We start from the raw sequence: 54,460 nt of genomic DNA, 5'->3' as shown, positions 1-54,460 counted from the left end.
AACTACTCTACTTTCTATCACATAAGATAATATGAAGACAAAAATATTGTTCATAAAATATTTGAATTGTCCCCCAAAATGACTGCATACTCAAGAGTACAGCTTGATGACTACATTTCACCTTTAAGTACTAAAGTCTTTTGTCTTTGGCAAAATATGTACTATATTTATCTAAATTAGATGAATATATTATAATTGTCTTATGTTCATAATCTGCCAGGCATTGAAGTGAGAACTTTACATGTGTTATCACATTTGATTCTTCTAGGGATCCCATAAGACACTATTATTATACCTCTTTTACAGATGAAAAAACTATGACTTAGAGATATTGACTATGTGTGAGTTCACATAAGTAATAAGTAGCAAAGTCAGTATTTAAACTCAAATCCAAATGACTCCAAAACTTGGCTTTTAATCTCTATATCATTGTCTGGAGCTGTCACAATGAAAAATCATCCTCAAATTTAAAGGCAGTAAATGACTTTGGGTGTCTAAAAAAAAGAGAAAAGAACAAAAAATAAATTTAAAAAATTAAAAAATAATAAAATAAAATAGAGGCAGTAAAGTCAAACCAAGCCTTTTCTTCCTCCCCACACTGCCAATATTCAGGTTTAAAGCTGTATTTCCCCCCTCATTGAAGCATTAATTAATTCCACACATTCACACAAATAATTTGGCAGGAAATCTTTCTTGCCATGTGTTGATAATTTGTTATGTTTCAACTCTTTTTGACATTTCTTATGTATGGAATTTGGAGGGCGGGGTGAGAGGTAGAAGTAGTAAAAATGGAAACACTGGGGAAGAATTAGAATCTCCTTTCCTGGAAATCTGGAAAAATTAAAAGGTCAAGAAATTATTTCATTTTCACAGGATAATTGCTGCAGCATTCTTTGTAGCTGGAAAATCAGAAACAACCTAAATATCTAAAGTAGGGTAAATTATGGTACATTTATATAATAGAATGCTATATAGCATTTAAAAGAATAGTTGTATTTCGCTCTGGAAGGTAGAATCAAGGAACTGTTTTTTCTTTTTATATCTTCTTTATCATTTAGATATTAGGCAATAGACATACATTAGAACATTTTTTCATTATCTGACTGTATTCAAGTGAGGAAATCATGTTTCAAAAGTATGTATAATACAGTTATATAGTTGTTTTTTAAAATATATATGTGCATGTATATATTTCTGTGTATACACACACACATGGATATACACGAAAGATGTTAGTTTACAGATTATGTTAATTTACTTCATTTTCTACTGTATCTATAATTAGTGTTTATATGGTTTTTGTTTATGTAATTTTTAAAATTAAAAATAAAAACTTGACAAGCCGGATTTGGTTTGGTTTTGCCCTAAAACAGAGGGGAGGCACTTGCATTCATTCTCCCTTTATTTTCTATGAAAGAGGGTAATATGAGGAAGGATTTAAAAAAAAAAAGTCACTGAAACATTCAAATGAAAGGTTCTACTTTTCTCTGTTATATATATTATATAATTCTATGTATGTAAATATTATATAATTCTTCTTGAGTGTTAGTCTTATCTTGAGCAAAACTCTTCTTCATAATACTAACATGCCATAGTACACATTTTGGAAGCATTTATCAAAGACTAGTATATTACATGAAACATAATATAGCAGATAAGATTCATGTACAGTATTCAAATCTCAGCTTTGACATTTAATAACTGTGAGAACTGGCTGGACATGGTGGGTTACACTTGTAATCCCAGCACTCTGGGAGGCCCAGGCAGGAGGATCACTTGAGGTCAGGAGTTCAAGACTGATCTGAGCAATATATCGAGGGCCCTTCTCTACAAAAAATAGAAAAAAAAATTAGCTGGGTATGGTGGTACACGCCTGTAGTCCCAGATACTTGGGAGGCTGAGGCAGGAGGATCGCTTGAGCCTACGAGTTGGAGGTTGCAGTGAGCTATGATCCTGCCATTGCACTCTAGCCTGGGTGACAGAGCAAGACTCTATCTCTAAATAAATAAATTAATTAATTAAATAACTGTGAGAACTTAGGTAAGTCACTTAACTGCTGTGTGACTCACATTTCCTCATCAGTAAAATGGGAATAATAATAGTACATATTTCATAGTGTTGTGGAGGGATTGTGTGATTTCATGCATGTAAGGCATTTAGATAAGTGCCTGAGGGAGAGGGAACCTAGAGATTAAGAGAGGCTTAAAAGTCATACCAACAAAATGCAATATATGGACCAAGAGACATGTCCATCAGATAAAATATGTGGGCCTTTTGGGGATGGATCCTGATTAGAACAAGGAAAGTGGAAACAATATTATGAAAACAATTGGTAAAATCTCAATATTGACAGATAACAAGCAATTATTGTTATATTTTAGGTGTTAATGGAATTGTGTTATTATTTTTTAAGGATCTTTTATCTTTTAAAAGTACACTGAAGTATTTAGACATGAAAAGCCTGAAATTTGCTTCAAAATAATCAAGTGATGGAGGAGAGGGCTATAGATAAAAAAAGATTGACCAAACGTTGCTTATTGCAACATTGTTTTTGTTTTGTTTTGTTTTTTGAGACAGAGTCTCACTTTGTTGCCCAGGCTAGAGTGAGTGCCCTGGCGTCAGCCTAGCTCACAGCAACCTCAAACTCCTGGGCTTGAGCGATCCTACTGCCTCAGCCTCCCGAGTACCTGGGACTACAGGCATGCGCCACCACGCCCGGCTAGTTTTTTCTATATATTTTTAGTTGTTCAGCTAATTTCTTTCTATTTTTTAGTAGAGACGGGGTCTCACTCTTGCTCAGGCTGGTCTCAAACTCCTGACCTCAAGCGATCCTCCCGCCTCAGCCTCCCAGAGTGCCAGGATTACAGGCATGAGCCACCGCGCCCGGCCGCAATATTGTTTTTTGAAAATACTATTCTCTTATGTTTGTGTTCGAAATTTTACAAGACAAAGTTTTTTAAATTACCGTTTAAAAATGCTGGACCATGGTATTCACTATTATTACATACTTGGCATGTATAATATTACCTAATGTCTGCTTACTTTTCAGATTACAATGTATTTTCATTCACACTATGTCTTTTAGTTTTCACACTAAACCTTGGAGGTTGGGAATTATTACTCCCATCTACAAATGAGAAGACTGAACCAGAGCCAAGACCAAAAGGCCCAGCAATATGCCACCTCCATTCTTCCAGCTTCCTGGGGACCCGCCGTAAACGGAGTAGAGGGCAACCTGCAGCCTCTAGACACAAAGTTCTTGCTTCTTTTAATGGCTGTAGTGAGGTCTCATGGGGAGAGAAACTAAATCAACACATAAATTCCTAACCACTTAGGAATATTTATCAGACAAAATATGAACTCACATTTGCATATGAGAAAAATTCTAACTGCTACTTTAAAAGGTAATCTCCTTAAAAAAAAGAACACAAGAGAAGAGATTAAATCATAAAGGAAAACTTCTCTGCGTAGTTTGTATTTTCCTTACAAAGCTGTTTACTATTTAAAGTTTTCTACATTAATTTTATAACCTCTACCCAATTCGTTCAATTCCCCCTAAAAAATAGGACTGGAATGAAGGCTAGGGAACTAGAGATGAGAAACTGTGTGGCACTAGAGGTTGGGAGGCAGGAGGCTGTCACATCCCAGTCGCGAGGCCCAGGCACCCAGCAGTTCCGTTCCACCTTAAGAAGCTTTAGCCCCTGCCCAAGCCGAGCAGTCCCTCAGCTCCTCCCACCCCCGTGTCAGCTCCGGCCCGGGAACGTGGGGCAGGGAGGAAAGACGCACTGAATGGAAAGACTGCCGCCAGAGGCAGCAGGTCTCCCCTCTCCCCTACTCCACCGGCACGAGGAGGAGCGTGTGAAACACGGGCCCTCGGGATTCGGTTCCTTGCCCCAGGACTTCTGCCACGGGGATGCGTCCCACTGAAACCCAGGGTGGGGAGAGGCGCGGGGGTGCGCCCCATCTTGGGGTGGGGTCAGATGGGGGCGAAACTGGGCACGCGAGGTACACAGCGTGCGGTGGTCCTTAGTAGAAAGTTGTAAGTTCCCTGGTTCCCGACGCAGCTCTTCAAATCTTTTCCAAAAGAGGGGGCAAGTTTTCCATTCTCCGCCCCAATTCCCCGTCTTCATTTTAATTGGTTGGGTTTAGGATAGGCTGGGCCCAAGGTTGCGTGTTGGTTGGCTACGTCAGTAATCCATCACCGATGACGCAAGCGCGAGGCGGCTATTTAGGGGAGGAAGTGAAGATTATTTTGGTACCTCCTACCCCAACTGTTGATTGGTTGGGATTTGCAGTGATGTAAAGCAAGGCGTAAAAAATGTCCACTAAAGCAAAGGGCCTATTGGCCGTTCTCTCAGGGACGAAGTCTAGGGTGGGACTGGGAAGAGCCGGCCGGACTCTGTTATTGTAGGAAACGACCAAATTGACTGAAACCCGGAAATGAGTTTGGAAGAAAACTGAAGGAAAACGAGGGAAATCCGCAGCACCTTCCTTGCCCTCAAATAAGGTCATTTCCTGCACGGGATCGATAGTTTCCTGTTTACTCCTCCGAAGTCTGCGTGTACCCTGGCTTTCTGGAATATACATGATAATTAAATTCTTATGAACCTTTTATTCTAGACTTCTCAAGTAATTATGTTACCTAAAAGAATGAATGAGACAGAGGAAAGGAAAAGCATGGAGTTTAACCCTGCCTTTAGAGAAAGATAGGGAAAGTGAGGCTCTAATATTATTAATAAAAAGCTAAAGACTGACCCTGGGTCACAGTATACAAGCAGGTGGATTACTAAAGAAACCATTCGTAAGATAAATAGTTGGAGAGGATTGGATGGAGGTGATGAGAACTGTAAAGATGTGGCTGAAGAAAGGGTATAATCCCATATAGAAGCCTTCCTGGGTAGGGAACTCTATTTTATTCATCTTATCTCCAGTGCCTGCCAGTGTTGGATACACAGTAGGTGGTCAACTGCTGAACTGAACCAAACGAGAATGAGAAGACCTCTCATTCATTTAATATGGTATACCAGACACATCCTAAAGATGCCAGACTTTTAGAATACTCTTTAAAAAGTCTCTATGCCAATTTTATGACCCTGAAAAAATGTTTCACACTCACCACCTGGGTTAGTACAGCCATAAATTGAGAAGACCTACCTGAAAAGCTACCTGCCTGGGAAAATGCTACCATTTTCTCCTTAATACCCTGAGGGCTTTAAAATTTGAAAGCAGATTTCCTTTCAACCTAACCCATCTATCTTTCTGGAAAAATTGAAAAGATAAATGGGATTAGTGAAAAGATGCCCTCTACTTCCAGTGAGTGTTTAACCTACAATCTGAGGATAGAAGCTAGGAAGAACTTAGTATTTGAGAACTTGAGAGATATTATCTATACTATTGTTAATTGTGGAATCATTTGCTTCCCAGCATGAATTTTCTAGTACAGAATTATTCTTACAGCTAGATTTCCGCAATGCTATAACATTGTCTAAAAACTGTGTTCTGAACTTGAGGGAACAGTGCAAGAATTTCTCCTTCATATTATAACTATCTTCATCACAGAACCCCGCCAGGGCTATTGGTCAAGATTCTGCAACAGGTATTTTTCTGTTTATCCAAAGGGATCCTATCACTTTAGGATTTTCTAGAATCTTCTATGTCAGGTGGTTTACAAGAATGTATACCATCCTGGTTCTTTAATATCATTATGGCAATAGTTTAGAAACAAGGTAAGGAACAGGAGGCAGCTATATTTGCAATAACAAAAATACAATGGGAAAATTGTTACTAGATTATAAATAATTCTGTCACAATAAAGTATATGTTACCTATGCTAAAAAAGGGGGGGAATGTTAAAATTTTCAGGAGTTGTGTTTGAGAGAAAAGTGCACTTTGTTTCTACTAATGTTAAATAAATTATGTGAAAACATACAAAAAATTATCTTTAGGTTAATAATCAAACACTTATAGTGCTGTCACTTTCCCTTTGATGATACCCAATAAGCCAAAATAGAAATTGTCTTTAGGAGACCAAGAGCACAGCACCAAGTCTGAGGAAGACAAATACTGTCATTGTTCCTAATCACAGATCCATGCCCTCCAACATGTAAAGGGGTGGTATCATTGGTGAGAACATGAGATACTGAGTCTGATAGAACCTAGGGCCTTAGGAAAATCCTCAACCTCCTGGAGCCTGGCTGTCTGCCCTTCTGAAACAATGGTAATCATTGTTTCTCTCATTGCTGGAGGCCTAAGAAACAGATAGAAGGCCTCAAAAGACCAGGAATGAAAGCGCCAGGTTGCACCACATTTGGCATTTATGGAAAGAAGAAAAAAGGGGAAGCAGGGTCATAGGAGGAGCTGGTAGAGGCATAGAAGGGACACTGTACTTACTCTTGCCCAGTCAGGTATTATATCTGTCCAGGCTGATTACAGCAAACAGAAACTACTTTAAGTAGAAAAGGCTTTAATACAGGGACTTACATGTTTACAAAATATTGGAAGTAGTGGAGGGACAGGGTCTCTGCTGTGTCCCAGAAATGGCTCCAAGAATGAGGCCACTAAACTCATGCAGCAGGGAAGCTTCAAAAAGGTGAAGAATTAAGACTATATTGCTGAAACTGTTGAGTTCAAGAACATACTATGCTAGTTTTGATCCAGGAATCAGCTGTTGCTTATACTCCCTCAACAGCCTTCAACAGCCATGAAACTAGTGAGTAGACCCTGGCACACTGCTGTAGCAAAACGCAACATCCATGACCGTGCTGGCCAGCAGCAACAGCCAAAACAGCCAGCAGATGGCCCCTGCCTCGCTTCTACTTTTCAACTGTCTCGTGTCTGCAAACTATTGGTAGATCATAATTTACAACTAGAATCTGGCTGCAATAAAATCTGGGAAATATAGTTTTTGGTTTTCCAGGCTCTGCAGTACAGGAAGGCATTTAAAAGGAGACAGAATGTGGGTCACCTGTATCCACCACAACTATATATGGATCTGCATTAAAAAGATTTACTTGGTAATAAGTAGCATGAAAGAAAAGGATTCTGAGCCAGACGCAGCACAAGAATGAAGCAAAAGTCTGTTCTAGACTTTTTCATTTTATAAACTAGCAGGGAAATAAGGAAGAGTACAGAACATAAAAGTATTTCCCAACTACAGTCTTCCGTGGCCATCATTTCATAAAAAGAATTAATATTTTAACACCAAAAAGGTAGGAAGGCCATAGTCTCAGAATTTAAGAACTGAATACATTTTTTTTTTTTTTGAGACAGAGTCTCGCTCTGTTGCCTGGGCTTGAGTGCTGTGGCGTCAGCCTAGCTCATGGCAACCTTGAAGTCTTGGGCTCAAGCGATCCTCCTGCCTCAGCCTCCCGAGTAGCTGGAACTACAGGCATGTGCCACCATGCCTGGCTAATTTTTTCTATATATTTTTAGTTGTCTGGTTAATTTCTTTCTATTTTTAGTAGAGACGGGGTCTCACTCTTGCTCAGGCTGGTCTCGAACTCCTGACCTCGATTGATCCTCCCGCCTTGGCCTCCCAGAGTGCTAGGATTACAGGCGTGAGCCCCCGCGCCTGACCTGAATAAATTTAATATCAAGAAAAATATGGCCAGGCGCGGTGGCTCACGCCTATAATCTTAGCACTCTGGGAGGCTAAGGAGGGAGGATTGCTAGAGGTCAGGAGTTCGAGACCAGCCTGAGCAAGAGCGAGACCCTGTCTCTACTAAAAATAGAAAGAAATGATCTGGACCCAGCTAAAAATATATGTGGAAAAAAATTAGCCGGGCATGGTGTTACATGCCTGTAGTCCCAGCTACTCGGGAGGCTGAGGCAGAAGGATCGCTTGAGCCCAGGACTTTGAGGTTGCTATGAGCTAGGCTGATGCCATGGCACTCTAGCCTGGGCAACAGAGCAAGACTCTGTCTCAAAAAAAAAAAAAAAAAGAAAAGAAAAATATTACTTTGTCCTTTCCTTTTTCAGTGAACACTTTGTTCCAGTGTGGCAGGCTCTCAAACCACTGAGGTAGTGTCACATCACTGCCCTAGCAGGGAGGAAACTTAGTTGCTTGCCCAGCCCTGCTAAGGACATGCTGAACAATCTTGAACAAGTCACTTTACCACTGAGCCTTCATTTGTTACTAACTCAAATTAGTACTGGCTGAGCATGGTGCCTCATACCTGTAATCCTAGCACTCTCAGAGGCCAAGGCAGGAGGACTGCTTGAGCCCAGGAGTTTGAGGTTGCTGTGAGCTAGGCTGACACCATGGCACTGTAGCCTGGACAACAGAGTGAGACTCTGTTTCAAAACAATAAATTAATTAAAATAAAATTAGTACTATGAATAAATATTAATGTTTAAGAAGGAGGAAGAAAAAAATGGAAGAAAGTTTCCAAAATATAATAAGAAAAATTGTTAATTAAAAAATAAGAAAAGCATTATATTCGTGGACTTCTTAGTTCCCTTACAATTCTAAAAGTCTATTTAATTTTTTTTCTGGACTGCTATAATGACTTTTTACCTAGACTTCAGCTTGTAGACTCTACTTATGCTAAATCATACCATTTCAGTGACCTAGATTTAACAAGTGAACAAGATTTTTTTGATGTCACTCCTGTTCAAAAGTCCATAAAATATAATCCATACTATTGAGCCTGGCATTCAAGGCCCTCTTCAACCTGGCCTTAATCTGTATTTCTCACTATTCCCTGCTCCCAAAAAATGACTGGCATCACTTGAATGAGTGCCTTTGTTTCTGTTACCATTTCCTCCAGTGCATTTTAACAAGTACTCATTGAAATACTGAGTATCTCTCATGCGCTGGACTTTGTGTTAAATACTTTTAATAAATTCAAAGAAGAATCAGGCTTAGTCTCCCTATGAGGGTGACCAACTATGCCAGGCTGCCGAGTACTATCTAAAAGTCCCACATTCTGAGAAAACCCTCAACTCTGGGACTACTGAAACAGTTGATCACCCTAGCCTCTGGCCCACATGAAATTATGAAGATCTTAAGATTCCTTGTAACTCAGAAATTCTGCCGAGCTCCATACTCTTTTTCCCAACTTTCTTCCAAGGTAAGTATTTGGACTTCCCCAACAATTAGCATAAGATCAAAGACTATCCTCAAGCAATGGCTTTCATTTTTGTGCCTCCTCCTAGATTTTGAATTTCTAGAAGGCAGAGATACCTTTCCACATCTCCACAGTACCTACCAGTGCTTCATACAGTGATTATAATATGAATGTATTTTGAAGTGAACTGAGGGAAACTTGCACAAATTAACACTTCGGGCTTTTTTTTTTTTTTTTTTTTTCTGAGACAGAGTCTCACTTTGTTGCCCGGGCTAGAGTGAGTGCCGTGGCGTCAGCCTAGCTCACAGCAATCTCAAACTCCTGGGCTTAAGCGATCCTCCTGCCTCAGCCTCCCGAGTAGCTGGGACTACAGGCATGCGCCACCATGCCCGGCTAATTTTTTCTATATATATTTTTAGTTGTCCAGATAATTTATTTCTATTTTTAGTAGAGACGGGGTCTTGCTCAGGCTGGTCTTGAACTCCTGACCTCGAGCGATCCACCCGCCTCGGCCTCCCAGAGTGCTAGGATTACAGGCGTGAGCCACCGCACCCGGCCAGGCTTTTTTTCTTAATTAAAAAACTTTTTAAGTATAACACATGCAGAAAAATGTTCAGTTGGATGATTGTTTTTACAAAATGAACAAGCATCCAAACCAAGTGACAGAACACATCTCAGAAGCACTCACGTCCCTTCCCAGTCACAACCTCTCAAAGGGTGACCATAAAATAATCTAGACTTATGATACCATAGATTAGTTTTGTCTATATTTTGAACTTTATATAAATGGAATCATTCAACATGTCTCCTTTTGCATCTGGTTTCTTTCAACTGTGTGTGAGACACATCCATATCATTGCATGTAGTACATTCACTTTCATTGGTATATACCATTCCACTGTGTGAATATTCCACCATGTATTTATTTATTCATTCTCCTGTTAATAGACATTTGTGTTATTTCCATCTTGGCGCTATTATGAATACTGCTGAGATGAAAATTTTACTACCCTTTTTTTTTTTTTTTGGTGAACACATGTATGCATTTCTGTTGAATATACCTCCCTAGGAGTGGAATTGTTGGGTCATAGGGTAGGCATGTGTTCTAATAGATATTGCCAAACAGTTTTCCAAAGTGGTTGCAACAATTTATCAATTTATACCCCCATTAACAATATTGTGGATGTTCCACATTCCCTCCCAGGTTTGGCATTCTCTTTTTCTTTCTTCCCCCTCCCCACCATCCCACCCCTACCTTTTATTTTAGCCATTCTGTATTGCATATACTGCTATCTCAAGTAGTTTTAATTTGAAGTTCCCCGATGACCAGTTCAGCTGCACACCTTTTCTCGTGTTTACTGTTCACCGAGATAGCCTCTTTTGAGAAGTGCAGTGTAGCTCTTTTTTAAAACTCTTGTCAACTATTATTGACTCAACACTTTACTAAAAGCCATGCTATCGTGGTGAAGCTCCAAGTAATTCCAAGTTAAGTCTGCTGTCTGGGTCGGGGGAGAACAATCTCTCCAAAATAATCTCGTGCTCATCCGTAGGGGCTCTCCCCTGGACAGCACCGACAGGGCAGCAGGGGTCGATCTTTGCTACTCCTAACCCCCAAACTCTGGACAGTCCTTTATAGAAGATGGAGAGGAAGACTGCAGGGCTTTTCATCCAAAAAAAGAGCTATTGAGTCCGAAAGAACTACCGACGTCGCCCTGAGCCCCTTCCCAGCCCGGCCGCGAGCCGCCGGCCGCGCTATCAGCCGCACGGCCTCCGGGGCGGGAGGCGGTGAGGGGCACGGGTATCTTTTAAAGCAGAAATGTTAACACCCTCTTAACGGCTGCGTTAAGGATGGTGGGGCCCCAAACTGTTTCCCCTGAAAGGGTCACCCCCGCCCCCACCGCTCCGGTCCCAAGAAGACGCCTGAGGGGGCGCCCGCAGGGACCCAGGCAGGCGGCGGCCGCTGGCCCGCTCGGTGCGTGAGTGGCAGCGGGGTCGCGGCCGGGTGGCCGGGACCGCGGCCTGCTCGGACCCTAGGTGGGTGCATGTCTTGCTTATGGAGGGAGCCCGAATAACCGAGTCACGCTTTACAGCCACATCAACGGATCATTCAAAGTAGAACCCTCGGCATTTCCAGGCGGCGTGGGGGTCCTAACGGCTGCGCAGCGCGGCCGGCGAAGCGCGGCGGCGGCCCGGGACAGCGCGGCGGCGCGGGAGGCCCGGGAGACGGACGGTTGAGCGAAGCCGCAGGGCCCAACCGCAGCTGCCGGGGCTGGGAGGTGGGTGGGCAGCGCCGGCCCCGCGGGCGGCAGGCGGGGGAACGGGCGTCCGAGCCGGCCCGTAGAGGTGGGAGGAGACTCAGAGTTGGGCCGGGCTGAGGGAGGAGGGGTCCCGCCGCTCCGGAGAAACCAGCGTCGGAGGCTCGGGGAGGACATTTATTTACTGAGCACCTACTATGTCCTGGACCCGGCTCAGGTACAGGTATCCCACAGCAAACAAGGCAGACAAAAGCCTTGCCCTCCTGGCCCATGTATTCTAGGGAGGAGACAGACAATAAAATGCATGGATATATATAAGGAAATGCCAGAACAGTGGTAAATCTTAAGAAAAAGAATATAGGAGGTCTAGCCTTTCTGAGAAATGTCTTTTGACTAGAGGCCTGAAGGGAGTGAGGGAGGCTAAGAAGAGTGACCCAGGCACAGAGAACTGGACTGAGGAGGAGGGAACTGTATGGCCTTAAAAGATGTCTTCCAGGAGTTTGAATGCTATGCAGATGGGATTAACTTGGTAGGCTTTTGCAAGACAAAAATTGGAAGTTTCTTAGGAAACTGTGGATCATTCATTCATTCAGTGCTGGATTCATTCCGTGCTTTTTTCCTGAAATGTGACAGAAAGGTAGTAAGGCCAAGTGCCCTTGGCAAAATACTGTTATTAGTTTTAGTTTTGTCTCAGCTCATACTCAATTTAGAATTTCCATTGGTTTTCAGGAAGTTAGTCTGAGTTAATTTTACAAATGACTAAATAGTACCTCACTTTTTTAAATTTTTTTTTCTGGAGGCGGAGTCTCGCTCTGTCACCTGGGCTAAGAGCGCGGTGGTGTCAGCCTAGCTCACAGCAACTTCACACTCCTGGGCTGAAACGATTCTCCTGCCTCAGTCTCCCCAGTAGCTGGGATTACAGGTGCACACCGCCACACCCGGCTAATTTTTCTATTTTCAGTAGAGATGGAGTCTGGCTCTTGCTCAGGCTGGTCTCAAATTCCTGACCTCCAGCCATCTCCCACCTCAGCCTCCCAGAGTGCTAGGATTACAGGTGTGAGCCACCGCACCCGGCCAACTTTTTAAGAAAACTATATTTATTTGAGTTTAAAAAGTTGTGGGGGATTTTGTTTTGTATTTGTTTTTTTCCAAATGAGAATGACCCAGAAAAAAACTAGCCAACAGAGCAAGGAAGAGAGATGAGACTGGGGGTGGGGAAGGTAGCAGAGAGAAAGGAAATGGAAAAGGTAATAAGGAGGGTGTGGAATAGTCAAAGGGACATTCTGTCCTAATTCTCCTCTTCCTTCTAATAAACTCAGGAAATAATACTAGTGCTTCTACATACCACATCTCCGCTAATCCTCAGAACTATCCATCCAAATCAGGAGAGCTGGTAGAGGAAGAAGCAGACTCAGACTAGATAACTGTTTGAGCAAAATCATGATTTCTGATTTCACTGCAGCTCACTGAGGCGGTTTAGGCTAAGATGAAACTACAAGGAGATGGCTTGTTTCAAATATTTTACTTTTAAATGACAATATAAGCCACATTAAATCAGAATTTTATGACAGCAAGATCACCTAATCCAATCCCTGCTCATTTTGTAGATGGGGAAACTGCCAGTTGGTGACAAAGAAATGACTCAAAATATTGGAGAGCCATTTTTACTGTATTCAGCTGCTTTATCTTTTTCTCTCCCCAAAACCCTCAACTTGGTAAAATTCTTCCTACTGGCTACCAGACAAGTAGAAAGAGCTTTTTTGAGGACCCCAGAATTGAGTTAATCTAAGACATCATTAGAATGAGGTTGTATGAGGTTTCACTTCCTTTCAGAAGTATTTACTGGAGTGCATATTGGCTAGAGGGCTAAATCACAGCCTTTCCCTCAAGGAGGTTAAGTAGATGGAGTGAATAAATAACTAGCCAATTACAATTTACAGGAAGCAGTACCCTGAAGAGGAACTGGAGAGACAGTCAATTCTTAGTATAGCAGAGAGATGGAGAGCAACAAACAGAATGTGAGTATTAAGAACTGATGTCAGATATCAAGCTGGTTTGTCCTGGTTATATTGATGATCACAATAGCTATCTTCCTAACTTTTCTTGTCTTAACAATATGCAACACATGTAAGTGGTGGTGGGAGAGACTATTGAGGCCAATAGATTTGGTACATTGCCAGATTCTTTTTATTTATAGTTAATTAGTATTTGCCTTTTGTGGCATTTTGTGCTTTAATATTATCAAGAACATTAAGAATAAAGTAATCATGGTCAACTGGAGCTCAGTAGTGCAAGCCTATAGACCTAGCTACTTGGGAGGCTGAGGCAGAAGGATCCTTTGAGCCCAGGAATTCGAATCCAGCCTGAGCAATATAGCGAGACCTCCATCTTTTAAAAAAAATTAGTAATAATAATAATATTCATGTTCAGCATTATAATTGCAAACAGGCCTCAGTAAAAATTATATACAGCTGGTTTTGAGGAAATCTCGAAAAGCGCCATGGCTATATAGGTGTGAAGAGTAATATAGCAGCTGGAGGCAGTGGCTCACGCCTGTAATCCCAGCACTCTGGGAGGCTGAGGCGGGAGGATCGCTCGAGGTCAGGAGTTTGAGACCAGCCTGAGCAAGAGCAAGACTCTGTCTCTACTAAAAATAGAAATAAATTAGCAGGCCGAGACCCTGCCTCTACTAAAAATAGAAAAAAATTAGCAGGCCAACTAAAAATATATAGAAAAAATTAGCCGGGCATGGTGGCGCATGCCTGTAGTCCCAGCTACTCAGGAGGCTGAGGCAGAAGGATCGCTTGAGCCCAGGAGTTTGAAGTTGCTGTGAATTAAGCTGACGCCACTGCACTCTAGCCCCTGCAACAGAGCGAGATTCTGTCTCAAAAAATAAATAAATAAATAATATGTTGCCTGAAGTCAAGGGTTTACCACATGTGATCACATCTGGAAAGACTTTAAATAAGCTTGTTTTCTGGGATTTCACTGGTGTCTTGGATGGCTCACCCCTCAAACTCTCAGGCTTACCCCCACGACATTTTAGTAGTTATACTCAGGGAAGCAGAGCTGGGGGAAGGGAAGCAATTGCTCTTCCTTAGCACTATTTTAAAGATAATAGGTTCATATAACGATTGTTAAGACTATTTTGGAAAGACATTAGACGAAGCAGTGTAAGAGGAAGATAAGAGACACAGAGACATTAGTCAGAGTGATTTCTCTTTTGTGATTTCTTTACCAACCAAGAGCAGAGCTATTCTGCCTGTACCCACCCCAGCTCCACATGCTGCTCCCCCTGCTGCAAAGCCTGGCTATGCCTTGCCATATTGATTTAATTTAATAATTAGGTTTTACTACTTAGACTAGGAGTTACTTTTTTTCCATTTCAAAAATCATAGTATTGGCCGGGCGCAGTGGCTCACGCCTGTAATCCTAGCACTCTGGGAGGCTGAGGCAGGAGGATAGCTTGAGGTCAGTAGTTTGAGACCAGCCTAAGCAAGAGTGAGACCCCATCTCTACTAAAAATAGAAAGAAATTATCTGGACAACTAAAAATATATAGAAAATATTAGCCAGGCATGGTGGCGCATGCCTGTAGTCACAGCTACTCGGGAGGCTGAGGCAGGAGGATCCCTTGAGCCCAGGAGTCTGAGGTCGCTGTGAGCTAGGCTGACGACACGGCACTCACTCTAGCCTGGGCAACAAAGCAAAACTCTGTCTACCTCTGTTATTTGTGGGCTTCCTGATTATGCCAACCTCATCATTATCATCAAGGTATCATCTGTCATTGTTGTTGTTTTGTTTTAAAAGAAGTACATATTTGTGAAACATTCCACTAATACAGAAATTAAGGAACAAAATCTCCTGAAATTTGATAGGAATTAAGGATAAATAAAGGTGTTTGTTGCTATTACTACTGGCAGTTAAAAACAGTGATTTTACTTTTGATAAGGCCATTTTGACATAGCTAGGTACAAATGGCTGAAAAAATTTGTCCAATTTCACACCAGTAGACAGGTCAAGAGGTACGAAATTCGACAAGAATTGGGAGAAATAGGTTATAGTGTGAAAAAAATAACCTATATTATTATTCACTCATATGATTTCACCTAAGGTTCCAGAAGGGATCAAGAAGGAATACAAAGTTAAAAACAAAGTTCCAGATGTCCTTGCTCTCCAGCTGTGTGCAAGTCCTCAGCTTTGTATGTTGGGGAATAATGTGGAAGTGAACTGACAGATAAATATCACTTATACATATCATGATAGAATCAGACATATTGTTCTTTTATTCAGATATTCTTCCTCTAAGAAAACAATTTACAGGGTAATAAGTAGCATTTTTTTCTGGAAAGAGCTAGTAGTTCTCTGTGACTCATTTATTATTCCCTCAAAATTTCTCCAGTAGCTATTATATAACAAGTCACTATTGGTGCCTGGGACAGCCCTGATAGAGCTTACACTTCAGTGAAGGAAATGATAAATTCCAAGAAGAAAAATAAAACCAAGTAAGGGGATAGGAAATGGTGGAATGGTGGGAGGGGGAGGAGTTTGCTTATTCTAAATACAGTCATACCTCAGAGATATTGCAACTTCAGTTCCAGGCCACCGCAATGAAGTGAGTATTACAATAACGCGAGTCACACAAATTTTTTGGTTTCCCAGTGTATTATAAAAGTTACGTTTACACTGTATTATAGTTTATTAAGTGTGCGATAACATTATGTCTAAAAATACAATGTATGTACCTTGATTAAAAAATACTTTATTGCTGAAAAATGCTAACAATCATCTGAGCCTTCAGAAAGCCATAATCTTTTTTCTGGTGGAGGATCTTGTCTCAGTGTTGATGGCTGCTGACCGATCAGGGTGGGGGTTACTGAAGGTTGGAGTGGCTGTGGCAATTTCTTTAAATAAAACAACAATAAAGTTTGCCACATCAATTGACTCTTCTTTTCACGAAAGATGTTTCTGTAGCACATAATGCTGTTTGATACCATCTTACCCACAGTAGAATTTCTTTCAAAATCAGAGTCCTCTCAAACCCTGTTACTGATTTATCAACTAAGTTTATGTAATATTCTAAATTTTTTGTTGTCATTTCAACAGTGTTCACAACATCTTTACCAGGAGTGGATTTCATCTCAGGAAACTACTTTCTTTGCTTATCCATAAGAAGCAACTTCTTATTTGTTCAAGTTTTATCATGAGATTGCAACAGTTCAGTCACATCTTTAGACTCCACCTCTAATTCTGGTTCACTCAGTATTCCCACCAGATCTGCAGTTACTTCCTCCGCCAAAGTCTTGAACCCCTCAAAGTTATCCACGAAAGTTGGAATCAACTTCTTCCAAACTCCTGTTAATATGGATATTTTGACCTCTTCCCATGAATCACCCATGTCCATCATGGTATCTAGAATGGTGAATTCTGTCCAGAGGTTTTCAATTTACTTTGCCCGTGTCTTTCCAAAGGATTACTATCTATTGCAGCTATAACCATATGAAATATATTTCTTAAATAATAAGACTTGAAAGTCAAAATGACTACTTGATCCATGCGCCATAGGATGGGTGTTGTGTTAGCAGACATGAAAACAACATTAATCTTTTTGTACATCTCCATCAAAGCTTTTAGGTGACTAGGTGCGTTGTTAATGAGCAGTAATATTTTGAAAGAAAACTTTTTTTCTGAGTGTAGTTCTCAACAGTAGGCTTAAAATATTCAGTAAATCATGCTGTAAACAGAGGTGTTGTCATCCAAGCTTTATTATTCCATTTATAGATCATAGGCAGAGTAGATTTAGCATAATTCTTAACGGCCATAGGATTTTTTGAATGGTAAATGAGCACTGGCTTTAACTTAAAAGTCACCAGCTGCATTAACTCCTAGTCAGCCTGTCTTTTGAAACTTTGAAGCCAGGTATTGACTTCTCCTTTCTGGTTATGAAAGTCCTAGATGGCATCTTCTTCCAATAGAAGGCCGATTCATCTACATTGAAAATCTATTGTTTAGTGTAGCCACCTTCATCCATTATCTTAGCTAGATCTTCCGGATAACTTGCTGCAGCTTCTACATTGGCGGTTGCTGCTTCACCTTACACTTTTATGTTATGGAGATGGATTCTTTCCTTAAACCTCATGAGCCAACCTCTGCTAGCTTCCAGCTTCTCTTCTGCAGCTTCCTCACCTCTCTCAGGCTTCATAAATTAAAGAGAGTTAGGGCCTTGCTGAGGATTAGGCTTTGGTTTAAGGAAATGTTGCGGTTGGGGTGATCTTCTATCCAGATCACTAAAAGTTTCTCCATATCAGCAGTAAGTCTGCTTCACTTTCCTATCATTCATGTTTTCATTGGAGTATCACTTTTAATTTCCTTCAAGAACTATTCCTTTGCATTTGTGACTTGGCTAACTGTTTGGTGCAAGAGGCCTGGTTTTCAGCCTGTCTCAGCTTTCCTCACTAAACTTAATCATTTCTAGCTTTTGATTTAAAGTGAGAGACATGCTACTCCTCCTTTCACTTGAACACTTAGAGGCCATTGCAGGGTTATTAATTGGCCTAATTTCAATATTGCTGTGTCTCAGGGATTAAGGAGGCCTGAGGAGAACGGCCAGTCAGTGGAGCTGTCAGAACACATGTAACATTTATCAATTAAGTTTGCCATCTTACGTAGGTGCAGTTCGTGACACCCCAAAACAATTACAATATTTGGGTTTTTCTTTTTTTTGTTTTGTTTTATTTGGTTTTGAGACAGGGTCTCACTCTGCCGCCCAGGCTAGAGTGCAGTGGCATCATCATAGCTCATTCTACCCTCAAACTCCTGGGCTTAAGCAATCCCCCCACCTCAGCCTCCCAAGTACTTAGGACTACAGGTGCACACCACCACGCCTGGCTAACTTTTCTATTTTTTGTAGAGATTGGATCAGACTGGTCTCGAACTCCTGACCTCAAGCAATCCTACTGCCTCGGCCTCCCAGAATGTTAGGGATACAGGCAGGAGCCACCGTGCCCAGCCTCACAATTACAATATTAACATCAAATATCATTGATCACAGATCACCATGACAGATATAATAATAATGGGAAAGTTTGAAATATTGCAAGAATTACCAAAATGTGACACAGGGACACAAAGTGAGCACATGCTGTTGGAAAAATAGCACTGATAGACTTGCTCAAAGCAGGGTTGCCACAGATCTTCAATTTGTAAAAAACACAGTATCTGCAAAGCACAATAAAGTGAGGTGTACCTGTAGTGTAGTTAGGGAAGGCCTCTTAACGGTGAATTTGAGCAGAAACCTGAATAAGGAACCAGCCATGAGAAGATCTGGGGAGAATGTTTTAGACAGAGGGAACAGTATATGTAAAGGTTTTTCAGGTTAGAGCATGGATCAACAATCTCTTCTGTAAATAGCCAGATAGAGAATTTTTGGGCCATAAAGTCTCAGTCACAGCTATTCAGTTTGAATGCTATAGCATTAGGCAACCATAGCTGTTACATAAACAAATGAGCATGGCTGTGTTACAATGAAAACAGAAGCTTGTCAGTAAAAGCACAAACCATAGAGGAAAAATTGGTAGACTGGGCCTCATCCAAATAAAAATCTTTTGCTCTGCAAAAGACCCTGCGAAGATGGTGAAAAGACAAGCTACAGAAAAATATTCACAAACCACGTATTCACAAAGGACTGGTGTCTAGAAAACATAAAGCACTCTCAAAATTCAACAGTAGGCTATAATGAAGACCGTGTGGTACTGGCATAAAGATAGACATATAAATGAATGGAAAAGAAGAGTCCAGAAATAAATCTCATATATCTGTGTTCAACTGATTTTTGAGAAGGGTGCCAAGACCATTCAATGAGGAAAGAATGGTCTTCTCAACAAATGGTGCAGGACAACTGCATAACAATATGCAAAAGAATGAAGTTGGACCCTTACCTCACACTATATACAAAAATTAACTGAAAACTGATCAAAGGCCTAAATGTAAGAGCTACAACTAGCCTGGCACAGTGGCTCATACCTGGAATCCTAGCACTTTGGGAGTCTGAGCCTAGAGGATTGCTTGGGGTCAGCAGTTGGAGACCAGCCTGAGCAAGAGTGAGACCTCGTCTCTACTAAAAATAGAAAAAATTAGCCAGGCATGGTGGCATGTGCCTGTAGGCCCAGCTACTTGGGAGGCTGAGGCAGGAGGATTGGTTGAGCCCAGGAATTTGAGGTTGCTGTGAGCGAGGCTGATGCCATGGCACTCTAGCCTGGGCAACAGAGCAAGACTCTGTCTCAAAAACAAAACAAAACAAAACAAAAAACCACAAGTTGGAGACCAGCCTGAGCAAGAGCGAGACCCTATCTCTACAAAAAAATAGAAAAATTAGCCAGGTGTGGTGGTGCACCTGCAGTATCGGGAGGCTGAGGCAGGAGGATCGCTTGAGCCCAGTAGTCTGAGGCTGCAGTGAGTTATGATGATACCACTGCAATTTCTGCACTCTATCCAGGTGCTCCTTCTAAAAAAAAAAAAAAAAAAAAAGAGTTAAAAGCTACAACCACAAAACTCTTAGAAGAAAACATAGCTGTAAATCTTTGTGATCTTGGATTAGGCAATGGTTTCTTAGCTATGACAACAAAAGCATGAGCAACAAATGAAGAAATAGATATATTGGATACAATCAAAATTAAAAGCTTTGGTGCTTCAAAGGGCACCATCAAGAAAGTGAAAAGACAACACACAGAATGGGGCCGGGTGAGGTGGCTCACGCCTGTAATCCTAGCACTCTGGGAGGCCAAGGCAGGCAGATCGTTTGAGCTCAGAGTTCCAGACCAGCCTGAGCAAGAGCGAGACCCCGTCTCTACTAAAAAAAATAGAAAGAAATTAGCTGGACAACTAAAAATATAGAGAAAAAATTAGGCAGGCATGGTGGCACATGCCTGTAGTTGCAGCTACTCGGGAGGCTGAGGCAGAAGGATTGCTTGAGCCCAGGAGTTTGAGGTTGCTGTGAGCTAGGCTGACGCCACAGCACTCTAGCCCCAGCAACAGAGTGAGACTCTGTCTCAAAAAAAAAAAAAAAAAAAACACACAGAATGGGAGATAATTATGGTAAATCATGTATATGAGAAGGGACTTGTACTTAGACTATATAAAGGATTATTACAACTCAAAAATACAACTCAATTAAAAATGGACAGAGGATCTGATAGACATTTCTCTGAAGATATGCAAATGACCAATAAGTATACTGAAAAGAGGCTCAATGTCATTAACCATCAGGGAAATGCAAATCACAACCACAGTGAGATAGCACTTCATAGTCACTAGGTTGTCTATGATTGAAAAGACAGACACTAACAATTGTTGGCAAGGATATAGAGAAATTAGAACCCTCATATGCTGCTGGTAGGAATGTACAATGGCACAGCGGCTTTGGAAAACATCTGTCAGATGTTTAAACATAGAATGTTTAAATTGTTTAAATATAGAATTGCCATATGACCCAGTTCTACTTCTAGTTGTATACCCAAGAGAAGTGAAAACATATCCGAGATAAAAACTTGTATTCAAGTGCTCATAGTAGCATCATTCATAATATTGGAAACACCTAAGTGTCCATCAACTGATGATGGCTTAAGTAAAATGTGGTATGTCCATACAATGGGATATTATTTAACAATAACAAGAAATGAAGTACTAATACATACTACAACTTCAGCCAGGCATGGTAGCTCACGCCTGTAATCCCAGCACTTTCAGAGGCAGAGGCAGGATTGCTTGAGATCAGGAGTTCAAGACCAGCCTGAGCAAGAGCGAGACCCCATCTCTACTAAAAATAGAAAGAAAAATAGCTATACAACTAAAAAATATATAGAAAAAATTAGCCGGGCATGGTGGCACATGCCTGTAGTCCCAGCTACTCGGGAGGCTGAGGCAGAAGGATTGCTTGAGCCCAGGAGTTTGGGGTTGCTGTGAGCTAGGCTAACGCCAGGGTACTCTAGTCTGGGCAACAGAGTGAGAGTCTACCTCAAAAAAAAAAAAAAAAAAGAAAGAAAGAAAAAGAATATACAGATGGAAATAAGCATGTGAAAAGATGCTCAACATCATTAGCCATTAGGGAAATGCAAATTAAAACCAAAATGAAATATCACTAATACTCATCAGAATGACTAAAATGAAAAATAGTGATAACAGCAATTGCTGACAAGAATGCAAAGTAGATTATTCATACATTAACAATGTGAATGTAAAATGGTACAATCATTACAAAATGATACAGTTCTTTTTTTTTTTTTTTTTGAGACAGAGTCTCGAGTCTCGCTCTGTTGCCAGGGCTGGAGTGCCGTGGCTAGAGTGCCATGGCGTCAGCCTAGCTCACAGCAACCTCAAACTCCTGGGCTCAAGCAATCCTTCTGCCTCAGCTTCCCAAGTAGCTGGGACTACAGGCATGCACCACCATGCCTGGCTAATTTTTTCTATACATATGTTTTTAGTTGTCCATATAATTTCTTTCTATTTTTAGTAGAGACAGGGTCTCGCTCTTGCTCACGCTGGTCTCGAACTCTTGACCTTGAGCGATCCTCCCGCCTTGGCCTCTCAGAGTCCTAGGATTACAGGCGTGAGCCACCACACTCCGCCGATACAGTTCTTAAAAAACTAAACATGTACTTACCATATGACCCAGCAATTACACTCTTAGACATTTGTCCCGGAGAAATAAAAAAATAATCATACAAGAATCTGTCCATGAATTTTCATAGCAGCTTTGTCATAGCCAAAAACTGTAAACAACCCAAATGTCCTAATGGTTAAACAAACTGGTACATTCATACCATAGAACACTACTCAGCAATAAAAAGTAATGAACTATTGATACACACAACGACTTGGATGGATCTCAAGGGAACTATGCTGAATGAAAAGAGCTAATCTCAAAAGGTTAGATATTATATGATCCCATTTATGTAACATTTGTAAAATGGCAAAATTATACAAATGGAGAAAGATTAGTGGTTGCCAGTGGTTGGGATTGGCAGAGAGATGACTGGATATAAGTATAAAGGAAGCATGATAGATCCTTCTGATGGAACTGTTCTATGTTTTGGCTGTGATGGTGGTCATGTGAATCTATAGATGTGATAAAATTGCACGGAACTAAGTAACACACACACACACACACACACACACACACACGAGTGCATGTAAAACCGATAAAGTCTGAATAACGTGGGTGGATTATATCAACATCAGTTTCGTGGTTGTGATGTTGTACTATGTTAAGCAACATGCTGCCATTTGGGGAAACTGAGTGAAGGTTATATGTGATGTCTGTATATTTTTTACAAAAGCGTGTGACTCTACAACTATCCCAAAATAAAAAGAAGTCTGCATTGGGCCCACAGACCATGGTTTGCCTGCTAGATTGAAAAACAGCAAGGAGGGGCTGGGCGTGGTGGCTCATCCCTGTAATCCTAGCACTCTGGGAGGCCGAGGCGGGTGGATGGTTTGAGCTCAGGAGTTTAAGACCAGCCTGAGCAAGAGCGAGACCCTGTCTCTACTAAAATAGAAAGAAATTATATGGACAACTTAAATATATATAGAAAAATTAGCCGGGCATGGTGGTGCATGCCTGTAGTCCCAGCTACTTGGGAGGCTGAGGCAGGAGGATCGCTTAAGCCCAGAGAGTTTGAGGTTGCTGTGGGCTAGGCTGACACCACGGCACTCTAGCCTGGGCAACAGAGTGAGACTCTGTCTCAAAAAAAAAAAAAAAAAACAGCAAGGAGGCGGCAGTGTGGTGCATCAAGAAGAAGAGTTGTAGGAAATGATGTTGGAGAGGCAGCCTAGATCCAGGTCTTGTAGGGTCTAGCCATGATGCGGTATTTAACTTTTTATTGAAAATATGATGGAAGGCCACTGGAGGGGTTTCGACCAGGTGAGAAATACAATCAGATTTGTTTTTAAGGGCTCACTTTTGCGGTTCATTGGAGAATGGACAGTATAGGGGTAAACATGGAAGCAGAAAGGTCAGTTATTGCTGTCATAGGAACCCAGGTTAGAATAATGGCGACTTGACCAAGTGTGGTAGTAACAGGGGCAGGAGCAGTCAGATTCAAGAAGCAGGGCTTGCTAATTAATTGGGCATGGGTTGTGAATACAATATGGAAATCAAGACTGTTTCCTCTGTTTTTGGTTTAAGCAATTGAGGTGGGAAAACTGCGGAAAGAACAGTAGAGTGGAGGAGTAGGGCAGGAGCCCAGAGCACTGTTCAGCTGAGGTTCCTGTTAGCTGTCCAGCTACAGCCATCCAGGTCTGTGGCTCCAAGACCAGGTCCAAGTTGGAGCCTGAGCTTTGATATGGATGATATTTAAAGCTACTCCCAAAAGAGACAACCAAAGTTGTGAATGTGTAAGAAAGACTTTTGAGGATGGAAACTTGAGGACACTCCACCATTTAGAAATGCTGAGAAAAGGCAGTGAAAAAAAGTAGCAACCAGGACAGATTGGTGTAGTAAAAGCCAAGTGAAGAAATTTACTTGAACAAGGAGGGAGTGATCAGTTTTGTCAGGTGTTATTGAGTGATTAAGAAGAATAGAGAATTGGCCATTGGATTTGGTAAGGTGGAGTTTGGTGATGACCTTGACAGGTGTGATTCAAATAGAGGAATCGGGACAAAAGTCTTATTGGCATGTGTTCGTAGAGAGTGATTTAGGGCAATGGAGGGATTTTCCTTTAAAAGGAAGCACAGATATAGGGTGTTCATATTAAGAAAGACATAACACCAAGAGAAGAATTATTTCTTTAATTCCTAGGAAAGAATACACTTGTTATAAGGATTTTTAATTTTTTTAATTTTTAATTTCTTTTTGTTAAAGAGAGTGTCTCGTTCAGTCACCCAGGCTGGAGTGCAGTGGCACAATCATACCTCACTGCAGCCTCGATCGAGGTCCTGGGCTCAAGGGAGCCTCCTGCCCCAGCCTCCTAAGTAGCTGGAACTATAGGCACCTGCCACCATGCCTGGCTGATTTTTAAAATTTTTTATAGACATGGGGTCTCACTATGTTGCCCAGGTTGGTCTCAAACTTCTGTCCTCAAGTGATCCTTCCGCCTTGGCCTCCCAAGGTGCTGGGATTACAGGCATGAGCCATTGCACCTGGCCAAGAATTTTTTAAATGAACACTTTGATACCCACTACCCTGCTTAAGAAATAGAATCTTGCAAGTATTGTAAGATTCTCCTCTAGCCTCTAGCCATCCCAAAAGTATCTACTTTTCTGAATTTTGTGTTTATCATAAGGAAAAGTCATGTTAAAAAATATTATGGCATGGATCTAGTGGAAAAGGGAAATTTGAGGATGTAAGGGAAATACTTTCCGGACAAAAGTAGGTGACAAAGAAAAGTATCTAGTTGTCTAGGGAAGGGGCTGGCCTTATGAGATGGGAGCAGGAAACAATTCATCCATTTTAATAGGAAGGAGGCTGAGCGTGGATACTGATAACAGTTAAATGAGTAGATTTGGTAGTGAAGTAGGAAGATGAGGAATTTCTGTTGCTTCTATTTTTTCAATGAAATATAAATGAGATTATCAGCTGACAGTGAAAAAGGAAGAGGAAATCTTGGAGATTTAGTACAGAGGAAAAAGTATGAAATTGTCTTGGGGAATAGGGATTGAATTGATTTGGAAAATAAAGCTTTGGGCCGGGCGCGGTGGCTCACGCCTGTAATCCTAGCACTCTGGGAGGCCGAGGCGGGTGGATCGCTCGAGGTCAGGAGTTCGAGACCAGCCTGAGCAAGACCCCGTCTCTACTAAAAATAGAAATAAAAATTATCTGGACAACTAAAAATATATATACAAAAAATTAGCCGGGTATGGTGGTGCATGCCTGTAGTCCCAGCTACTCGGGAGGCTGAGGCAGTAGGATTACTTAAGCCCAGGAGTTTGAGGTTGCTGTGAGCTAGGCTGACGCCACGGCACTCACTCTAGCCCAGGCAAGAGAGCAAGACTCTGTCTCAAAAAAAAAAAAAGAAAGAAAAGAAAGCTTTGCAGAGCAGGGCTGAGAGCAAGCGTAAGATTGTATCCTAATTTTAACATGAGACCAGTTAGTATGGTTTTGGCTTTTTCTCCAGTTGTGTTAGTGAGTGCAGGCAAGCCGAGTTAGTAGAGCTGGGTTTAGTCAAGACTTGGGGTTTTACCAGGGAATATGACAGGAGGGAAAGAGGTGTCCTGGAATTGCTAGTTTGTGGAAGGGAGTGTTTAGAGCTATGAATCAAAGATTGTAAGTTGGGTGATGTGGAAAGCAAAAACAGAAGAGTGATGGTCGGCGAAAAATGGATAGGGTTAATAGTTTAGAGCTTCTGCTTCCATAAAGTCAGTATGAGAAACAGAGGTTTTGGAAGGGGTGCATTATTATTAATGACCAGGGCTAGGATGTTCCCATAGGAATAAGTGACTGAGGTGGGCTGGAAAACAAGATGATTGGAAATGAGTGGACAAGGACCTGAGAGGCCAGCTTATTGGATGGATTGTCTCCAAGGATGATGGAGTCACCAGGAATGACTGTAGAAGTGGTGTAAAGCAAGAGAATGACTCAGGTTTTTCAATCTTTAGGGAATGAGGAGGAAGTGACCCGGGAGATGAGATCAGCAGATGATTATAGTATCCTGATGGCATGTATTTCAAAGGAGCTGAGTTTTTGAGGGACTAGGGGATGAGAAACAGTTTGGAATAGACAACGAGGAGCACCGTAAGAGTTACAAATGAAATGCAGAACCTAGTCTGCAGTACTCTCAGAGGAGTAGGATACTTAAATTTGAAAAATCAGGAAGGGGATCATGGAAAAAGTGGCATTTATGCTGGACTTTAAAAAATGAAAAGAATTTTGAGAGAAATCAATTTGAAAAGATAATTCCAGGCAGAGAAAATGCTATTACCAAAGAAGGAGCTGGCTGTTGTGTTCCGCCCACGTTTGGTACTTTTGCTAATCCACCTCCAGAGCCTGTTGCCATGGTGCTAATAGCATCCTTGGTATTGCCAGATCTGTTAGCAGCAGGCCACCAGATGGCAGTGTATATCTTTTTGGCAACACCCATCCTGGTACGGGCTGTTTATATGGCCCTAGAGAAAAACTGGAAGTGATAATTAGCATAAGTATAACTGAGGTGAGAGAAGTGGCAAGCAGATTGGTGTATTTTCGTTAGGCCTGAAGAGGCAAAGTCCTAGGGAGAAGAGAACAAATTTGGGAACATTTAGGGAAAAGATCAGGGAGAAGATGAAAGGAAAGGAAGCTGCCTCAGGGTGGGGTATGATGATGAGGTCTGAGAAGTAGAAGCAGGCTTTAGCGGAACACCCTGTGTCTTCCTGACTTGCAGCTGTTGGCTTTTGCAGAGGAGTTAGGCGGTCTGGAAGCCGCGCTGCAGCCAGACTTTGAAAGACACTGGAAAACACCCATGGAACCAGAGGTGACGATTTACCTTACTAGGATTATTCTAACCGGCCATAACGAAAAATCCCGGGAGAATGTGTGATTTGATCAGAGGTACAAAGGCAAAAAGTCTCACAGTGAAGGACCAGTTCAGATGCCCACCAAGAATCTGAGAATCGCCACAAGAAAAATGCCTTATGATGAAGGTTCTAGGATTTAGGATCGTTTTCAGATGAGAAGCCACAAGTGACTCACTGACTTACACAGTCTTAGGTTATTAAACAGATCTCTTCCATCAGTACTGAGCCAGAAATTGAGACTGATCACCACTGGAGATGCTTAAATCAACATTTTTTTTTTTCTTTTGAGACAGGGTCTCACTGTGTGGCCCTGGCTAGAGTGCAGCGGTCGTCATCATAGCTCACTGTAACCTCAAACTCCTGGGCTCAAGCAATCCTCCTACCTCAGCTTCCAGAGTAGCTGGGACTACAGGCATGAGCCACCATGTCCAGCTAATTTTTCTATTTTTTGTAAAGATGGGGGTTTCACTCTTGCTCAGGCTGGTCTTGAACTCCTGTGCTCAAGCAATCCTCCCGCCTCGGCCCCTCAGAGTCCTAGGATTACAGGCCTGAGCCACCGCCTGCCAACTATTTTAATAAATTAATTATCAGTTGTTTAGAGGAAGAAGAGGAGGCTGAAAGGAGGAACCAAAGAGAAAGGAAGAGACTTACAGACTTGTGGTGTAAGGTGAGGAATAAGCACTGGGCAACACTGAAAGAAAGATAGGAGCAATGACGTTCAATGCCTTTTTTTTTTTTTTTTGCTTGTTTATGTTTGCTCCTAAAATAATTTCTAAAAACTGTATACCGGGTTCACACATTTTTAAGTTGACAGCTAAGAAATAGTTTTATGTTTAAATAGCTGCCAGGGATTCATTTCTACTGTCTAATATATGGTATACATGCTTTCAGAGCCTTTGATAGCCTTTCCAGGGCCTTTGTGCAAATTAGGAAAAGATACTCCTCTGGGAAAAAGCAAGTTTTCTAGGAATGGTACTCCTGTACAAATAAAAAGGTGCCCCTTCCTCTGGCTGAGGGGCAGGGCCCAGGCAGTAGATTGCAGACTGTATTTCAGACTCTACTTAGGCCAAGAAACTGTATAATGTAGAGCCAATTATTTGTGCTAAGGGATGCTATTGCATGACTAAACCACATAATTGATGACTTTTTCAATATCCACTAGCAGATTTCCTTTCCTAATCATGCTTCATCCCATATTATATATTATTGTTTTCATAGCTAAAATAAATGGACAAGCAGGGGAACCAGAAATATGCTAGGTGACTGGAATTTAACTTTTTTATGGACAGTGTACACATGGATAATTGAAAATGATCAATATTGTATTTCTTAGTCTAAGGAGAAGGCAAAAAGAACTTTTACTTATTAATATTATATTAAGTACTTCCTCCACTTATCTGATTTAATTTAATCATCATAACAACCTAGGAGTGGAATAGAACTTTAGCAACCTCAGTTTAGGATTGCCAGATAAAACAGTTTTTAGTATAAGTATATCTCAAACATCATAGGGGATATATTTATACTTAAAAAAAGTATTCATTATTTATCTAAAATTCAAATTTAGGTATCTTGGATATCCTGTTTGTTCTTGCTAAATCTGGCAACCCTACCTGTTTCTTTTACCCATCATATTAAGAAGAAATTACTTTTCTTCAAAACACATTGCACAATTTAAATTCCCTACCTGATACTCTTTTGTCTTATTGATGATGTTTGGATTGTAAGAGGAGCCAAAAAGAGCCAATATTTTGGATAGCTTTTATAGGAATCTACTGAAGGAACTATAGGATAAGTCCCAGAAATTTAACTTGTACTATTCCTAGATTTATCTGTGTGTCTCAAGTCCTCAATCCTAATTTTTTCTTTTATTTTTAAGACAAGGTCTTGCTCTGTAGCCAGGGCTAGAGTGCAGTAGTGTCATCAAGCAATTTTCTTGCCTCAGCCTCCTTAGTTGCTGGGACTACAGGCACACACCACCACACCTAGCTAATTTAAAAATTTTTTGTAGCCATGAGATCTCTCTGTGTTGCTCAGGCTAGTCTTGAACTCCTAGCCTCAAGCAGTCCTACCATCTCTGCCTCCTCAATTGCTGGGATTGCAGGCATAAGCCACTGGGCCCTCAATCCTAATTTTAATTAAGAATTGTTTACTTATTTTTACAAATCAACCTTACAAATAGATATGTTGGTGATATCTTACAATGAGAATTGTAAAATTTTAGAACTAGAAAGGACCTTGGAGATTATCTAATTCTTAGTGTTCCCAGAACCTAACCCCAACGAGAGGACTTTGTAGACACAGATTCTTGTACCTGCTGCATGAGGGTTGTCAACCGACATCACTTTTCCCCTTGTCTTGCCTATGCTCCTTCTCAGATACCTCTCCTGTTTTTCTTAGGTTTTAAAATCTTATCTATGGCTCCAAAGTGGCGGCGATAAAATCCAAGCAGGAGAGGGAAAGTGACGTGGATCAATTAGAGATAAATATAAACTTGTCCCAAACATGGGGAAATCCCCCTGGTGAAAATTGTGACAGGCCTGGGGAACAATAGTTCATTCCAACCTGGTAGAAAAAGAGGGAAAGGTCAACCTGAACAAGCTTCTTGAGGAGGATAGACAGCAAGTTATTCTTCCAAGACCAGCAGAATTCAAGTTCAAGAATACTAAAGAGGAAGGAGCAAATGCCAAGTTAGTCAGCACCTGATCTTCTTTTTTTTTTTTTTTGAGACAGAGTCTCACTTTGTTTCCCTGGCTAGAGTGAGTGCCGTGCCGTCAGCCCAGCTCACAGCAACCTCACACTCCTGGGCTTAAGCGATCCTACTGCCTCAGCCTCCCGAGTAGCTGGGACTACAGGCATGCGCCACCATGCCCGGCTAATTTTTTCTATATATATTTTTTTAGCTGTCCAGATAATTTCTTTCTATTTTTAGTAGAGACGGGGTCTCACTCTTGCTCAGGCTGGTCTCGAACTCCTGACCTCGAGCGATCCACCCGCCTCGGCCTCCCAGAGGGCTAGGATTACAGGCGTGAGCCACCGCACCCGGCCCAAGCACCTGATCTTCTAACGAATATGTACCCTTGCTTCTGTTCTGGAGAAACAAACTTAGATTAGCTGAAATATTTTTGAAAAGACCTGCTCCTACAAGGAGGGCCACCATCCCTCAGAAAGGCTTTTCTCCATGAGCAGATAGCACATATCTAGAAACTTTATGGTGGCTTTAAGCTATAAAAATAGCATGTATCTCTATGAATATACAGAGAATAGTGCCAAGAGGGCCCAGTATATAGTAGTTGATCATTAAATGTTTATTGAATGGATACTCCAAGGTCAGGTACTGTGTTAACTTTTCCTGTTTCATCATAACTATTTCAGTGCTTTATATTTCCCATCTGTGTTGAGGAAAAACAAAATCAAACCAGAATTCATGAGATCTGCCTCTCAAGGAAGTTTACCTGAAAACTGAAGTGTGCATTCGATATATTGTTTAGTGCTTTTGATACCTAAGATTCTGAGCCCACAGCCAGTACCTGAGTACTGGAAAGTCATCATCATCCCTTAGTGTAATAGCCTCCTAACTAGTTTCTACAGTGTAGTCAGTGATCTTTCTGAAATTCAAATCTGATCATGTTATTACTGTGCTTAACCTACTAGCTCTCTGTAATACTCAGAATAAAGTCCAAAGTCCTTGACTTGGTGTTCTTGGCATGCTTGGCCACTGTGATGTGATCCCTGTTCGCCTTCTGGCCTCTTCTCACCCTTTGGTGTTCTACACTGCAGCCATGCTAAAATTCTTGCAGGATCACAAATACACCCTACTCTGTCCTGCAAGCCCTTGCTCACACGGTACCCTCAACCTAGAACACTATTGTATCTTATCTCCCTCCCTCTTTGTCAGAGTAACTGCTACTGAGCCTTTAGGTCTTTCTCAACTTACCCTCTCAAAGAACAAGTCTTCCTAGATACTACCACACCCCTACCTCCTGCCCGAATTATGTGTCTCTCCTCCACATCCCCCGTGGAAGACCGAAAGTGTGTGCTGCCCAGCTCTGGGGGGCACCAATCACATAAACTCTGGTGTGCACACAATCAGACACTATCTGCACAATCTTTTTTTTTTTTTTTTTGACAAGCACAAAATGGGGTTTATTGAGGAGAGAAAGATAGGATTATAGGGCAAGAGGAAGATATAGGTTTACAAAGCATGATACACATGCCACAGATGATGACCCATTGTCACAGCAGGAAAAGCAAAAGGAAGGGTGCAAACAGCTATCTGCACAATCTTATGCGCTGTCCCCCACAGGAGTTTATGAGTGCTAGAAGTCTCCTATGCTTCCCTCTCTAATAGATTGTAAGAAAAAGGTATTGTATAAACACTCAGGAAAGCATGATTAATTGTTTCTGAGGGTTGGAAAGAGTAAGAGGGACATTTGAGCTGGACCTTGAAGAGTGTGTCAACAGGCAGCAAAGGCAAATAACATATTTCAAGCAGAGGAAATCACCAGAAAAAGTGCAGAGGTAGTTTGGGGTGACCAGATTAGATAGGAGTGAATAAATGGAAATTAAGATAAATTATGTAAAGCCCTGAGTGCTATATTAATCATTATGAATTTTATTCTTTTGGTAGCAACCCATTGAAGAATTTCGAGCACAATAGTGATATAATCCAATCTGTATTTAAGCATATTTTTCATTCAGTGTTTTTTTTTTTACTATAAAACAAAGCATGCTTTTTAAAAATTTTTTGTTATGCCAGTAAAATATATGTCAGATAAGTGAAAAGCTTCTATACTCCTACTCACTAGAGTTAACCACTGTTAATAGTTTGTTATAATTCTCCATATTTTTCCTGCACACATGTGCATGTGTGTATGTGTTTCTACATAATTCATTTATTTATAAGAATGAGATAATAATTCTAAACATACTTTTACCACTGCCTTTTTTAAAGTAATGATGAGTATCTTGTATGAGGAGGCTAATCTCACAAATATTATCAACTACAACAAAAACATGAGCATATGTAAATATATTCTATTTCACTAATAAAAAAACATGAAAATGATATTCACATTCACCTATGAGATTGGAAATATTAAAATGAATGAGCAATATTCAGTTTTGGTGGGGACGTAACAAAAAAAAGCCACTCTATATATGATTAGTGGGAATAAAAATTAGTACTTTAAGAGTGGGCAGGCCAGGTGCGGTGGCTCATGCCTATAATCCTAGCACTCTGGGAGGCCGAGGCAGGAGGATTGATCAAGGTCAGGAGTTCGAGACCAGCCTGAGCAAGAGTGAGACCCCATCTCTACTAAAAATAGAAAGAAATGATTTGGACAGCTAAAAATATATATGGAAGAAAATTAGCCAGGCATGGTGGCACATGCCTGTAGTCCCAGCTACTTGGGAGGCTGAGGCAGAAGAATTGTTTAAGCCCAGGAGTTTGAGATTGCTGTGAGCTGGGCTGATGCCACTGCACTTTAGCCCGGGCAACAGAGCTAGACTCTGTCTTAAAAAAAAAAAAAAAGAAGCAGAAGGGGCAGGAGTCCACTTGCTCAAGGCCTCTTGGGCGTGCCTCCGTGTCATGATCTTCAAATTTGGCTCAGAATAAATTTCTTTAAAATTAAAAAAAAAGAGTGGGCAATCTAGTGATTCTTTTCTAAATTTAAAGGTCTGAGGGGTGAGGAATACAAACTAACCTCTTGGGTACAATGAACACTGTCCTGATGATGAGCACACTAAAAGCCTTGACTTCAGCATTATACAGTGAATCCATGTAATAAAAACATTTGTACTCTCTTAATATTTTGAAATTAAAAAAAAGAATCACACCAGCCTGAGCAAGAGCGAGACCCCATCTCTACTAAAAATAGAAAGAAATGATTTGGACAGCTAAAAATATATATAGAGAGAAAAATTAGCCGGCATGGTGGCACATGCCTATAGTCCCAGCTACTCAGGAGGCTGAGGCAGGAGGATTGCTTGAGTCCAGGAGTTTGAGGTTGCTGTGAGCTAGGCTGACGCCATGGCACTCTAGCCCGGGCAACAGAGTGAGACTCTGTCTCAAAAAAAAAAAAATCCCAAATTTTAGTTTAGGAACTCCAGGTAATTAGTCATGCCGTTAACCACAGTGGGCAATCAATTGGAGAAAGATCAGAACTTTCGAAGATCAGTTTGGGGTATGTTGAGTATGAGGTGCTTACAGGATATCCATGTTGAGATTCATAGCTGGCAATTATAAATTTAGTCTGGAATTCAAAAGGAAGCCCAAGGTGAAAAACAGATTTAGGATTGCCCTTCTGTGGGAGGGATTGAGACCACTGAGCATCTGGTCAAAGAGGAACTCAAGATTTAAGAGTCACTGAGGAAGAAGAACCAGTGAAATAAAAGTAGAATTAGGAATTAAGTTGAAGAACACTTAGAGAATAGTGTGGAAGCCTTAAGAATTGGGAATAGAGGCTTATTAACAGTGTAAATGATAGCGAGAGGTTGAATTGGATAATAGCCAAGCAGGTCACTGGTTTTGCAATTAGGTCATTGATGTTCAGGGACCAAGGGAAATTTTCAGCTTTGCCCTCTGAAGTTTCACTGATATATCAGCTGATAAAAGGCAGATTAATAGGCCTGGCATACAAATTTATTAACATGCACAGAGAAAAATCACTGAGTGATTGCCCTAGTCTCTCAATGGGGTACAGAAGCTTATATGCCATCTTGAGGTTACAGAAAGAAAGGAGGTGCTCAGAGCATAGCCAAAAACAGGTTATGGTGGTAAATCAGGTTATGGTGGCAAGACAGGTAATAGCAGGGAGAGAAGAGGAGGCTTGTCTAGCAAAGGTGGACTTGATATATAAATGAAACTTAACAGGTAGCTGCCCCTCAGAGAGAATAGGTGGTAAATGTTTCTTTTAGACCTCTTTAAGGTGTCAGACTCTGAGTTAATCTTTCCTATATCTGGACAAGGGAAGGCCTCAGAGAAAACCTGGCTATATCAATGCTGATTCTCTACAGATGCAAATCTCCCCAAGAGAAGACAGCTTTGCAGGGCTACTTCTGTCTGCAGGCCCTCTGAACAGCCATCTCAAAATACGTCACAGAAGTATGTTTTAGGGTGAAATATTTCAGTTTCCTTCAGATGTCTTTTGCAACTGAAACGTCAATAGAAAAGTTGCAGTTGAATGTGGGGAAGAGTGCTTGAACCTTCAAGCAAAAGGCATAAGTTATCACTGAAGACCATAACTACCATCTTGGTAGCCTAAGGAAAGGAGGATGAGGAGAACAGCATGCTTCTCTTTTCCTTTAATTCTAGCTCAGTACTCCGGTACTTAATATAGCTAAGATAAGCCTGGAATGTTGTAGCAAGACTTTCTAAAGACGAGGAGATGCATGCAAATGAACCCATAGAAGAGTAATATGTAAAGAATAATAAGAGGTACGATATAAAAAAAATTAAACAAAAAAATTAAAAAAAGACTAGGAGATAAAAAAAGAAGAAGAAAGGAATGTCACAAGAGTTATGAGTAATAGATATGTCACTTTCGGTGAGATGGTTCACTACAGAGTTGCCTCCCTGAGAAGCTCCTGGCCCATTTCCATTCATCAGAGGCCAACTTTATCTTGTACCTCCTGGGAGGGTCCTCAGACACATCTAAACTCAAAGTCTAAGGGAGCAAGGTGCAGTTTCCTTACACATATATATAAGAGTTCTGGGGTTTTTTGTGTGGACCCACCTCTTTTCTCCAGTTATGGGAATGACCGTTTTCTTCATAGAAACTGTACTTCAGGCCGGGCGCGGTGGCTCACGCCTGTAATCCTAGCTCTGGGAGGCCGAGGCGGGTGGATCGCTCGAGGTCAGGAGTTCGAGACCAGCCTGAGCAAGAGTGAGACCCCGTCTCTACTAAAAATAGAAAGAAATTATCTGGCCAACTAAAAATATATATACAAAAAAATTAGCCAGGCATGGTGGCTCATGCCTGTAGTCCCAGCTACTCGGGAGGCTGAGGCAGTAGGATCGCTTAAGCCCAGGAGTCTGAGGTTGCTGTGAGCTAGGCTGATGCCACAGCACTCACTCTAGCCCGGGCAACAAAGTGAGACTCTGTCTCAAAAAAAAAAAAAAAAAAAAAGAAACCGTACTTCACACAAGGGTGCTTTCATAGGTGGATAATTGAAGTTTCAATAAAATGAATAGGAATTCCAACTATACCAAAGACATTGTTAGTAACTGGTATATAATTTTCTTATAGAGTTCTGAACTTCTGTGCAGACCACTAAATACTCTGAAATATGTTGCTGCTGAAGCGGGTGGGAAGAAATGGAAACAGTGAGTGCAGCTCACTCTTTGAAGGAATTTGAGAGAGAAGGACGGAGACTTTATGGGAAGCAGAAATATAAGAAGACTGAGGGGACTTCAGGATGGGGATACTTTAGAGTCCCATCAACAGCAGGAAAAGGACCAGCAGAAAGTGGGAGATTTAAGGCAGAAATGGGAATAATGGATAGAACAGTGTCCTGGACCATAGATGGGATAATAAGCTATGGAGGGGAGGACAGAAACTTCTAAAACATACAGGACTATAGGCTGAATGAATTAAAGGTCAGGAAAGAGTAAGGAATGGAAATTAACAAAATCCATTTTGTGTAAAAGCATAGGGTCTGGTCATCTGGGCAAGGGGGGAATAGGGATGGGGTTGGAGCTTGCAAAGATTTGTCTCTCTGAGTGCAGTATTTTCTCCATACCCTAACATATTGAGTAGTGCTGCTTTAGAGAGATGTCATAGTTCCTGCATTTAACCCTCCAAAGATAGTTGCTTGTTGAGTGAGTTGAACTGTAGATTTTGCTCTAAAATTATTAACTACAGAAAAATTTAGTGGTATTAATCAATTAGGATGATTGTTCATTCTAATGCAGAACACACAGTTATGATACCTTCTCTCCCACTGGGGCCCTGAGAAACAGATGAAAAGAGCAGAACCAGAATAGCCACCTCTTGAAATGCCCCTGTTTTGTTTTGTTTTTTAAGACAGAGTCTCGCTCTGTTGCCCAGGCTAGAGTGCTGTGGCGTCAGCCTAGCTCACAGCAACCTCAAACTCCTGGCTCAAGCAATCCTCCTGCCTCGGCCTCCTGAGTAGCTGGGACTACAGGCATACGCCACGATGCCCGGCTAATTTTTTCTATATATATTTTTAGTTGTCCATATAATTTCTTTCTAGTTTTAGTAGAGATGGGGTCTCGCTCTTGCTCAGGCTGGTCTCAAACTCCTGAGCTCAAACGATCCACCCACCTCAGCCTCCCAGAGTGCTAGGATTACAGGCATGAGCCACCGCGCCCAGCCCGTAATGCCCCTGTTTTGAAACTCCATAATAAACTCTCCATGGCCTATGTTTTTCCCCTGCCTCATCTTCCTTACAATATGGCATAGGTTTTAAAATTGACTCTTCATCCACTGGATTCAAACCTTCAATCCAGTTGGCTTCTGTGGAATATTAAAGATGACAAAATCTTTGCTTCTTCAACTATTGGGAGGTGAAGTGTAGCCCCTCCTCCCCTTGAGTAACACCGGCCTTAGTGACTTTCTCGATTAATATAATGTGGTAGAATGGGCATTATGGTACTTCCAAGACTTAGGTCTTCATAGATTATAGGAAGCCTTGTAGCTTCCGCTCCAGCCTTTTGAAACACTTTTAGAACCCAGTTGCAATGCCATGAGAAAGCCTGAATAGCTCGATGGAGAGGCCCATGTGGGAGGAACAACTCCCCTCCACCCTCTGCAGTAGTTTCTAGCAAGTAGCATAGGTGTGGAGAATTAGAGGTGGATATGATAAGGCTGCCAGTGAGCCAAGCTGGACTGTGACACAAAGGCATTCTGCCAGTCGTGTGAATGGGCTCCCTTGGGCATTGATCCTCCAGCTCCAGGAAGGTCACCCCAGCGAATGCCATGTGGAGCAGAGTAGAGCCATTCAGCTGAGACCTTCACAAATTTCTGAACCACAAAATGGTGAATAACATAAAAAATGTTTTAAGTCACTGAGTTTTGAGTAGTTTGCTATACACAGCAAAAGATGACTTCTGTATTTATAGCCCCATCTCTTTTTACTTTCTTCTCAATATGCTTAGATTCTGTTGTCTATCACTTTAGTCATTGTTTTTCCAATATCCAAAATCCAGGGTTGGCAAACTGATTCACAGACCATTACTAGTTTTTGCAAATAAGGTTTTGTCAGAACACAACCACAGTCATTTATTTACTTATTGTCTGTGACTACTTTTGCTCTATTATGGCAAAGTTGAGTAGTTGCAACAGAAACGGTATGGCCCACAAAGACTGAAATATTTATATCTGGCCTTTTACAGAAAAAGTTTGCCAACTCTTGTCCTACAGTCTCTTTTCCTATAGTCCTTCTCTTTCACTCACCTGAAAAATCCCCAGGATTGGTTTAACCTTCTTTGATACTACACCTAAGATGCTGGAAAAAAAAATCATACAACTGAGCAGAGGATTGGTGCCATTAAGGATTAATAGTCACTAATCTCATTGAGTTATCAATAATGCTCAGCAATCTATAGTCATCTAGTCCAATTTCCCACCCAGTGTAGGAGTACTTATCTACTTTATCTATATTAATATTTGGTTATTCATTTAATCAACAGATAGTAATTGATCACCTAGTATGTGTCAGGCTCCTTCTAGACATTAAGTATTATGGGACAAATAATGTTGACAGACAAGGTCCCTGTTGACAATAACCAAAGAAATAATTTCTGATAGTGATGAGAGCTATGAAAAAAGTTAAAACCAGGTCATGTGATCGATGGTGAGTGGCTAGAGCAGCAACATTAGGTAGGCTGGGCAAGGAGGCCTCTCTGAGTAAGTGACTTGAGCTCAGGCTTGAATGACAAGAAGGAACCAGACATTTGAAGATCTTGTGAAAACATCTCCAGGCAGACCCTAAGGCAGACATGAACTTGATATAATAAAGGGACAGAAAAAAATCCTGGATGGCTGGAGCTTATTGGATCAGGGAGAGAGCGATAGACAGAGACTAGAAGGAGAGGTAGGGGCCAGATACTATTTTGATAGCTGTGTGAAGAATGAGTTGTAAAAGAATAAAAGTGGAACCAGTAAGATTGATTAGGAGACTACTGCACTAGATCAAGTGTCAGACTATAATGGTTTTGGCAAGGGCGGTGCAGCAGAGGTGCAAGAGTGGAAGGAATCTGGGTGTACTGACAGTTTTTGCTGATGGATTAGATGCAGAAGGTGTGGGAAAGAGAAAAGTCCTGAATAACTCCTAGCTTTTTGGCTTTTGCAATAGGGTAAATAGTGATAACTTTTACTGAGATGAAGAAGACCGAGGAAGGAAAAGATTTGGGGGTTTGGAAGAGAAATCAGGACTTCTCCTTGGGCTATGGTTAATTTGAGAGGCTTTTTGGCCACTCAAGTGGAGATATCAAACAGGCTATAGATATCTATGGAAATCAGGGGAAAAGCCAGCAGTGAGAAACTTAGTAACTTACAATGCAGCTCATTATATTTTGGATAGCTCTAATTACCAGAAAGTTCTTTCCATTACATTGAGATGATTTTTTTTTTTTTTTTTTTTTTTGAGACAGAGTCTCACTCTGTTGCCCGGGCTAGAGTGCCATCACGTCAGCCCAGCTCACAGCAACCTCAAACTCTTGGGTTCAAGCAATCCCTCTGTCTCAGCCTCCCGAGTAGCTGGGACTACAGGCATGTACCACCATGCCCGGCTAATTTTTTCTATATGTTTTTAATTGTCCGATTAATTTCTTTCTATTTTTAGGTAGAGACGGGGGTCTCGCTCTTGCTCAGGTTGGTCTTGAACTCCTGACCTCTAGTGATCCTCCTCTGCCTCGCCCTCTCAGAGTGCTGGGATTACAGGTGTGAGCCACCGGGCCCATCAGAAATACATAGCTTTTAAAGGGAGTTTTCAGCTCCAGGCTATTTCTCTTTAACTATAGCATCCCTGTTGAAGACAATCTCATGACCTCTGCCTGGACAATTCCCTTGAGCTGTCTCCTGTGGCACAAAGAACAAAGGACACTTCCCTGTCCCTCTGATCACTGGCCTCAGGCAAGAATGCAGATTTTAATTTCAAAAAAGAATGGGGGTTTTAAAGAGACAACTCATAAAACATTTTACCCCTTTTCAGGCAATTCCCTCTGTTACATTTTTATAATTTATCTGTTTTCTTTCTTGTCATTATTAGTGTGCCAGTGTCCCTACCTGTGACATACAGTATCTCTTCTAATTTTCTTCTAATCTGTTGTATGTGGAAATCAAATAACCTCCTGACCTATAGAGGACAGCAAAAAGAAAAAAATTTAAGGAAAAAAAATAAGCTCTGTATCAGATGTTAACATTTTGCTTTGTACGTTTGGGATATTTTGTCATAACTTAAAAAGAGAGAGAGTGTGTGCTTCCTGAGAGGAGCCAAAGGAACTCTCCTATGAGTAGAACTTTGTACTCTAGGGAGAACCTTTTTAAAATGAGTTTTCCAAATAGTTGAGTTGCAGATGGGTGAGGTATTTCAGCCTTTTACACAGGGATCCCTTTAGAGATTTTCTGAGATGCCTTGCCGAAATCAAGGTGCACAGCGTCTAAGGCAGTGGTTCTCAGCTGGGGGTGATTTTGCTCCCAGGGACACTTGGCAATTTCTGGAGATATTTTTGTTGTCATGACTGTGGCAAACGGAGTACTGGCATCTAGTGGGTAGAGACCAAGGATGCTGCTGAACATTCTGCCTGCATGAGACAAGTCCTCATTACAAAGAATTACCAGGCCCAAAATGTCAGTAATACCTAGATTTAGAAACCCTGGACTGTGGTATTTCCCTGATTTTATGAACCTTTTTGGGAAAAGTTTGACACGATATAAACTTAATTAATTCCCCTTCCAGCTAATCACTGCTCTCTCCTTTTATTGTATACCAATCATCTGTTAATAATCCCTCTATAATTTACTAGAAAAATAATGAAGCACTACTTTTTTTCCACTTAAAAAAAGTTTTCATTTTTCTGTCACCTCTCCAAATCTCCATGATTTTTGGACATTATTTTCACATGCTATTATTTAAAGCAAAATTATACTCTCACATATCTCATTGCCCTTTCTGGCCTTTAGTTTCTCTTCCCCATATTTTATTCATTTATTCTGGTTGTAAGGCCATTTTTCTTGAAAAGGTAAATAATCCTGCTTTCTTCTGTCATCTCTTAAAACTAGGTAAATACAATGCAACTTAAACTAGAAGGTCTGTTCCCCTTATCTTTCAGGAGCCCTGGTGAGGCATGCAGCTATTTTGGCATGTGGCTGTGCTAATAATATTGACTAGTTATTGGTGAGAGAGGTGGGGGCAGAAGTCACTATCCTGTCAGTGGTGCACCTGGAGGTAGAGGTGTGGGGGACAGAGAATAATGCTGTTCACTGCACGTCCTCCTTGGTGGGAACATGGGAGTCTTTTCCTGGGGCTGTTGTATTTCTTTCTATTGACTACAGCTGTCAAGAGGAAAGAGGAACTAATGAGACAGAAGTAAATAGCTTCATTCTCAGGCTACCTGAAAGGAGCAAGGTCTGGTGGAGATTTAAAGATGAAAGAGGAGAAATAAAGTTTTTCCTTAGCCATACCCAGAAACAACTAGATAGCTCTTTTCAAATGCTTCTAATTTTTTAAACTCCAACTATGTGACCACTCAGGATCTAATGGCAAAAATAATCTCTTCCCCAATACCTTTATGTTTACGCTAGAGATTCATTCCATCGGTCTTTCAAATATTTATTGACTATGTCTATATGTGCAAAACACATACATGAACCAGGGAAAGGTTCCAAAAATGTGGAAATTTCAGGTATGTATTTGAAAGAGGAATGATAAGTGAATTCCTGATTAAGACCTGAAATATTTATTTAATTTTTCACCTTTCTTTCAGGGGTAATGATTGCTTTACATGCATGAATCTCCACATATTTGTATGGGCAGTGTGTTTGTAGGACCCTTGAAATTGCAGAGAATAAAATAGAGTCCTTCTCCTTCACCTGTAAGACCACCTTTTAGAATTAGTGAACTGAGACACAGTTTTAATGACTTAACAAAAATTTAGCACAGTCTGTAGCATAACAAATCGGTACCACGGTCTGTGCTGATACCTGGGTTTTCTATAAGAACTTTCAACCTTGTCTTTGTTCTAAAACTAGAAGTGAGAGAAGATTGTTTGCAGAAAACACTTTCCTTCATTGTACCAAGTTGCCTTCTACCCAGAAGGCCTTCTGAAGCAACCAAATTGCAGTTCAGGGTTGGGGTTGAGAGAAGCAATGGAAAGGTGAAATTTGAAGAAGCACAGACCAGGAGAAAACATTTTAATTGAGGCAAAGCATCTAAGATAAAGGTGACACATTTGACATATCTGGAGTACAAGTAGTATGTGGGTGCTGTGAAAAAGAAAAAATGCAATAAGATTTTACTTCATTCCTCACCTGAGGGCTTACATTCAAATTAGTACCACTGGTATTCAAAGACTGCTGCAGCATAGCCCGAACTTGTTTTCTCAATGTGGTTATCTCTCACTAGACTCCTGTAAGTGCCTTACTCCTCAGCTAAACTGCACTAAGCACGATTCCCCAACCTTTCCTACAAACTTCTTACCACCATATGTTTGCCCAGGTCATTCCACCTTACTGAAATGCCCCTCTCTGATTTCTATCTCTTATCTCTTAACCTACTCATCTTTCAAGATCCATTCCAAATACCAACTTCAAGCAGCATTTCTGGATTGGTCTCACATGCATAAAATCTCCTCACTGTGGCATTCTTCAGCACTTTCTTATCTTCTCCCCTCCACGGCCAGATCATAACTTGAGGGCAGGGACTTTGGGTTTGTGATTAACCTTTCCCTATATGAAACAAATCCCATTGTTGGCTAAAAAACAAACAAACTGTGTCATTCAGCAGAATGCTGCGCATTTTGTAAGCTTTGATATACATGTGTATATGTATATTTTAATTTTTTTCAACATTGCCTTTATAAAAAAGAAAAAAACTTATTCAAATCTTCCTGGATTTGGAAAACTATTGTTTCTTGCTGTTTTTATTAAGCTGTTACCTTGTCCAAAGATTCAGAGCTCCACATAAGAACTCAACTAATGGGTAAAAATAGAGAATGGAATTGAAAGAGGCAAAACTGGCTATAGACAGGATGAGGGGACAAGGATGACTTTAGGTTACAGAAGAGACTGCAAAAAAGAATGGAATAGACATAAGGAGCTTTAAGTTGGTGGCTTACAACCTATGGAAAATTGAAAAAGAAAAAAAGAACAAGAAAGGGAATTGTGAACATTTTGATATACAAATACCAAAGAGATAGAAGGAGAATGGTCAAGACACAAAGGTTATGTCTAAGGGAAATATTCTTACCCTTTGGTTATCATGGGGAGGTTCCTTTCCGTGCACATCAAAAGACCACAGGCAAGAAAAGGAAGTAGAAAAAGTATAGAAGTGAAGGTACCCTCTTTGTGACCTCCCTTCCTTGGAAATAGAAATGATTCAGGGAGACAGAAGAGGATAAATAAACACTTCCTTGGAACTGTCTCTCTTAGCCAAAATCTGCAGCTGCTTTCTGCAGAATCCTGTGTGACCTGGTTCATCATCTGACAGTGTCTATCTCCTTCTGTGCCTCCACATATATTTCAAGTTGTTAGATTTGCTTGTGTCTGTTGCCTTGGTTCCTCTACTCTGTTCCTCTTAACTGTGGGCAATGCCTCTATCCATTTCTGTAAGTAAATTTGTTTATAGCATTTTATCACCTGTGTAAACAACAAGGAATGAGCTACTGATACACACCACATAATAATCACAGACACCATGGTACGTGAAAAAAACCTTAGCACAAAAGAGTACATACGGTATGATTCCATGTAAAAGTGATGTGTAGTCCCTCTTTTGACTATCTCAATTCTTATCTATGCCTGTGCCTATTCTTTTTGCCTTAGTCTTTTATTTTTCTTTCTGCACTCTTTCCCATTCTGTTTCTGTCACTGCTTCTCTCTACCATCATCCGTGATGATGCCTTCCCCATAGCAAACTCTCCCTGGGGAAGAATGAGGGGAAGGAAAAGAGACAGCTAGACTTAGATGGGCAAAGAGAAACCAGATTGAAGTAGGAGGGTAACCTTTTGAATTGAGTCCTGGAATAGAGTTCAAAGAAACCATGTAGATCGATGCCAGCCAAGTTATACAAAACCCCAAGGGAACACAACTGGGGGTCTAAATCCAGTCCCTGCTGGCAAAACTCATTCAGCAAATTCTTTCTGCCGTATGTTACTCTGTCATCTATTTTCCCCTTCCCTGTAATCCAGATTAACTATTCTTTCTTTCTGTTTCTAGGTTTCCTAATTCTTATACATGTATAGTTTCTTTCTTTCTTTCTTTTTCTTTCTTTCTTTCTTTTTCTTTCTTTCTTTTTCTTCCTTTCTTTCTTTCTTTTTTTTTTAAGGCTAGTCAAGTGAAGCAGTGAGAGTGGAGTAGGAACAAAGAAATCTGTAACTGGTTGGTTTTAAACACCACTGCACTCCGACCAGCCACATGTATGGTTTCTGATATACCTTGAAAAGTGATTTTCTTTTAAGATTTATGAATATTCACATTGTAACCACAAGGTATTTCTTTTGATATACTATAGTTTTTTCACTATGATTAGTTCTGGATATCATAATTTAAGTGGTACATAATATATACTTGGAATGGCCCTAAAAAAGGACCAAAAAAACACCAAACCAACAAGGAAATGATATTGTCAAACTTTCATTTAGGACTAGAATGTTAGAAAAGAGATTTAATAAGTTATAAAATTTTTTTGTTTGTTTGTTTTTTAACCAACAATGGGATTTGTTTCATATAGGGAAAGGTTAATCAGTGAGGTAGAATCATTCTGCCCAGGGATCTTTAAAACCATATGAGCATCCATATATCTGTAAAGGAAATTGGCCAGATTGGTTGTCTTCAAATTTTAGCTCCCTTTCCCCACTGTTTCCTTTGACCTCAACCTGGAGGGCTTGTTAGACACAAATTCCTAAACTCCACACTCAGTGATTCTAATTCTGTAGGGGGGGGGGGTGGATAGGAGAGGCTTTCAACTGCATTTTTAACAGGATCCCAGGAGATGTTGATGTTGCTGGTCCATGGACCACAGTTTGAGTGGCACTAGTTTATATAAATCTCTAGAGTCAAGGATTACAGTTGACATACGTAATACATAAATGTGTGGATATTGCAGTGTTCCTTGATTTAAAATATCTTTTCCTTTGGGAATGGAGGAGCATAAATGAGGTGAATCAGGTCACTGTGTTGCCCAGGCTAGAGTACTGTGGCATCAGCCTAGCTCATAGCAACCTTAAACTCGTGGGTTCAAGGGATCCTCTTGCCTCAGCCTCCTGAGTAGGTGGGACTACAGGCATGCACCACCACACCCAGGTAATTTTTACTATTTTTAGTAGAGGCGGAGGAGTCTTACTCTTACTCAGGCTGGTCTTGAACTCTTGATGCCCAGGGCCTTTCAGTGCTAGAACTGAGGCAGTCCTGGGCAAATGGGATGGTTGGGGAACCTCTCCATTCACAGGAGGTCAGTGAAGTAGAAGGAATATAAGGAAAAATGAACTTGCCCAGGTATCAGGAAATGTGGGTTCTATAATAGCCCTAATTTACAATTTATTAATATTATGACTTTATATTAGGCAATTAAATTCTGAGTTTCAGTTTCTTTACTTGTAAAATATAGTATTTTATATTTGTATATACTATGCTGTATATACTATACTATACTTGTAAAATATAGGAGATAGTATTACCTAGTCTACTTACTTCACAAAAATGTTTTGAAGATCAACTGAAATAATTTATATAAAAGATCTTTATTAAAATACCATAAATGGGCCGGGCGCGGTGGCTCACGCCTGTAATCCTAGCTCTGGGAGGCCGAGGCGGGTGGATCGCTCGAGGTCAGGGTTCAAGACCAGCCTGAGCAAGAGCGAGACCCCGTCTCTACTAAAGATAGAAAGAAATTATATGGACAGCTAAAAATATGTATAGAAAAAATTAGCTGGACATGGTGGCACATGCCTGTAATCCTAGCTACTCAGGAGGCTGAGGCGGTAGGATCGCTTAAGCCCAGGAGTTTGAGGTTGCTGTGAGCTAGGCTGACGCCACAGCACTCACTCTAGCCTGGTCAACAGCGTGAGACTCTGTCTCAAAAAAAAAAAAAAAAAAAAAAAAATACCATAAATGTATTAAGACAAAGATTTGTTTTTATTTAGAATTTACTGTTTATTGTCCAAAACAGCAACCCAGCAATACCATTCCTAAGTATATACCCAAGAGAAAAGAATTCATACACTTGACAATTGACAAGAATGTGTATAGTAGCTCAAAACTGGAAATAATGTATATATCAGAAAAATGCATAAATAAAATTTGGCATATCCATAAGTGGAATACTATTCAGCAATAACAAGTAATGAACTACTGATACACACCACGTAATAATCACAGACACTATGCTACGTGAAAAAAACCTTAGCACAAAAGAGTACATACTATATGATTCCATGTAAAGAATGACAGAATTCACTAATGATGATAGAAGTCAGTATAGTGGTTTCCTCTGGGGAGGGAGGATATAGACTGGAGCTAGTACAGGAGCTGATCTGGGAAGCTAGAAGTGTTCAACAATCTAGATCTTGATCTGGGTAATGGTTATAAAAATGAAAATAGATGTAAATGTTTACCCATCTGTAAACTTTAGTGCATTTTTACTTGCTTTATTGTATGTATACTTCAGTAAAAAAGAAAAGTAAAAGACATAAATAAAAGAAAAAAAAACTCACTCAATTCTAACACCATTAGAAGACAAATTCTTTTTCTTGAAATAATTTCAATTCTACTAGCCTAACCCCAGCACTATTAAAGAGGTTCAGTTTTCTAATTTGAACTTCTTTTTCTTCTTTTTTTTACATTCCTCCCCCTGTACTAATTTGAACTTCTGATGAAGTGAATCTAGAGGTTATTCTCTCATTCAGAGTAGATGATCAGATATCTCGGTTTCTAGACTTGAGCAACATGGCAGTAAAGGGAAGTGGAAACCCTGTGTCACTGGTTCAGGAAGAGGGCCAGGTTTACATCAACATTGCAAAAAATCTGGTTTGGGTTTTATTGTGTTTTTTTGGTTGTTCCTTCCTTTTCTTACTTTTCATCTTTGTGTCTTCACACCTCCTACTTAGCTTGATTTTTCACTATGCCCCCCCCACACAACCCACCCGTTGGGGAGGAGGGAGTCTTCAAATTTTCTTCAACTCTCCTCAGTAGCCAACTTTCCCATGTTTTCTAATGTTTCTCATTAAACCAAATGCTCTATGCTGACATTTTCTTTTATGAGTCTATTCCCTGGGTTCACATGCTGTCTGCTGCCCAAGGAGTCTTCCAGTAGCCTTTACAGCTGCTGCATGCTCAGACTTTTATCCACTTGTTTTGGAAACAGTGCCTGTGTCTTTCCCACTCTCATTAGGGCATGCCCTTCCCAGGCCTCCAGGAAATTCTCTCTACTTTCCCACCCACTTTTTACCCAGTAGCTATTCTGAGTCTAATGTGTTTCATTTGCCTTCAGCCTTCCCCAGGAAGAAGTAAAAAAGAAAACATTTATTATTCAGGAAGGATTAGTCAGCTGACCAAGTTGTTTGAGGGTCTAAAAAGGTGAGGTGTAGGGATTATCAGCAATCTGTAGGTGGCTAAACACCAGCGAAGGGAAGGGGGAAATTTTTTTAAATATTAAAAAAAAAAAAAAACTGTAGGTGGAGGGAGAGCAAAAGTACGCATCTAGTTATATGTGCCTTACCTTTTAAACTGAGTCACTCTAGTTTCTTATTTATTTCTGTATCCACAGTGTTTGGTTCATACAAGGTATTTAGCAAATATTCGCCAATATATGAAAATAGTGAATGCATGAGGGAAAAAACCCTATAAAAGTATGACTGAGGCCAGGCGCGGTGGCTCACGCCTGTAATCCTAGCACTCTGGGAGGCCGAGGCGGGTGGATCGCTCAAAGTCAGGAGTTCGAGACTAGCCTGAGCAAGAGCGAGACCCGTCTCTACTAAAAATAGAAAGAAATGATCTGGACAGCTAAAAATACATAGAGAAAAAAATTCGCCAGGCATGGTGGCACATGCCTGTAGTCCCAGCTACTCAGGAGGCTGAGGCAGTAGGATTGCTTGAGCCCAGGAGTTTGAGGTTGCTATGAGCTAGGCTGACACCAAGGCACTCTAGCCTGGGCAACAGAGGGAGACTCTGTCTCCAAAAAAAAAAAAAAAAAAAAAAAGACTGAAAAATGACATAGTAACTGCAGCAAGAATCAGGGTGCTGAGGAAATTTTCTGAGCAGATGCAAATCTATATGCTGACTGGGGTGGTGGTCACACGGGTGTGTGTGTGTCCGTCAAAAGTCATCGACTTGTACATCGAAAATGTGTGAATTTTACTGTATACATTTTATACATAAATAAAACTAACTTAAAAAAAAGCATCAAAGTGCAGCAGGGGCATTACGAAGGGAAAGCGTTTATAAAGACATGAAGCTTTGTGGAATGTGAAATATGGAGTGTACATGGAAAAGAAAAGAAAAGCAAAAAGGGGGAAAAGACCTGTGGCTAAAAAGGCAATGTGGGTGAGAAAGAGGAGCAGGGGACGGAGGCTGGTATGGCTGGGTGGTGCTAAAAACGATGTCTGAGGATTAGTTGCCTAGAACAAAACATCTGCCCAAGGCAAAACCCTCAAATAACCTTTCGCTGCTCCCTAGAGTAGCGGAGGATTCCTGAAAAATTGCTACTTGGTCTGGCCAATCGGGAGGGCGCCCCCGCGTCCCCGCCCCCCATCTCGCGCGGCAAGGGGCGCGGGGGTGCGGCCGGGACGTGGGCGGCGGCTTCCCGTCGCTGGGACGTGCCGTGTGGCCCGGCGCCAGCCGCCGCCCCGGGTTCCCTGGGGAGGGGCCCGGCCCGCGGCTGCCCCGCCCCGCCCCGCCCCGCCCGGACCCGACCCGCAGACCCCGGCGCGCGTGCTTTTTCTGCGGTATCTGCTCTCGGTCTGTGCCTCAGGGGGGAGCGATAAAAGTGAAAAGAATGGAAGTGCAAATGCGTAGGAAGGGCTTAGCAGAGAAAGACTGGAGAAAGGGAGAGCGCGCGCTGCTCGGGCAAGGGTGGTCGGGGGCTGGAAACGAGAAAAGACAGGAAAAAGAGGACTATTTTGAACTAACCAAAACACTGAGAAAGATACGGCAAGACTGGGAATGGAAGAGCAGTAGAAGTATTGAAAGTGTCCAAGAAGAGAATTGTATGGGGAAATGGAGAGAAAGCAAGTTGCAGACAGATGGGGAGCTGGTTTTGCACGGTGTCTCCTTCGTAGAAGAGGTGCCCGGGAGGAGAACCGGTGCAAACCCGGGGACTGGGAAATCTAGGGCCCCGCTTTACCTGCCTCATTGAGATGTAAATAAATTCCTCTGTTGGAGTTTATCGTTCTTCCCATTTTTGTACTGTGTAAGAAATAAGGTTTTAAAACAAGCTGATATGTGTACCATGACATTCTATTTGTGTATTTTATTTTAGTTACGCACTTGGTACCGCTCCTTCATGACTAAAAAGTTTAAACTTTTTAAGGACTTTCGTTAGACACGTTCAGCATATGACTTAATGTGTCACATATTGTAGGTCGATCATTAGAAAATTCAAGCATGTTCTGCTTTAAACACAGCTATTGTGTCACACTAAAATCTGAATTTGTGAACAAATGGATTAAAACATTTATATTATAAAATTATGCAGGTCTTTTAAAAATTGTATAGAGTTTTTTTTAATTATAAATTCCCATGGTGTATTTAGCAATATGATTCAGGATCTAAGTGTGATAATAATCAGTAAGTGTAGAATAAACAAATTAATAACATATTCAATAATGTGTTGTGTTGATAATGATTTATTCGGGGGCTAATCCCACTAAGGTCCTCATAACTGCGCTGTTCTCCGCATCGCCTTTCTTCACCCATCACTTCATTAGGTAGATGGGGGATGGTGGTGGCAATTTGGGGGCTCCACTTTCCATCCCCAACTTTGGAGACTTCCATTTTCCAACCTGAAAAAGGAATATTATCTGTTAGAAAATGGGGAAATCCTGGCAACAGTCTATCAGTGTATTACTGTACGCTTCAGCTATCCTTATAGACCTCCTGCCTGTACCGTCTTTGGTATTTATATAAAACGCAGTTTGGGTGGGCGAGGTGCACACTCCTGTAATCCCAGCTACTCTGGAGGCTACATAGGAGACCCTGTCTCTAAAAAAATTTTTTTTAAATTGAAAAACAAATTAAAAAAGACAAAAATAAACATGTATAGTCAATTGTGTTTTGTTTTGTTTGAGACAGGATCTGGCTCTGTGGCCCAGGCTGTTCTCAAACTCCGAGACTCAAAACGATCCTCCTCAGTTGATTTTTTATAAGAGCACCAAAAGAACTCAATAGGGAAAGAACAGTCTTTTCAACACATGTTGCTTGGACAACTGGATTACCCATATGCAAAAGAATTAAGTTGGACCTTTACCTAACATCATATATAGACCTCATCTCTAAAAATTAAAAATAAATAAGTAAATAAAATGTAGTCTGTTTGCCATATTTTGCGGGTCACAGAAAATGACCATGGAGCTAAAGAAAGAATGGACTTGACAATTAGCCATCAGCCCATCTTTCATTTGCCATTTCTCTAATCCAGTGCTGAAGTTTCCTCTCCCTAATAAAATGGAGGGCGGCACTCTGTTCAAAGTGGCCAGGAGGGATTTAGATATAATATTTATACTGTTTCTAGATAAGTAAAGGATAACCAGGTAACTCTATCAGCCCTCAGAAAACCTAGGGAAGCCAGTTTATAGAACCGATGGTAGAAGACACTCTCACCATTGGTAAGTTTTTCTTTCATTCCCTAATTACATGGAGTGAGAGAAATTGGGGGGAAAAAACTGCTATTTTCTAATCTCAGACTTTTTACATCTCCGTCTTGGTAAACCCACTTTTTTACATCCCCTAACAAGAAGTCCTCAAGAGATTTTTATTACTCAAGATGTGTGTATCCCACCCAGATGTATTTCATTCTTTCTCTCTTCACCTCTACTCCCCATCGCTTTCTTTCCCCTAACTTGGGGCTAGTATGGCCCTTTGATCCCACAACTTTATGATGCTGTTTCATTTGGTTCATCTACTGTCTCACTCAGGAGTTGTCGAACTTTACTGTAAAGGGTCAAATAGCAAATGTTTTAGGCCTTGGGGGCCATACAGTCTCTGCCATAACTACCCAGTCTGCCATTATACTGCAAAAGCAGGTATTGACAATATCTTATTTTGATTATTCCCCCCAACCATTTAAAAATGTAAAAACCATTCTTAGTTTATGAGTTGTTAAAAAAACAGGCGTTGGGCTGGATTTGGATCCAGTGCCATAGTTTGCAGACCCTTGGTCTAAATAAATAGAAAAGTAATCAGCTCTCCAAAGCCATTATTTCTGAGGGACACTCCCCTCTTTTTCCCTTTGATGTTTCTTGTCAGCACAGAGAACACTGATTAATAGCAAGAGCTTTCCTTCCCTCCCCCAGCCTCCCTGCCTGCCATCCTCCTTTTCCCTTCACCTGTAAGGATCTTCTCTCTAGAGCCTAAGAATAGTATCTTCACTGAACCAGTGAGGGAGGATGTCTCCCTTTTTCCTACAACCCTTGAACAGCCACTTATCGTCAGCCTCCAAATTTCTTGCACCCAAGCCATGCTTCCTATTTATGATAAGCTGCTTAAGAAGGGAGCAAGAGCAGGCTCATTTCTAGGAGTAAAGGGTGGTGGGTGGAAGATGGAGAAACTCTGGTTATCCTCGATACTTCTTTTTTAACCTCCAGGGGACATACCTTTCTCTCACTCTGTAGGAATACAGTCAGACAACTAGTTCTGCCCCAAACTGTGGGTCCTTGAGCGAATTACTTATAGATTCTTGGGGTAAATCAGGATGATAATACCAAATTTAAAATATTATTATGAATTTTAAATGAGGTAACATATGCAACTGACACTTAAAAACAGCTTCAATTTATCAAATACCTACTATTACCATGACTGAGAGAGGAATGTTTCTGTGATGATTTGTTTGAGCCCCTTACATGTAATTGGAGAATCTTTGGAGAGTCTCAGTTTAGATCCTTAAAAAGACTAGGGGCCAGGCGCGGCGGCTCACGCCTGTAATCCTAGCACTCTGGAAGGCCGAGGCCAGTGGATTGTTTGAGCTCAGGAGTTCGAGACCAGCCTGAGCAAGAGCGAGACCCCGTCTCTACTAAAAATAGAAAGAAATTAGCGAAACAACTAACATATATACAAAAAATTAGCCAGGCATGGTGGTGCATGCTGGTAGTCCCAGCTACTCAGGAGGGTGAGGCAGAAGGATCACTTGAGCCCAGGAGTTTGAGGTTGCTGTGAGCTAGGCTGACGCCACGGCACTCTAGCCAAAGTGAGACTCTGTCTCAAAAAAAAAAAAAAAAGAACCACTTGTCAGGGTATAGGATTTAATGGATTTTTCTCTTTCCTCGGAATTTTGTAAAAACATTTATAAAACTTGCTTATTTCCAATTAGCTTAAAGCAGCCACTTACATGTAATTGGAATTAAGTTGGATTTAAAAGTCTTCCTGGAGCCCAGTTTTTAAAAAATTTAGGTTGAGGTTGTAACTTCCCCACATTTGAACAAGTAAACAGTTACAGGATTATAGGGTCAGGCCATCAAAGTCAACACTTGTTGCACACAGTTTTTAAATAGATACATAGGCATTCAATAAATTTGCCTCAAGCCACTCAAGAATTACTAAGGATTTTGCACTCCCATGAAATTGTGCAGATTCATTCCAAATAGGGAATGAGAACCAAAGAGGATGAAGGAAAACAGGACAATGAGGGAGATAAAGATATTGTCTGTATTCCTAGGTAGCATCAACACGAAAATAAATTCCATAGGAGGAGGAGAGAAGCAAAAAAATTGAAACAGGAGCATTTTGTCAGCTTTGAGTGATGGAGCTGGTCACTTTGGAGATTCAGGACGGTCTACAAAGCACGTCTGCACTTGCTTACGCAGCCTCTTACAAATGCAGGCAGGCGGGGCTAATCTATGGGGGTAGACACAGACTAAAAGAGATTCTTTGGTTTCTGGGCCCGCCTCATCCAAATGTTTCTATGACTATCCCATCCAACTGGGGGCTGAAAGTAAGAAGGCTAACAGCCTGTGTTATTTGTCAGAAAGATGTGTAAGTTAGGGAAGCTGATTTTTAACTATACGGTAAGATTGCCTGGTGCTTGCAAGTGAAGCATATATAGTATGTAGTAGAACAGGCATCGGATCATATCATTACTACAAATACAATGGCTAGAACACTGTATGGTACATAATAGGCACTGGATAAAATTTGTTGAATGCATGTAGCATGGAAGGTTTTGATAAAGAGAATACACGATTCTCAGTGTAGCCTAAGAGAGCTTTGCCTCCACTGCTTCACATCTCTCCTCTTTGAGTTGCTAAATGCAAATGCTAAATATTACAGCGACCACTTGGACCAGTAAAGGTGAATGTAAGTAAGAGCTGTAGCTTCTTCAGACTGTGCCTTGTCCTGAGGATTGTAGTACCGTTTAAGTACCCTAATCAGGCACTATTCTTACACTCAGAGAGGACCCTTTGCTCTTAACCTCCCCAAGCCTCTGGTTGAAAAGAGCTTGCCCTTTGTGACTCTACCTGGAGCTAAGCCTATCCCTAAGAGGAGGAGAGCTGCTGTGAAAGCAGCCTAGGTCTGCAGTTTCCTCTGAGGACCCAGGAGAGGTGGATTCTTCTCCTCCCACTTCCTACGACTTTCAATGGTTGGCCGCCCTTCTAGCTGTTTTCTGGGTCTTGTACTCCTTTTTGAGACTGTAATAAAAGAGATTGTGGTCCTCCCTCCAAAAAAAAAAAACCAAGTACACTGAAATACAACATTTGCATTTACTTTCAGGAGGTTTGTGTATGTATTTGCCTAGTCCATATGATAACCTTATATTAATAAACACCCCCTGGAGCTTTAATAATCCTTTCCCCCCTAGAGAACTCTATTGTGTGTGTGTGTGTGTGTGTGTGTATATATGTATATATTTTTTCTTTTTCTTTTAATTTTTTTCTTTTTACACAATCATAGCTCGCTACAGACTGAAATTCAACCCATCCCCCTGTCTCAGCCTCCAGAGTACCTGGAACTATAGGCGCATGCCACCAGGCTTGGCTGGACAAATATTTTCTGGGGAATTAGACTGCTGGGCTGGAGGGCAAACAAAATTAGGCAAGAGCCCTGTTAAAAGAACATAGACCTTTAATTATGGAACATTGTATTGAAGGGTGTCCCTAGATTGGCATGTGGTTTTTTGAAAGGGTGGATATGAGTCAGCCTGAGCATTTCAGTCATCATGGAGCTGTTTTCCTGTAAGTGAGCCAGGGGGGGTATCCTGGTGATAGTGTCCGGCTCATGGCTGCACAGGAAAGGAAAGGCATTTTTAGTTTTAGAGCATTGCTAGGGTAAGCTTCAGGAACTGAAATAACCCTCTTTACCTCATGCAAGCAACAGACTGTGTTCCCTATTGGCACTTCTACAGAAATTGACATTTAAAAGCTTTGTCTGTGATCTAGCAATCACCTCTCTTGGTATTTACTAAAATGAGTTGAAATCCTACATCCACATGAAAACCTGCACACGAATGTTTATAGCAGCTTTATTCATAATTGCTGGAACTTGGAAGCAACCAAGATGTCCTTCAGTAGGCGGGTGGATAAACTGATGCATCTGTATAATGGAATATCACTCAGTGATAGAAGGAAATGAGCTATCAAGTCACAAAAAGACATGGAGGGACATTAAATGCATATTACTAAGTGAAAGAAGCAAATCTGAAATATCTACATAATGTATGATTCCAATTATATGACATTCTGGAAAAGGCAAAACTATGGAGACAGTAAAAAGATGAGTGGTTGTCAAGGGTTGGGGAAGGAAGGAAGGGAGGGTGGAACATGGGATTTTTAGGGCAGTGAAGCTGTTCTGTATGATACTGTAATGGTGGACATGTCTTTATACATTTATCAAAACCCACAGAATGTACAGCACAAAGAATGAACCCTAATACAAACCATGGACTTTAGTTAATAATAATGTATCAACATTAGCTCATCAGTTGTAACAGATGTAGCACACTAATGCAAGGTGTTAATGATGGGGGATGAAGGCAGTATATGGGAATTCTGTGTACTTTCTGCTCAATCTTCCGGTAAGCCTAAAACTGCCTTCCCAAAATAAAGGATATTAATTAAAAAACAAAACAGATACTTGTTTATGTCTCTTTCCATCCCGTTCCCCACCATGAGACCTTAAAGGCATATCTTTTTTTTTAATTATTTTTAAATTAATTTCATTTCTTCTTGAGCGCACATCATCTGCATCTTTTTTATCTTTATGTTCCCAGAATCTAGGGATGAAAGAGAGAGCATTCTAACCTTATTAGTGCATGCCCTACCAATATC

The 54,460-nt window shown here is 41.0% G+C and overlaps 1 long non-coding RNA gene across 1 annotated transcript; it reads left to right on the top strand.

Moving 5' to 3' along the window:
* Positions 1-11,522: 11,522 nt before the first annotated feature.
* LOC123640059 lies at positions 11,523-49,413 on the top strand. Its single transcript, XR_006735863.1, has 3 exons — positions 11,523-11,540; positions 13,264-13,341; positions 49,275-49,413. It is a non-coding gene; the product is annotated as an uncharacterized LOC123640059 (long non-coding RNA).
* The last annotated feature ends 5,047 nt before the right edge of the window (positions 49,414-54,460 follow it).

Source organism: Lemur catta, chromosome 6, assembly GCF_020740605.2.
Source record: "Lemur catta isolate mLemCat1 chromosome 6, mLemCat1.pri, whole genome shotgun sequence".
Taxonomy (NCBI): Eukaryota; Metazoa; Chordata; class Mammalia; order Primates; family Lemuridae; genus Lemur; species Lemur catta.
This window is presented reverse-complemented; position numbering and strand designations above follow the sequence as displayed.